The 72,089-nt window shown below is 35.0% G+C and overlaps 6 protein-coding genes and 2 long non-coding RNA genes across 18 annotated transcripts in view; 4 read left to right on the top strand and 4 right to left on the bottom strand.

Moving 5' to 3' along the window:
- LOC145133843 (uncharacterized) overlaps positions 1-2,111 on the top strand; it is a 5,848-nt gene extending 3,737 nt beyond the window's left edge. The window contains exons 2-4 of one of the 2 annotated variants that reach the window (XM_079068808.1): positions 1-825; positions 1,720-1,865; positions 1,990-2,111. The exon at positions 1-825 is cut by the window's left edge and continues 2,962 nt beyond it. In XM_079068808.1, the coding sequence (XP_078924934.1) occupies positions 1-775 (775 nt within the window). In that variant the 3' untranslated portion in view covers positions 776-825; positions 1,720-1,865; positions 1,990-2,111. Of the gene's footprint in view, positions 826-1,719; positions 1,866-1,982 lie in introns of both variants that reach the window. The other variant, XM_079068807.1, reaches the window with a different exon arrangement.
- Positions 2,112-13,872: 11,761 nt separating this feature from the next.
- Positions 13,873-14,847, bottom strand: LOC145134458 (uncharacterized). 3 transcript variants are annotated; one of them, XR_013719159.1, is made up of 3 exons: positions 14,665-14,847; positions 14,378-14,430; positions 13,873-14,186 (listed from the first exon to the last, which is right to left on the bottom strand). It is a non-coding gene; the product is annotated as an uncharacterized LOC145134458 (long non-coding RNA). The 3 variants fall into 3 exon arrangements; XR_013719158.1 differs by having other exon boundaries at positions 14,378-14,847; XR_013719157.1 differs by lacking the exon at positions 14,378-14,430 and having other exon boundaries at positions 13,897-14,186.
- A 2,265-nt stretch (positions 14,848-17,112) lies between these two features.
- Positions 17,113-24,703, bottom strand: LOC145129264 (uncharacterized). Of its 3 annotated transcripts, XR_013717418.1 has the most exons (5): positions 24,258-24,703; positions 21,979-24,173; positions 21,753-21,821; positions 21,312-21,492; positions 20,943-21,113 (listed from the first exon to the last, which is right to left on the bottom strand). It is a non-coding gene; the product is annotated as an uncharacterized LOC145129264 (long non-coding RNA). The 3 variants fall into 3 exon arrangements; XR_013717419.1 differs by lacking the exon at positions 20,943-21,113 and adding an exon at positions 17,113-17,235 and having other exon boundaries at positions 21,979-24,703; XR_013717417.1 differs by having other exon boundaries at positions 21,979-24,703.
- Positions 24,704-25,808: 1,105 nt separating this feature from the next.
- LOC145133251 (uncharacterized) lies at positions 25,809-33,503 on the top strand. Of its 6 annotated transcripts, XM_079068176.1 has the most exons (6): positions 25,809-25,980; positions 26,754-26,832; positions 27,294-31,395; positions 32,288-32,726; positions 32,811-32,961; positions 33,070-33,503. In XM_079068176.1, exon 3 carries the CDS (start codon positions 27,462-27,464, stop codon positions 31,335-31,337), a length of 3,876 nt encoding a protein of 1,291 aa, XP_078924302.1. In that variant the 5' UTR covers positions 25,809-25,980; positions 26,754-26,832; positions 27,294-27,461; the 3' UTR covers positions 31,338-31,395; positions 32,288-32,726; positions 32,811-32,961; positions 33,070-33,503. The 6 variants fall into 6 exon arrangements, with proteins under 6 accessions (XP_078924302.1, XP_078924304.1, XP_078924300.1 ...); XM_079068178.1 differs by lacking the exon at positions 26,754-26,832 and having other exon boundaries at positions 32,817-32,961; XM_079068174.1 differs by lacking the exon at positions 26,754-26,832 and having other exon boundaries at positions 32,814-32,961.
- A 2,555-nt stretch (positions 33,504-36,058) lies between these two features.
- On the bottom strand, positions 36,059-36,610 carry LOC145130176 (uncharacterized). Its single transcript, XM_079065016.1, has one exon. The coding sequence runs from the start codon at positions 36,608-36,610 to the stop codon at positions 36,059-36,061; it is 552 nt and encodes a 183-aa protein (XP_078921142.1).
- Positions 36,611-50,723: 14,113 nt separating this feature from the next.
- Positions 50,724-56,603, top strand: LOC145133370 (uncharacterized). The gene is made up of 3 exons (XM_079068314.1): positions 50,724-50,881; positions 51,459-55,583; positions 56,384-56,603. The coding sequence occupies exon 2, from the start codon at positions 51,625-51,627 to the stop codon at positions 55,531-55,533; it is 3,909 nt and encodes a 1,302-aa protein (XP_078924440.1). The 5' UTR covers positions 50,724-50,881; positions 51,459-51,624; the 3' UTR covers positions 55,534-55,583; positions 56,384-56,603.
- A 1,213-nt stretch (positions 56,604-57,816) lies between these two features.
- On the top strand, positions 57,817-60,177 carry LOC145128293 (uncharacterized). The gene is made up of 4 exons (XM_079063100.1): positions 57,817-58,001; positions 58,639-58,754; positions 58,840-58,932; positions 59,456-60,177. Exons 2-4 carry the CDS (start codon positions 58,648-58,650, stop codon positions 60,024-60,026), a joined length of 771 nt encoding a protein of 256 aa, XP_078919226.1. The 5' UTR covers positions 57,817-58,001; positions 58,639-58,647; the 3' UTR covers positions 60,027-60,177.
- Positions 60,178-63,135: 2,958 nt separating this feature from the next.
- Positions 63,136-64,420, bottom strand: LOC145134668 (ER membrane protein complex subunit-like protein). The gene is made up of 2 exons (XM_079069516.1): positions 64,317-64,420; positions 63,136-63,892 (listed from the first exon to the last, which is right to left on the bottom strand). Exon 2 carries the CDS (start codon positions 63,890-63,892, stop codon positions 63,353-63,355), a length of 540 nt encoding a protein of 179 aa, XP_078925642.1. The 5' UTR covers positions 64,317-64,420; the 3' UTR covers positions 63,136-63,352.
- Positions 64,421-72,089: the final 7,669 nt, after the last annotated feature.

The following is a 72,089-nucleotide window of genomic DNA, read 5'->3' as shown; positions in this document are numbered from 1 at the left end:
AACTACAGCTCCTCCTGCCTCCGATGAATATCAGTGGGATATACCCATGTCTCCAAATGCACGATATTATTCAGTCTTCCAACCACTACATCCACACCTCTCAAGTGAAATGCAAATCCCAATTGAGCTGAACCGACTAGAGGAGTTTTTCAAGGCTCATGCTCAGCCCCCAAAAGATGTATGGTCTCTCCGGAGGATCATACGAGTCTTGGGATATAAGAAGAAGTCTTTTAAGAAGGAAGAGTACTTTGGTTTTGAAGTGGTGCGAAGCGATAACATAAAATATTTCTTCTCTGAAGCTGATTTTCCTAACCTTAATCCCAACGACTTATATGTGATTGGCAGATACTTCCAGAACAAACTCCTCACTCATGAACCTTCCCGATTTCCCTTTCTCCAAATCCAGAGATTTCTAAGGTCTTTGGTCTCTGATCTTAGCAGCATTGATGCAGAACGATTTGATAGCTTTGTGGATAACCCACCTGAAGAGATGAACCAAGATCTGGAAGGAATTGAAAACAGACATCGAGGACCTACTGAGGATCCTGAACTTGGGATCATCTTCTCTAATGAAAAGGATAGTCCGAGGCTCTTTTTTAGATTAAAACAGAAGCATCGCTGCACAACAGAGTTCCTTGAAAAGATGATCAATCTTACCTTAAGGTCCAATGCATCTGCAGCTATAAAGGTGAAGATCATTGAAGAACTAGAGTGGTGGGTAGCAGTTCGTAAGTGGATCAAGAGAGTAAAAAACCTGGTGACAAACAAGATCTGAACATGAATGTCTTTTTTGCATTGAAAACACTAGATATATGTATCTTCTCGGTGAGTAATTTAAAACCTCATTTCCTTGAATTAAGTTGTTTTTTGTGCATCAAGTAAAAAATCAGGGATAATCACTAAAATAATACAAACAGTATGGTCCATTTAACAATGTGACCGCTTTTTTTGACTCTTTAAACAAAATGACCATCAAATTTGGCAATAGGCTTGACTGTGAATTGCAAATTTTTTTATGGTCCCCTGAAAACAAAAAAATCTTTAAAAAAAACTAAGAGTAAATTACATTTTTAGTCCCTGAGTATAGCTTAGCTGATCTTTGTAATTTTGTTCCAAAAAAGTTCTGCAATTTTGGTCCTTATTTTAGGTTCTTGTAACGTTTTCGGTCATGTTCCAAATAAAATGACTATTTTTGGTTATAAGTATAGCTAATTTTTGCATTTTGGTCCCAAAAATATTGTCGGTTTACTTGGAATCAGGACAAAAAAACATTACAAAAGCTTCAATTAAGTATTAAAGTTGCAAGAGATTTTTTTTTTGACCAAAACTGAAAAAACCAGCTATAGTCAGGGACCAAAAATGTAAAACACTCAATAAATACATAATTAAAAAAAAATCAGATGCTGTAACTGTAATGCAAATTGTTCACATTTTGCAAAAAAAAAAACGAAAAAGGTTAAAAGTTCAAGCTTTTGCAGCCTTTGTCAGTAAAAGTATGTTCACAACTGACCATTGTAGAGCAGGCAGTATTTTGTTAAAAATGGGTAAAATGATGGTCAGTTTGTTTGATGGGACCCAACTACTGTGTGCATTTTTTGTGATTATCCTGAAAAATAAACACCAATATATATATATATATATATATATATATATATATATATATATATATATATATATAGATTATGAGATTAAATCTGTTTCTGACATTGTTGTGTGTAGGCTGCTGAGATTGGAAGATATTCAACATGATATTGTGAGTTGGAAGTTTACAACAGATTCATGTTGATAAAGTTTGAAGAAGGGTGTATTGTGTATTGTGTATTGTGTTTATACTTTTCAAAGTTGATTGTGCAATCATATAAAAGGTTAAAATCTTATCAAATATTAAGTTAACTTTCTTGTTGTATTCATTTAGGTTGAGAGGTGTTTAATATTTCTGATGCTACATGTTTATTTGGGTTGTGATATACTGATATTGATAGGTCATAGGTATATGGATGGAATTGATAAGGAAAAACTGCAAAGGATCATAATGTTTTGAAAATGAGGAAAGAAAGGAGGCTTATAATTATATGAATCAGAATCAGAACAAGTTTCTTTTGGCACATATATATTTAAGAGCATCATGTTCGTGTTCAGGTATATGTTTATTCTTTTTATGTCGGTTAAGAACAAGTTTCTATATAAAGGTTATCAACCTTGAGACATCTGAAATTGTTAGTTCTTTCAACCACTTTAACAAAATGATAAAACATAAAACCACATGGAAAAAAGTAAGTTTTAATTTATATCATATAATATATCACAGGTTGCAATCAAGAAAAGATGAAGAAAAATGTATTATGTATGAGAATGTATGAATTTGCACCAAGTTAAGGTATTTTGTGTTTCTTTTTCATTAATATTTAATTCAGCTGTTTTCTAAAATTAATATAAAACAAAACATAATTAAAAGCTAATTCCCTGTTTTCCTCATAGTCCCTGTGGAAATTGAATCATCTCAACATCATAAAGCTCAAGGACATTGTCGGGGAATTCTTCATATTTGAATCCATGGTATTCTTTATATATTAAATTAAAACTATGATGATTAAAAAATATTTTATCTTGAATCTTGTATTAAGGCTTAGCTTTTTAGAGGGCAAGCAATATGTTGTCTTTTTTGCAAATAGAACCATGCAATATCATATTTTCATTTATAAATTAATTTTGATTATTTTAAAATATATAAATTAAATAAGAAAAATGAAAAGTGCGGACATGTGAGAATGAACGCTTTGAAAATTGGTGTGCGTTAGGGAGAGGTTGAGATGTAAGGATGGAATGCATGTATGTCTATAGCTTAATTACCTAAGACTACACGGGGTGACACAACATCACCTCGATAATTGTTGAGGTGTACTCGGTGTGTAAGTAGACTTTTTTTTATATTGTTTTTTATTTAATTGTTATTTTTATCTGTACAATGTTTTTTATTATTGAATTAAATGAAATATTTCTTTTTTATTATATTAAATATTATATAGTTATTAAATTATAACTTAATATTATATTTAAATAAAAATAAAAGAGAGTGATATGCCCGTCATAATTACTTTTCTGGTGAGAACATTTAACATTATTTATTTACTGCAACTTTTATATTTCTTTTACGTCCGTCATAATTACTTTTCTGACGAGAACATTTAACATTATTTATTTACTATATTTCTTTGGCCAATCAATATAAAATATTAGTTTTATATCTTTGGGATATGATATTACTGCCCCCTCATTTTATAATCTTACCATTGGAATTATTATTTGGTAGGTGACATATTTTTATGTGATTTATTTTACGCCAATAGAAATATTAATTTTGCGAAAAGGTTGGTAAAAGTGTCTTCAAAAGTTAGGACTGTAAACGAACCGAACGAATACGAACTGAGCTTGTTCATGTTCGTTCGTTTAACAAATTACATTGTTCATGTTCGTTCGTTTATATTCGTGAACATGCTAAACGAACATAAACAAATGAACATAAATGAACAAAGATAAAAAAAAAAAAACATAATTGAACATATAATACACTAATGTAATCAAACACAGTTAAGCATATGTGAACATAAAATGAACTTATATGAACGAACGTAAACGAAAAACATAAACGAACGTTTACGAACATAATTGAACAAACGAGATCATTGTTCATGTTCGTTCGTTTAACTAAACGAACAATAATTTGTGTTCATGGTCGTTCGTTTATTAAATAAACAAATATAAACGAACTTCCCGCCGAACGGTTTACGAACAGTTCGTTTACAGCCATATTGAAAGTAGTGAAAATTTTCAAATCAATTTAACTGGTAGCTATGAATTCCTGTAGATGAACCCGTTGGAAAATAATATTTAATATTTATATTTTTAACCCTTTAAGTTGAACCTTATTTGCAGTTTTTATCCTTCTCAATTTCAAGAAAATACTTTCACCCCTTCTCTCTTTCTCTCTCTTTCTCTCTCTCTCTCTCTCTCTATATATATATATATATATATATATATATATATATATATATATATATATATATATATATATATATATATAGAGAGAGAGAGAGAGAGAGAGAGAGAGAGGAATGATCATTTGAGAACTCAAAGTTTCCTAAGAACCCGAGAACTAAACAATGATCGTTAGATTAAAATAATAGAGGGTTAGGATGCTTTGTGGTATATTTGTAAATATGTGAAAATAACGTTAACTTTGCCCCTATCTCTCTCTCTCTCTCTCTCTCTCTCTCTCTCTCTCTCTACACCTACATCATGTCTTCATCGTTGATTGTTGGATGAAGCCACCGTTTGAAATCCATGGCCGCCTCCGATAATCGTCACCCCCATCAATTGATCGGCTTCCTCATCGTCTCCCCCTCTCTTTCTCCCTCACAAACACAAACACACACACACATCTTTATGCCTTCGAGACGACGATTCATTTGATCAGGATAACATCGGAGAGAATCGAGTACGCCGATCTTCCCTAAAAACAACATCACCACTATCGTCTCCTCCTAAACCTACACCATATCCGCTGTAACGCCCGTAGATCCGGGCTAGTCAATTTAGAGATAATAGGGGTTGAAAACGACTTTTTGACAAAAGATTATTTAGAATAAATAATCTTAACCAAGTTGTAGAATACGTCTCAAGGGTTCCGTACATATAAAGAACGTTGAAATCCGAGTTATAACAAAGAAGTTATGGTACGTCGAAGTTTTATGGCGAAACCGGCACGACACCGGGAGACGTAAATAGTGAATTTACGATGAAGGACTTTTTAGCCTTAGAAATCTAAACAAAAGTTGTAGTATACGTTAAACCGAGAACATACAAAAAAAAGAACGCCCAAATCTGACTTCGTATGAGGAAGTTATGAATTTTCTAAGATTTGGCTTAGCAGTGCACAGCCCGAAACTCGAATTTTAGATTGAGCGGTTTTTGGCCTACCCGACCTAAATGAGAATTGAAGATCTCATTAATAGGAACTCAACGGTAAAAAGACAGACGAAAACAGAGTCCGTATGTAGAAGTTATGAATTTTACGCGGACATTTAACAGTATAATCTCCTCGTACTGTTAAATTTAAGATCGGTCTAGAATTAGCCAACAGAGTCAAAATGAAAGTTGTAGATCTTATTTTTACCTACGCGTGGATATAAAGAACGTCAAAAACGGAGGTCGTATGTGAAAGTTACGGATTTTAGAAGTCGGAAGTGTGCTGTGCGAAAATGGGTGATGTGGCACAATCTTGACCATTGCTTTCTCCCCAAGTCTTGCCACTAGATGGTGACATGTGGCACCAAGTTCAGCCATTTTTCACCCTATAAATAGAACCTCTCCCACCCTCATTTTCTTCACACATTTCCCATTCTTTCTTCTCTTTACTCTCTCTCTAGAACCTCTCTCTAGCCCCGAAACCCCCCGAAAAGCCTAGGGAACCTCCCTAGCACGAGGCGGAAGCCCCGGAGTGCTCGACGGCTCCGAGAAGAAGAGCTTTTTGGCTCGGGAACGCTGCTCCAAGCAAAGCCCGGTTTTCTATAAAACCCGCTGTAAGTGAGCTACACCTACGCTATTTTTAATATAACTTTTATTTAATTATAGTAACGTTATTAGGAACTTATAATAAGTACTTGGGCTATTATTATGGGTTATATAAGTATTTTTTAACGCTTATATAATAGTAATAATAGCTAGACTATTAATTAGTTTCGGCGAATAATAGACTAAACTCTAGTAGTAATAATACTAGGTTTCGTCGAAGGAAATTATTTTTTTTAAGAAGCGAAGCGCTGTCTGAGTTCGGAATCACCACCTTTTCAAGTGAGTGCATAGTTATTTTCATCTTACACATAGATATGAAGTATTTTATATAAACTACGTGCTATGTGTGCATATTATCTGAGTACTTGTTGTCTATGCTAGATGAGCGATTTTATACATGTTTTAAATGATTTAAACTATATATATATATATATATATATATATATATATATCTACGATAATATGTTGGGTAAAACATGGGTAGATGTAATAGATGGAATATGAGTTGGATGATGAGTTGAGAGGTGTTATAGACCACGAGGTGAGTGTGAGAGGTGGGCGATGTGAGAAGCCTTTCCCAAATGATGGCCCCGTCATCTAGCAGAGTATGGATAACAACCACAGACTATTCTAGACAGTCCAGTGGAACACTAGCAGGCTCGCAACCTGTAGGTGTTGTGAACGATGTGTTCACCCGGTGTACTCTAAACCCTGGCGATCATGCAGACTTGGTGCCTAAACCTTGGCGATCATGCAGACTTGGTGCCAAAACCCTGGCGACTATGCGGACTTAGTGCCTGTTGTATAAACCCTGGCGACTATGCAGACTTAGTGCCAAAACCCTGACGACTATGCGGACTTAGTGCCTGTTGTATAAACCATGGCGACTATGCAGACTTAGTGCCTAAACCCTGGTGACTATGTGGACTTAGTGCCTATTGTATAAATCCTGGCGACTATGCAGATTTAGTGCCTAAACCCCGGTGACGATGGACTTCGTGCCGATTCCTTAGGATGATCCTTAGGAATGAATGAACGAGGAATAGTTGATTCTTAGGGTAGATCCTTAAGAGTAAGAAGATAATGGGGATGGGTAATTGGGTTGATTGTTTGATGTTTAAACATAATAATTATATTATTATGGGTTGAAAACCCTATGTACTCACCAGGTTTCCCAACCTGACCCACTCAAGCTTATTTGTATCACAGGTGTCAATATGAAGCTACTTTACACTGAGACATTTAAAAGAGATGTAGATCACTAGTGTAAATGAATGTAAGTTATGTTTATCCTTATGTTTCTGTATTGACGATGACATCTCAAATGTTTTAAAATGAATAAAAATACATTTCTTCGGAAATGCTTTGATAATGTATTTATCATGTTTTACTGGGAACTAATTCCGCAACATTTTTATTAAAAGAAGTACTCTGATTTTTATAAAGCATAAACAAAATCGGTCTTTTCTGGCCGTGAAAATGGGGATGTCACATCCGCCTCCATTAAAACCTACAATGTAATCACCTCCCGTAATAGATCTTATTGCGTTTGTATCTGGTTATCGATGATGTCTGAGAAGGAGTTAAATGTCTTCATTAATCGTCTTCATATTGATGAATCCAGGTTTGCAGACTTCTCTATAAAAAACGAAACAAAATTCGCATCTCCACTGTATTTCAGACGATCGATTGAGTATTTGATTAGAGAAGCTTCCACTGCCAAATCGGCCTTTGATTAGAGAAGACGATCCTATGCCGATCAAGTATTTGATTGTACAATCATCTATTGCCAAATCGACCTAACCGGATCTATACCACATATAACCACCAATAAATCGAAATGAAAACTCCGACAATCAAGTGCCTATAACTACAATCAGGTAAATCATTAATCTCATTTTCTGAATGTTTATTTCAGTATTTATGTTCTTCTCATAAGTTAAAGGTTTCTGAGTGACCAGATAAGGTTTTATTATAGATAAGGTTGTTCAACAATCATTGTTAGGATCCACCTTATCAAACATGCTGTTAGTTATTGGTTGTGCTTTTTTTACTGGTGGCATTGTGCATTATCCAACAGTTCAACGTTTAAACCAGGCAATTCACCATTTTGGAATCTGATTCCATTCCTTTGTATGGTGGAATTTAGATCTCTGGAATCACTCATTTAGTCATTTGTATGGTCGTATATATGAATGCACTTAGCAGTTCTTATGGTAACCTGAAGACTTGAAGCTTTTAGATCGTGTGTTTTAGCTTATACGAGAACATAAAAAAGATGAATGTTAACTGTAGATTATAAGTTCCAAAGTTAACATTGTAGTGAAGGCATCAAATTATTTTGAATGTTTAGATTTTGATGTATGCTTTTGTTCTTTTCTTTGGCCCTGATTACAAATGTGTATTTTTCAATTTGTTACACGATACATAAGCAAATGATTGGCATTTGCTTTTTGGTTAAAATTCAATTTTACCCATGATGATTATAAATGAGAATCAATATCGATTCGTCTATTTGATAAATAATACACATTACACTACATATATTTCAATAGGGAAATTTATACAAAAGCACTTAAGTTTACAACAACATTTTTACCCTAACGTTTTTTTTTGGTGAAATTTCTTATGCAAGACATAATGTTTGATATTGAAGCAAATGATCATGCTATTGAATTTGGCATATGCAAGCTATCTTTTCTTTCAGCTTAAGAGTCTTGATCGAGTATTTAGATCCTGCTTTTATGTCTATAATTAAATATCTTGATCAAAGGCGTAAGGAACAATGGGAAAGAACTGCTTGAGCACAAAATGGATTTAATTTTGCTAAAATGTTAGGGTTTGGTGATCTTGGAGGCCTAAAACTTTCTGTTGCTGAAGAATACTCACTTCATTCTAGATATCTTGCTAAAGCCAATTCTCTTAATCTTTCTGAAATAGCAGAAACTGGTGATCTTTGCAAGTGAGTAATCTGTTGAAAATGATATATTGTTATATTGTTTGTGTTTATGGCTCTTTTTTTAGTTTTTGGTATTATATGTTTTTATGCTATGTCATCTTTTTTAGGTATTGGGATTTGAGACAACAGAATCCAGTCCACACATAACTACCTGATTGTTGTTATGGACTTACAATGAGACATCCTTTTATGGTTGTTGCAACAGCAGATAGAAATCTTATAGCATTCAACTTACAAAACCCTCAGGTAAATTGTTTTTATATCATTTTGAACAGATGCTAGGAAAAGCCAAAGCTTCAACCTGATAATTCTCAATAAAATAAGATCCCCAAATTAAGACACCACTCTAACAAAATACAAATGCAAGCAAATCGGATTTACAATCTACACCATTTCCAAAAGGACAGCCTAATAGATTATCAATATCCTAACTACTGACTGTAATTGCTCAAATATGCACTACATGATCTAAGACCATCTACCACATACAAAATCACTTAAAAAACTTTTTACAGATGTTAGGCGTGTCAAACCCAACAAATGATAGGGGTACGATATACTCCAAATACACTGCTTTAATGCACTAAAAGGTAGTACAAGGCAAGCAGGGTCGATCCACAGAGACACGGGATAATTAGTCTATACCTCTTTGCGCATGGTACTTTGGTCACAAAAGGGGGTTTTCTTTGCAAAAGTCAAATAATGACAATAACAATCAACTTTGGAACATGCAGAAAATGAAATAGATTTGTAAACAAGTTGTAAAAGTGCTTCCAGTTCTAGTTCTCAATGTTGTCATTTAACCTGATTATGACTTGATGTAATTTGTGATTACTATTCTAAGTTGGTACTGAAAGATATTAACACGCTCTAATACCTCTCGCTTGCCAAATTTTCTAACCAAAACACGCTCTTTGACTAGACCTAGCTTTACTAATTCAACCTAAAAACGCTCTTAGATTGTATTGAAAAACTGCATTAAGTTTTGTACAAGCTTCCCAACAATGTTCATTTCTTCTCATACGCTCGGAAGTGTGAAAAATGTGATAAATGTTCTACAATAAGAAAACCTATTGTTTGTTACCAATTATTAACTTAATAGAACGATTAGGTGCTCTAAAAATTAATTAACTGCACAAAAATTCAATTCATGAAAGTGGCCAATCAAACACAAATCAAATTTAAGGGTTCTAGTTTAAACAAAAACATAATCACTAGAATAGAATCACAAATCAAACATCAAATCATATGCTTCAAGTCAAGCAATCAACATGTTTTGAACAAGAACTAGAAACTAGGGTTTCTTAGCTACACATGGCTAAGAACAAATCAAACAAGAATAAAAGATGAAAATAATGTGTAATTACAACTTACAAATACTAGAAATAATGTTTCCAAATGATTACTAATCAATCCCTTGCAATAACCTTCGATATCCCCTCTCAAAATGTGCTCTGATATGTTCTGTGTGTCCCCAAATGACCCAATTTCCGTAATATGAAAGATAGGAAAAACTGCCAAAAGTTGGTTTTTGGGTCGAACACGGCCCGTGTTAAAATAGGCTAAACTGACACGGCCCGTGTTCAGCAGCCAACACGGCCCGTGTTCAGCATGGTCAACAGCTCCCATTTTGGTCAACACGGCTCGTATTGATTTTGCAGTGTAAATCCAACACGGCCCGTGTACCCCTCTGACTCCGAATCCAAACTTGATTTTTCCAACTTTTTCGTTCTTTGCCCGATCATCCTGAAATCTTCACCAATGCATCCCGGCACCTCCCAAAGCGCATTCCAAGCTCCGGTTTACCTGAAAAAGACATGAAAGTGTGCAAATAAGGTTGTTCTAGAGACTAACATGAATATGATGAAATGCAAGAAAAAGGAAGAACAATTATGCTAAATAGATGATGAAATGGGACTAAAAGGTGTGCAAAAAGGTGCACAAATTGCACCTAACAACAAATTTAATTTTATTTCCATTTCCTCCCTCAAGCATGATGTAATTTGGTGTACTTCATATAAGGATCATATATGCGTAGAGTGGTACAGTCCACTGGTCAAAAAAGTATGCATTGGTATTTGATGCTGTTTACACACCTAAAATTACCAGATTACTTAGGGAAGCAGGAGAATGTGGAGCCAAAATTGTTACAGGGGTTGAAATGTTTATAGGGCAGGCTTAAGAACAATATGAAAGATTTACAGGTTTACCAGGTAATATTTTTAAAATTTTAAATTATATGATATTTCATACTTTTCCTTTTCCATTATTATTATTAATTATACTTTGCAACTGCAGCACCTAAGAAGTTATTTAGTGAGATTATGGTAAAGTATTGATTGTTGCGGGCCATTCACTTTGGTATGTACCTCCTTGTATTACACATTAAGGGTAATGTTTGCACATTATCTATCTCAATATATACATATTTCAAAATTTTCTCACTTGCAAACATATATCTTTTTCCTTTTTTTTATTGTAACAGGTTCTTCCTATCATGATTGATGTTGGAATCAACAATGACAACATTCTAGAAAATCCCTTGTGTAACTTTTTTTTCTTTTCTTGATTTTTTTTTCGAACCTTATTAAGTAAATTACATGTGATTCACATGTAAATCACATATGAATCACATGTGATATACATGTAATTAACATATGAATTACATGCAAATCACATGTTATTCACATATGAATCACATGTAAATCACATGTTATTCACATATGAATCACATGTAAATCATATATGAATTAGATGTGATTCACATGTAAAGCACATGTTATTCACATACGAATCAGATGTAATTCATATATGAATTAGATGTGATTCACATGTAATTCACATATGAATTACATGTGATTCACATGTAAATCACATATGAATTATATGTGATTCACATGTAGATCATATATGTATTTTTATGAGTGTTTTTGCATCAACCGATTTTTTTTTCTTGTAGATTTGAAAGAAATTGTGGTGAATATTGAAGAGGTGAAAAATGATAAATTGAAGAAAATATGGAAATATTGACACGAAGACATGAAAACGCTTAGAAATTTGTAGCATTTTTTATTTTTTATATATTATTTTGTATCGAATAAAATACTTGTACTATTATGCTTATAGATTAATTAATAAATATGAGATTTGTTGTGATTTACTTACGAATATTATAGTATAAGAAATGTCCATATGTGCATTTGAAAAAATATGTACATATGCACCTAACAATTTACTTTTTAAAAAAAATGCAGTTTTTTAAAAAAAAATTGCAGTTTTTTTTAAATACAAATTTTTTCTGAAAAAATGTAATTTTCTTTAAAAAAAACTTACAGTTTTTTTTTTGTAAAAATTGCAGTTTTTTTTATTTCAAAATGCTGTTTTTTTAAAAAAAGTACAGTTTTTTTTTTTGAAAAAAATGCAGTTTTCTTTAAAAAAAAATTGTAGTTTTTTGAAAAAATTGCAGTTTTTTTAAAAAAATATTTTTTCATTTTTTTTTTAAATTCATGTTTTCTATAAAAAATTAAAAAATCTGCAATTTAAAAAAAACGAAAAATATGAAAAATTGATTTATGATATAAAATTTTAGACATTTATATTAATATGTTAAATAACACAAAAAAATTAAACATTAAATGAAATTGGTAAGATGACGATAATGTCCTTAATGAATTACTTTTGATCCAACGCTCCACTTTTAGTTTTCGGGTTCTCGGGAAACTATGAGTTCTCAACCGATCTCAACCCTATATATATATATATATATATATATATATATATATATATATATATATATATATGTTAACGTATCCCACCAGGAATACGTCAGACATAACATAATCGTTAGTCTGATAGACAGTTTGGGCTAGTGGTGGCAAAAACTGACACGACACGAAACCCAACACGAAATCGACACGAATAAAAGGGGTTTGGGTAAGATATTTCAACCCGTTTAATTAAACGGGTTGACACGACACGACACGAAAAATAAACGGTTAATGTTAGGGTTGAGAATTTCAACCCGAATATGACTCGAAAATGATCCGTTTATATGTAAGTTTTATGAATGTTTTAAATAAACTAGAAAGACTAAAAACCACAAACAATACGTAAAAGAAAACTTTTGGGTTGACTCGTTTTGTAACGTGGAATACACTTAGCCGTCTTAGTCAAGACTTTTATTTTCAGTTTTTTTTTTTTATCGCCCAAATTAACACTCCTCTCAACCATTCCCCCCTCTTCATGATCCCTCATTCTCCTTCCAACTCATATTCATTCCATTTTACTCTCTTATTCTACTATTACATTTCCTTTCCACCTATCTAAATCATACTCTTTCAACATGTTTAATGTTTCAACCTCACATGTCATGACATATTTTAAGATATACCCTAACCCGAAACCCGACACGAACTCGACATGAAAATAAACGGGTTGACACGACACAACACGTTAATTAAACGGATCGGGTTAGGGTCAAGATCTCTCAAGCCGTTTACTGTTTTGACACGACACGTTTTCCAGGTCTAGTTTGGGCAAAGGATGGTGTATGCCTAACACCGCGCCCTCGCCCTCGCGCTCCCGTATTCGTTCCTTGGCGCCCAAGCACCAAGATCAACGTCAAGACAAAATAGTACCAATCGTCTCCTAGAGCGACAAGTGTAGCGCTCAGGACGCCGTTCTTGGCAAACCTGCATCAATAGCAAACAACCACTCACGGAGCACGATCTACCAATCGAAGACCATCTACCCCTGCCAAACCTGAAAAGGTAAAAGATACTGCCGGGAATCTCCCCCCCCCAACTACAGGTATAAAAAGGTCCCCAAAGAGAAGGGATCGAGAGAAAAAAACCCTTAAACACTTACCTAACACTTTTCACCTTCTCTAAAAACGAAATGACTCGATCGTCGGAGCTTCGTTCCGGGATCGCCTCTCGGACGACGATTGGCGATCTTGTTTTCTTTGTTGTGATTCTCAGGCCCTTCACTTCCATCCCTCAAAGAGACGGAGCTAATCCGGAGACATATCACAACAATATATATCAAGGACCAAAATTATAAATGTTTTTTAAAATATCAAATAGTATAATACAAAAATCGTAAATGTTTTTTACGTCAAATTAATATATAAGATTGATATGCACTAAAAGTTTAATAAATAAAATGTATTAACCTTAACTTCTATATAAACTAGGGAAGATGCCCATGCTTCGCATGGATCAGAAAGGGTTTTGTTTTCCGTTTCATTGTATAAACGGAATGCAGTTATTGCAACCAAACATGCGATGGAATGGAATCTCGGATTACAATTCTGCTAGAATTCATGAACCAAACAAACCCTAGAAGCGTAAAAGAACAGATGAATATAAATCAAACATTACTTTCTTATCACAGTTCCAGTTAGTTGATGGAGAGTGAATCCAACAACAAAATGCATGGACTTCTGAATTTTTATCCTAAACCTTCACCATAGTGAGAATATATCAAGCTAAAATTGATGAATTTTAAGCACTAAACAATGGGGAAAACCACATATTTTCTAGAAAATATTGTCATTTTTCTTCATCCACTTCAACACCTTTTCCTTGTTGGAGTCGATGCTTTCCTAGTTGCTTCATCATAATCAATTTGACTTATCAGCCCATGTTGGACAATTCTATAAGATAGATAAAATACATTAGACAAACTTCACCTGGAGTTAATAGGAACAACATGATCTGCAGCCTTAGTAATTGTTGCGATTATATTTGTTGGTACCCTCTTATCTTTAACCATTTGTGATCTCACATATCATATGTTAAATGCCAAAATAAATAAATAAAAAGAATTCATATTTTTAATACAAACCTTCAGGAAGAAAATAATGATGTATCATTACTTCCAGTCACATACCCTGTTAACTAAAATGTTGACAAAATCAAAATATCATGCCACAGATACACATTGTAAGAAAATCCAATCATGAGGGATGTTGTCCAAGGAGTATAAGAAATCCTTAGGTTCTAAAATATGTTAGAAGAGAGACTTTTATGCACCATAAGAAATTATTGTTATCTCTTTAATCAATAGAATAGAAAAAGGAACATTAACAAAGTGTACACTAGAAGGGCAATAAAGTAATTTTAGGTTCATACCAGATGCAATCACGTATTATGATTCTCTTTTGTTGTGGAGAAATTTCCTGATGGAGTGGAATAGGAACAGCGTCTCGTCTATGCTACATAGGAAGCAATTGCTTGAACAGTTGTAAACTTAAAGTACCCATCGACTGTATGAAATGGAAAGAAAACCAAAAAACCCATTTAAATTGTAGATTTTAAAACCACATACCTGTTTCCAGATGCCAAATACGAAGTCCAGCTGATTTCAGATAAACCTTACATCAATATACGCAAACGGAGGCAAAATTTGTTATTAAAAGACTAAACTGCGCAAATGGTCCCCGTGGTTTGCTCAAAATTTCCACTTTGGTCCAAAAATATTTGGACTAGCACCACAAGTCCAAAGTTTAGATTTTGTTGCGATTTTGGTCCGATTTGATATGAATTTTTTTTAAATGACGAGTTTGCCCTTCATTTTGCCTTTTCTTTATTTTTTTAATTACTTTAATGTTTTCTGCTTAAAAGGAAAATAAAAATAAAATTAAACCCTTAACCCACCCTCTTACTCTTAACTTACTAACACTCTCCCTCTCTCTTTTCATTTGCTATCGGAGCACCACTGTCGGTGCCACCCATTTCGCCGGAGCAACCCATTTAGCCGGAGCACCACCATCGGTGTCACCCATTTAACCACCGCCTAACAACTCAAAACCACCGCCACTCTGATATGCAACTCGAAGAACGAAGGTCCGACTCCATCTTCCTTAGAAAACCCCAGGTTTCCACCACCAATTGGAAACCCTAACCCTAGCCGCCGCTAAATCTGAACCATGACGAACGATATGGCGAGGTAGGGAGGCCCTAAATGACCGATTAGAGCGACGATTTTGAACAAATCTCCATCGTCTTTCCAAATCCGACGAGAAGGTGACACCAGACGATGGTGACGCTGGCAACGTCATCTACAGAATCGCTGGCGGCGCTGTAAAGATGTTGCAGATTTGGAGCTTCAGAGGGGGTTGAGGTACCGGCGATGACACCACCCTTTAAGTTTTTCGAAACCCTAGTCGGTTCGTGTGTGTTCTTGTATATATCAGATTTCTTATTTTGTGTATAAAATCTTCAACATATGTATGTTTTTGGCGTTAGAAAATCTTTAGGTTTTGTATGTGTTGTTATATGTTAAATTTCAGAATTTTGTCTGTGTTATTCATCTGGAGAAGAGAGTGGTGTTGTTGACCGGAAAATCGAGGGTGGTGGCGGTCATAACCGGTGGTGCTTCCATGGGTTGACCGGAGGCGACATTACTGACCGGTGGTGGTGGTTTTACCGGAGGACGACGAAGAATGGGGAAGAAGGGGTCTAGAAGCAGGGAACAGAATAGAAGGGGGGAGGTTTAAGGGTTTAATTGTATTTTTTTATTTTTCTTTTAATCAGAAAAACATTAAAGTAATTTAAAAAAAATGAAAAAATGAAAAGGGCAAACTCATCATTTAAAAAAAATTCATATCAAATCGGACCAAAATCGCAACAAAATCAAAACTTTGGACCTGTGGTGCTAGTCCAAACCTTTTTGGACCAAAGTGGCAATTTTGAGCAAACCACGGGGACCATTTGTGCAGTTTAGTCTTATTAAAAAATAGAATTAAAGAAACACATATGAGAAAAAGATTAATTTATGATTATTTCAATCGAAATTGTTTGATTATTTTGTTGTTTCAATCTTAACAATTATTGGTGTTCTGTCTAAGGTCTTTTTATTGTTTATAGTCTTGAATTATATCTCTCCAACAACTGTTCTTGAAAATGATAAGGTCGTTTTATTTTTCCAACAAAGGCTAGGCTATATTATTCAATGGACATAATTCAACTGAGCTTTTACCGACCTTTAGAATGGAGAATCAAAAAACCAACGAAATCAAATAAGAAAAAAGAGGTCTAATGCTTCTTTAGCAGTCCCTCTTATCATCTTTTTAACAAAAATACAACATCTTTACTCTAAACAACAACCAAAAAAAAAAAAACAGAAACGCATACATAAGTGAACTGAAACTGAATAAAAAACAGTTTTTTAGTGGTGGAGAAAAAGAACAGAATTTTTGAAAGTGAAGGGATTAACCACAATAGAAGATGACGTATGAATTGAAGGTTGAAGATAGAAGAAGCCGATGAATGCAAAGACTTTTTATAGCCAGAAGTCTCTTTCAAAGCTCCAATCCATTAAGCAAATCCATGGCTAATGTGTCTGTATGTATGTGTGTGTGAGACAGTGGTTGAGCAAGCAAAAAACCCTCAAACTTAGATCGCCGTGCGTGACATCCCCATTTTCACGGCCAGAAAAGACCGATTTTGTTTATGCTTGTTTGAAAATCAGAGTAACATTTTAAATAAAAGCGTTGCGGAATTTGTCCCAAAACAAAATATGATAAAGATTTATCAAAAGCATTTCCAAAGAAATGTATTTCATTAAAAGACTCGGGATGTCATGTTCGATACAGATCAAAAGCATAAACAGTACAACATAAGTCTTACTACATTATTTCGTATTTACAGGCCTATAATCCCTTATCTCTCATCCAAACATCTATGCTCATGCGCCACTACCTGTAATACAAGAAACTGAGTGGGTCAGGCTTGGGAGCCTGGTGAGCACATAGGGTTTTCAACCCACAATAAATAAGTTTATTAACTTTATCAAACCAAACAAACCCGATTACCCGTTCCCGTTATCCTCACTTTACGTCCCTAAAACATCTAACACAAGGGACCTAGTCTAAGGACTTTTATCGGGGTGACAACACATGCTTCGGGGATTCCTCAGCAATTCATGTCAAATAAGGCAACCATGTGGGGGATGGAGTACTGCTGGTAAACACACAGTTCAAATAAACACATACAGGTTGCGAGTGTGCTAGCGTTCCACTGGACTGTCTAGAATAGTCCGTGGTCGTCATCTATACTCCGCTAGATGACTGGATCATCAATAACATCTATAACGAGGCCTCTCATTATTTTATTTGGTCACACAACAACTATCACATCTACCCATGTTTTACCCAACACATTTTGTAGATATAAAATACGTATACAATTTAAAACATTTAAAACATGTATAAAAATCTTTCGTCAAACCTAGACAGCAAGTATTCAGACAATATGCACACACAACACGTAAATTATATCATAAATACTTCATATCTATGTGTAAGATGAAAGAGACTATGCACTCACCTGAAAGGTGGTGACTCTGCACTCGAACAGCGCTTCGTTATCACAAAATAAGTTTCTCTCGACAAAACCTAGTATCAATACCACTAGGGTTTAGTCTAACGCTAACCGCGACTAATTAATAGTCTAGCTATTATTATTATTATATAAGCGTTAAACAACACTCTATATAACTCATAATAATAGCCCAAATAATTATTTTAAGGACCTAATAATGTTACTATAATTAATTAGAAGCTATATTAAAAATATTGTAGGCGTAGCTCACTTACAGCGGGTTTTATAGAAAACCGGGCTTTGCTCGGAGCAGCGTTTCCGAACCGAAAGACCCCTTTTTCTCGGGACTCCGGGAGCCTCGGGGCTTCCTTCGGGTGCTAGGGGTTCACCTAGGCTTTAGGGGGGATTAGAAACCCTAGAGAGAGAAAGAAATTAGAGAGAGAAAGAGAATTGGTGTGAAAAACTCGGAAAACCTCGCATCTATTTATAGGCGCTGGACTTCGGACCTACGCTGCGCGTTCAGCAGGTTACGTGGGGCATAACTTCGGATAGGGTTGCCAGCTCGCACCAGCTGGCTCGCACCTCGGACGGATAAGAACCAAAGTACGCTGGGCGTACTTGGCCTCGGACGCGGGGCGTAGCGAAGGGCGACGTGTCCTCCTCCGATGCGATCCTTCAATCAGCGATGGACAACCCAGATCGAGCCACGCCATCGAGTTTGTATCAGTTTCGCAATTTTCCTTCCCGACTTCTAAAATTTATAACTTTCGCATACGAGCTCCGTTTTCGATGTTCTTTATATCCACGCGTAGGAGGGAATGTACTCTACAACTTTCGTTTAGACTCCGTCAGCTAATTTTGACTTTATTTTAAAAGTTATATTATTTAACAGGCCGGGACAGGATTTGTCCGTTAAAATTCATAACTTCTTCATCAGATGTCCGTTTTTGTCTGTCTTTTTATCGTTATGCTACTATTAATGAGATCTTCGATTCTCGTTTAGGTTGTGTCGGCTAAAAACCGCTCGATCTAATATTCGAACTTCGGGTTGTACACTGCTAAGCCGAAACTTCGAAAAATCATAACTTCCTCATACGAAGTCAGATTTGGGCGTTCTTTTTATGGACGCTCTCGGTTTAACATATTCTACGACTTTCGTTTAGATTGCTAAGGCTAAAAGTCGCTCTATCGTAAATTCACTATTTACGCTTCCCGGTGTCGTGCCGGTTCCGTCGTGAAACTTCGACGGGTCATAACTTCTTCGTTATAACTCGGATTTCGGCGTTCTTTATATCCCCGGAATCCTTGTTTCGACCACTACAACTTTATGTAAAGATATCAGGCTTATCTCACACTTTAATTTTGACGCTTATTTTTATTCTTTATTAATTATACATTTATAATTAAATTATAAGCACACAAGTACACATAATTCACATAGTATTCAAATATTTCATCTTTATTACTTCAAAAAGAGTTACAATAGTTGACATAAACTATTACATCATCTAAAATGCTTAGCCCTGAAACACAGGTGTTACACCGTGAAGGAACAAATGATCGATAGAGGTGGAGTAAGAGGGAAAACGGGATCGGAGAACATTGTAGAAATACCCAGAAAAAAAACGGTGGAAGGTCAGTGGATAACTAAGGTAAAGTTAAACTAACCTCGATGAACATCCTTCAACGAAAACATCACCTTTAACCACCATCACCCCCACTCCTGACCAACACTTCTCCACCATTCCCACGTAGAACTGCCGTCAACCACCTCCCATATTTCTCCAATCAACCCATCGTGCACCCACCTCCATTACCACCTCGCAGCCACACCAAAATCACAACAACCCCTGATCAAGTTTTTTTTTAACCCAAACCAGAAAATGACAATGATTATCTCATCTCCATCCCCTGTTCTCGTGTACTACACCAACAAAGGAAGAAGAAGAAGAAGAAGATAAAAGAAGGCTGCGATCGATTAAAAAAATAGGGAGGTCTGGTTTCAAGTTTGGTACATGCTATTCTTGGTGGGTGGTGTCGATTGGAACTGAGAACTTACGATCAGAAATATGGTTGGTGACAAACCCTCGTCGGACGGTGATGAGAACGAAAAGAACCGTCGACGTCTGCTGTGGCGGATAGTGGATTGACACATCTTCTGTAGTGGAGGCACACTCACTGACAGATGCTGTGGAGGAGGCGGTGTTTAGAGACGAAAATGTGAGATGGTTTTTGGTGAATGAAAAGCAAGTAGAGGGGTAAAGTGGATGAGAGAACGGGAGTCAGTGGGTTTTGGGAAGAAGTTTTCTATAACTACCCCTCATTTTCCAATTCCAACCTATTTTGATTTTTTGTCTTTTTTTTTTGTTTTCCTATTTTGTTTTTTTTGTTGTTTTTAATTTTTTTTAATTTATATTATTCTTTTTTAATGATTATTATTATTATTATTATTATTATTATAAATTTCGTACAAAATTTTAACATCCGGACGACATTATAAGTTTGAACGGCTATATAAAATCGGTTTTAAATATTTTTTATATTTTAATATTAATATTATTATTGTTATTATTATTATAAATTTCGAAGAACATTTTATAAATCGGACATTATAAATTCGAACGGCTATATAAAATCAGAACAAAAAGCAAAATTTGTCTTTATTAATTACGGATATTAATTGTTACGGTATTACAATTACATGGTGTGTTATGCGGATTGAAAACATTTAGTCGAGCACTATACAATGTTTTCCATGCAGCCGAATGTTCTTATCCGTATTAATAGGGACAACCTTTGCTTTTGTTCCGATTTTATATAACCGTTCGAATTTATAATGTCCGATTTATAAAATTTTGTTCGAAATTTATAACAATGATAACAATAATAATAATAATATTAAAATATAAAAAATGATTAAAAACCGATTTTATATAGCCGTTCGAATTTATAATGTCGTCCGAATGTTAAAATTTTGTGCGAAATTTATAATAATAATAATAACAACTAGGTGGGAAACCCCGCTCCGTGGGGTTCAGAACAAACAAATTTATTGAACAGACATGGGTCGGATAATTTTTGTTGATGTTTGGTGGGTCACGAAAGTAGGATGTTGTAATGTCATTCAAATACAAACTAACCGGATAGATTGAAAACAATATAATGTCTTCATGTAAGAAATTAAAGTAAACAAATTAATTAGTGTACGTTGCTATTTTTTGCATTTAACGCTTTTGGCTGATATTGAATAAAGCGACCTGAAGAAAAAAAAACATATTTTGTATTATTATCGTATTCACATTTTTTTTGGATGCAACTGTGCATACTAAAAAGCTTACAATATCTACCCTAATGCATCAGAATATGTTATTTTAATGAGTCATAAAATAATATGCATTCTTAAACTATCTACAGCTCTAATACAAAAAAAAAAAAAAAAAAATTGCTTTACATACCTTTTGAGAGAGTATAGTTACTCAATTAAGCAAGTAAGTAACATAGTTGTCGCGAAGAACTTGAAATTCCCAAATGAAGCAACACAAAATACAGAAATCTAGAACCAATCAGCTTCTTTTCAACAACATAACCACCATCAATTCTACAAAGTAACCTTTATACTGACTTCTTTTCACATTCCTACACACAAAACATATACAAAACCCCAAGTCGAAAGCACATAGTCATAATCATCATTCTATTACCCTCTGAGAAAAAACAATTAAACATACAAAATTTGTAATTTATGAAGAATTTAACAACTCCAATACACAAAAACCTAAATAATGAAACAAATCTACAAAAGAATTTATCTGAGAACAAAATAACCGAGATGAAATCAATCAGAAAATAAAGTAATTGAATACAAGATGAAAAAAAATTAAACAAAAAAATCTGACCTGTTGCATTTCAATTCGTGGTTGTGCATGATTTATGCTGACATAATTTTCTCATAGTTAACTATAAGCCTGCAAGATGAAAACACATAGTTATATAATTATCTTTATGTCTTACTTGCATTCTATAAGCTGTGTTTCCAAGTGTATGACCATTATGGGTTAAAATCTGATAAGAATTGTTTACAAAAAAGAACCAACTACATAACACTAACACCATAAAACATACCTATTCTTTCTTAAGGAGGAGGGAGTCGTTCCCTCCCAACCCACCGAACCCACTGCCACATCACTTTTTCTCTTTTATTTTTCTTCATCTTTCCGAACCCACAACACACGGAAATCCTATCTTTTTGAACCCCTCAATTAAAAAAAAATACAAAACAATCAAATGTAAAATCTTAATTAGCAATAGAGTTATCAGTGGTACCACTCCCGCTTCAACGAGTGAGTTGATTGGTTTCACTAACTCACTTCATCATCTCTCTCTACTTTCTCTTTCTTATTTTCTCTTGTACCATGTGTTTTAAAACAGAGTGATTAGAGCACATACATATATGCCCCTGCCACATGTCAAATAGATAAAAAAGAATTAAGACATAAATCCTATGGTTTGCAGTAACATATAGTAAATAGTTCGAAATAAAGAAGAAATATATTTGACTATATAAATCTCTGTCACACAAATGTTGATTACCAAGTAGTAAAAGAAATATATTTGACTATATAAATCTCTGTCACACAAATGTTGATTACCAAGTAGTAAATATGTCAATAACGCTGAGTCACCTGCAAGAAAGGCGTCCCCTCAATGATCGATTAGTAAATATATATCGATAAAATTTTTTACTTTGTATAGATTTAAAAATTTTCAGGTGAATACAGAAAAGAACACAAACATAACCCAGATAGCACATTTGTAATTATGAGGAATTCCTGTTAGTCGTAGGAATTTCTTTTTTGATAGGGGCATTCGTGGAAACCTACATTTGTAGGAAATGATAAGAAAAAAAAAACAGATAAAAACGGGAGACGGCTGTTAATGGCAGATTGGAAGAAGTGAAGTTGTTGGAGAATAATGTAGAATGTATGCTGTTTATAGTAAGAATTAATAAGAAAATATTAAAAAAAAAATAAAAAAAATCAAACAGATAGTGAAGTGAATGGAAAGAATGGGATAGAAAACACAACGGTAAATTAGAAAACCATCAAAAATTGCATGCAAAAAAAGGAAGTTATCACATGGTGAACCTAATGAAAGCAGTAGGATATAAAAGACAGGGGTAAATTAGGGAAGAAAAAAAAATTAGCATATTTCTTTGATGATATGAGAGAAATTAATTTTTTTTTTGTGGCAAACAGATTCACAGATATCCCATATAGCACGTTTGGACAGTATTAAATAATCCTGTTAGTTGCAGTAAATTTGGTTTTTACAGGGGCAAATATGGAAAAGGAGAATCATGTAGAGTGTATGCTGTGTATAGTAAGAATTAATAAGAAAAAATTAAAAAAAAATAAAAAATTGAGCACATAGTGAAGTGAATGGAAAGAATGGGATAGAAAACACGGGGAAATTAGGAAAACATCCAAAATTGAATGCAAAAAAGGAAGAAATTATCACAAGGTGAACCTAATGAAAAATAATAGTTTAAACAAATTACCTAAACAATTTAATCATATTGACCAAGAAAAATAATAGTTTAAACAAATTACCGATACTTTTAAACAAACATATGGCTGATACTTTTATTATCTAAGGTTTCAATCTTTCAGTTTGCATCAAATTATAGTGCTCACTGCTCACAATTATCATTAGAGCCGGAAAAGGAAATGCCAAACAAACATACTAAGAAGAAATGAAAATTAAAATCAATATAAACGAACAATCTACATTTGTAAACAAGAGGTATTTAATTTCAGCAAGGTTATAAACAGACAAAAAATAAAAAATGTTTTTTTTTGTTATTTGGTTTAGACATTTCTTCAAACAGGTGGTGGGCATAGATACGAAGACACACATAGAAACGAAATTAACATGTAATCGGAACTAAAATCCACTGTGACATGAAATTAACATGCAAACTTACAGCCTTCAGTTGTATTAGATACAATAAATCGATAGAAAAGTCGAAAATCAATAGAAACCATAGAACACATACTAAAATCAGATATTGACGGTGACATGAGAGAGAAATCGGAAATTCGAAATCCACAGCAACCAGCCTGAATCGATTGTGCGTTGGAACCCTCAGTGGAGCGATGGTGGTGGTGAGATCCGGTAACTTACGCTCAAATACAACAAATCAGAGCACCGATTTAGGGTTTGATGGCTTGGATGAAGGAGTAGCGGTGGTACTGTGGTGACCTTCTGAAGCAGATCCGTCCCAGTAGTGGTAGTATCAAGTCATCGACAGTACCAATCTGTGAATGGGTTATAGAGGCGGTGAAGAAATTGAAGGAACGGAGGCGTACAACAATACCCCCAAAAAAATTAACGAAACACACCTGTGGTGGTAGTGGTAAAAGCCGTAGGGTAAGTTGGCCGACGGAGGTGTCAAAGGCGCATGATGATGCCTCCTTCTTTCAAAACCGACATGCAGAAGAGTGAAGCTGGTTGTCTGGAGGTAGCCGATTCGGCGATGCGTACCTTAGCGGGAGGTGGTGGAGACGATCGAAAGAGATATCCGCTGCTACACCAACAGGTGGTGACGAAGAAGAAGGGATAGGCGGTGGAGACGATCGATGGGTTGGTTGGTTTAAGGAGCGGTGTAAGTGTGGAGCGATAGAGAAAAAAGAAAGAGATGAAAAAAAAGTTTTCTTCTGCATATTGAAATCGATGCAATTAGGGGTGAAGAGGTGAGCAATGACGGTGGAAGATAGATATTGGGCGAGAGAGGCGGCGACGAACACAACATGAACACGTTGCAGAGATTAAAAGCCAAAACCAGCGCCAAACCATCGATGATGCAAAAGCACGTGGACACACAATATAGAAAATGATAAAATATACCCCTCTAAAAGAAACAAGCCACAATTGTAAAAACAGATATAGACGAAGGACGATTTCTGCCAAAAAAACACACTTCACTGTAGCTAAGGTAGGACAATTTTAATATATATAAAATTATATATATATATATATATATATATATATATATATTTGTGTTAAAAAAAAATAATGTCAAATCAAATGTCAAAAATTTGATTTAATTGACTTTAAGTGGGTAAATATGGATAAGAATGGTACTTATAGCACAACCCTTTTGAGAAAATAGAAATCAGTGGAGGACATGATCAATGAGAAAGCGGTGAGGAGACAAAATTAGAACACATAGACATTCAGGTAGTGGATCGGTGGGATTAAACTAACCCGAGTATACTAACTAACCCAAGGAACAATACCCCGATTAGGTACTGTTTCGAAGAGAACAAAGTTTTAATATAATATATAATGTAAGAGGTGAATTTGAAAGTATTGAAGTTATTAAGAAAATAAGATGAATATTATAGGAACCATTATATTAAAGAAAAAGAAGAAACCAATTATAAATATATATCAATTGAAGTGATATTGTAGAAACCATTATTACACTGTTCTATGTATTTAAGCTTTAGTTCGTGTATTTAAAATTACCCTATAAAAAACTGTGTTTTTTTAATAGCTAAATATTTTATTAGAAAATTAGCAAAAAGCTAACACATAATTATAAATTGAAACACCTTGGATACATGTCAATGATTAAATATGAATGTATTTGAACTCTTTTATTAAAAGTTACATCAAAATATTATTTTATTATCGTTGTGTTGTATTATAATTTATTTAATTAAATAAAATATTTATATATCTTTTATAAAAATAATATTAATAAATTATTTATAAATAAACTAAATAATATTTTAGTAAATAAATCAATTTGTGTATTAAAAAGTTATAAATCATAAGTTAATTAGTAAAAGTATTAGAAAGAATATAATCATTAATTTAATTAGTAGGAATAAATGAAGAAAGGATAGGAATAAATGAAGTATCTGCTCACACCCTTGGCCGTACTAGCACTCTACCAGCGAGTCAGCACGCCTTCCTCGTTCAATTATTATGCACGCCGTTTAAAAGAAAATATTATATTGTTCTTCGTCTTCCCCAATTCTTTCAAATGTTAGGGTTTTAACTTCCACCTGGTGCTTCAATTTCAGTTGAAATTTACCTAAGAAACGACATATTCAGGTCAGTTCATGATCAATTCAACAACGTGATTATATTATTATGTCATGCGCTTTAGATGTTGTAAAAAAAAGTCCGTCACTGTTCTTTTCCTGATCGGAAATACAATTTTTTACAGATCGGAATTCGTTCGTTCTCTTCGATTCACTCATGAGTTGATTTAGATTGTTGTTCTGTTCTTCGAATTTTTCAATAAACCCCCGTCAAATCACAATGTATTTGGATCCTAATACCAATTTAGCATCAACATTTCTCTTAGCTTGCATTGTTTTTCTTTTTAAGTGCTCATCAATCCTGAACTTGAAATTAGTAGATTAAACCTCAAATAAAAATGTACCTCCTGTGTTTGAATGATGTGAGCATTTGGCTTACTGATCTAATCTCTTTCTCCCAAAGAGAAGAACATTTCAGCTAAAATTGTTTGTCTTAAGGATCTAGATTACCATCTGTCTCTTTATAGGACTTAGCTGTTGTTTCTTTTTGACTTAATGGACTTAACAGGAACCGAACGAAATATATATATATATATATATATATATATATATATATATATATATATATATATGTATATATATATATATATATATAAATATATATATATATATATATATATATATATATATATAATTGTTTCTTTTTTACTTAATATACAGAATATGTCTGAACAGGCTAAGTGAAGATATGGACACTTTATATATTCAGATCCTCATTTTCCAATTATACCCTTTTTTATTACTTCCTAAACATCATTATGTCTCCTTTTTTCTCTGCTGCAGCAAACTACCTCTCATCTTCTATATAGATAGGAGTTATTAAATTGATGAAAATCCAATCTACACGTGGTCACGATAATAAGTGAGAGATAAGTTGTTATTCAAAGTGTTTCCAAATATGAAACTATTTGTTTAAATACTTAAAAGGAGAACTAGGAAAAATATAATTCATGATTTTAATAATCAAATATTTTTATTGTTCATATATTTAAAACCATATATTAATCATTTAGTTGATAGTCTTTTTACTATAAGATAAATATTATGTATGAGGGTATAATGGACATTTATTCATATTCAGACAGTTTTTTAATTTCAAAAAAGAAACAAGCTTACTGTATACAATCAGATGTCATTATAAATTCAGTCATATTATCCATTCAGGACTTAATATATATAAAAAAAGAAACAACCCCTTACATGTCTTCCTTGAGTTACAACAAACTGTTGATTTCTGATTGTACGATTACTGTCTGCTTGTATTCTCCACTGTTATATTATAGTTTTCTGAACATTTTACATTTGAGTACTTTTGTTGCCCAGTGTTCAATATGGAGCCGAGACAGAAGCAGAAGTCCTGGTTTAGCCAAGTCATTCAGAAGCAAAGCCCTGTCTTCTTACCCTGATGCACCTAATTTCTCTCTTTAACAGTTGGGATATTTCACTGTCTTCTCTCCCGTGTGTTCATCCCAATTGTTCTAAAATCCAATCATGGTGATGACCAGGACAGGACCTTCTTTCCAAGAAGTCGCACTGCGTGTGGGTTCCTGCAATCTTAAGGCAGACCTAGACCTTGAAAAGTTTGACCCTACGCTCCATATAATGATCGAGTTTCTAAAAAGTCACCCTATTCACAAACCCTTGACTAAATCAACTGAGTTTCCTTTAAGCATCATTCATACAGCATACTCCAGTGCCATTTATGACTCTGATGAAGAGTACATCGAGTTCGACATCAATAAAGATAACACTATCAAACTCTGGAAGGCTGAGTTCCTGGAGGCCATTGGATTTCCAGAGAGCAAGGAAAAAAAGACATTCTATGAACCCACAAATGAAGAACTCTTTGACGTATTGGATCAAATGGGGTATTTACCTCCAAGGCTTGAAATGACCCCAAACTTCAAGAAAGGTAAGCTTCCAGGCATTTGGCATTTTTTGGTGCACATCATTGTGCGGTGTCTCACAGGAAAGGTTGGAGGAACTAGCACACTAAATAGGGCTTTTCTTGTACTTCTTTATGGTATTTACACTGGGAAGGAGGTGGACTTTGGAACCATTATCTGGAAGGATTTTGCTGGTTGTGTGTTTCCAAGGAAGAAGGAAATTCCTTGTGCAAGGTTTTGGGCACTTGCTCTCCAAAGGGTGTATGCCAAACTGAATGTCCCATTACCTGAAGGAGAAGAGATGTTCACTACTGGTACTGTATCCCGGTATGCTATCCCAGATCAAGCTGAATTTGGGAAGGTTGCTCGTCTCCCTGAAGCAATGCTTCAATATATTGAAAAGAACTCTGAAGTTCTCATTAGACATATAGAGGAAACAGATCCTCCAGAAACTGGACACCCTATCCAATCCTCACAATCAGTTAGGCCTACTGAGGGACATACTTCAAGTCCTGCACGTAAAAAGCAAATTGCCTTGAATGTAAAGAAAACTACTGGTCTTGGAACCAAAAGAAAATGTGAGACACTTCCTGCCCCTCAAGCCAAAAGACCTACTGTTGGGTCTCAGTCATCTTCCTCTCACGTCTCTTTATCCTCTGAAGAAGACGATGTCTTACAAAAAAATGGGGATATAGCAAATACACCGCCCCCTTCCTCTCAAAAGCAGACCCCAGGGATACACTCACATATCAATCTTAATGCTACAGAGCCAAGTTCTTCTTTCCACACTATCAGACTTGAGAAGAACTTGAGGGGATCTCCTGGAGATAATACCAAAGATCAAGGACCCCAAGGAAGAGTTTTTGAGCCTATGCTGAAATCAAGCTCAATCCCATGCCCAGAGTCTAGTTCTATGGCACACCGACCCTTGCAAACAGGGTTCTTTGGAATTTCCATTGGTGAGGCAGAGGTGAGAGCATCAGAGAGTGAGAGTGTAAGGCAAGCAAGAGATGAACAAGAGAGGCAAAAAAGAGAGCAGAGTGAAAGAGAGGAGATATTGAGAGCTGAGCAAGAGAGATTTTCTCAGATATACTACTATAATATATACCTGTATGAGCAAATGCTAAGAGAGCAGAAAATAAGAGACGAGATGGAAAAAGAAGAATCGAAGAAAGTGAAAGCTGCGAAACATGCAGAATATAGAAAGAAAAGAAAAGAGATTTTAATGGAGAATAAGAGGAAAGAGGATGAGCTAAAGGCTAAGATGCAGAGAGAGCAAGAGGAAAGAGAGAAAACTAAAGCTCTAAGAGAGGCCGAGGCAAAGAAAGAAGAGGAGCGAAAGGAATTAGTAAGAATTTTGCGGGAGGAGCAGCTAAAGAGGGAAGAGGAAGAGTGGGCCCGGACTTCTGCCAAACTTCTTGAGCAGGCCATGTCTTTGGACCCATTCACAAAGACTGGTATGGAGTCTGCTCAAGACATGGAAAAGGACTTTGTGTTTACTGCTGATGATGGACTCATCCAAGACTCTGATTCACACTCCATTATGGAGACACTCAAACCCTCCAAATCTACTATTTTCTTGGCAACTTCAGAAACAGAAAGTCAGGAAGCTCCCAAAGGAGACACCAACACTCTTCCTACCACCACTGTGGGTACATCCACACCTCGCAGACGCACTAAATGGAAGAAGAAGAAATCCAAATATATCTCCAGGGTGGAGTTTAATTCCCTCAACCAGAAGTTGTCTCAGGTTCTAGAGGTTGTAAACAAGATCCCTCCATCTAAGGATAAATTTGTGACCAAGGAAGAGTTTGGGGAAATGCAGAAGGTTGTGACATCCTTAGCCCAAAGGGTTCCTAATCTTGAGACTTGGGAAAAGACGCTTCGGGATTCAGTCGTCAAATATACTGCAGATGCTCTGAAGAACATGGAGCAGAAGAGGACCAATGACACATTTAAATATTTGGATCGAATGGATGAGATGTTGAAAATGGTGAAGGAAATTCAACAGTCGTATGATGACCTCAGCAACACCATGGGCCGCCAACATGGAGATGAGATTGTCCGTTTAAGTGAGCAGCTCTGTGACTATCGCAACAAAAATATAATTCTTCAGGCTGTTTTGGTTAAAGTAATACAGTCTGCACAACAACTGCTAAGACCCTGCAATGTAAGATTTGATGAAGTTCTCTTCGCCATGCAGAAAGTTCAAAATTCTGTGGATGTACTTCCAAAGACTCTATGCAATGATGAGCTAAGTAAACAGGTTCCACAGTCGTTTCAAAAAGTGTTTGACCTGATAGAGAACTTAAAAGGTTCAAAATCCGTGGATGAAGCTGGAGAAGATGAAAATGTGGTGATAACTGAAACTTCTCCTTCTCCCAAGATAGATGTGGTATCCAAACCTCAACCACCTCCTCCACCTACAAAGACCACAATTCCTCCCACTGAATGTGAGATTCATGAATCACCAAAGATTCCATCTCCTCCCACTTCATTTGTCATGCCTCCTGTCCAAATCGCGCCAGAGTTCCCTGAAACCCCCAAAGCTCCCATCAATGATAAAGGCAAAATGCCTTTGGACATTTCTGAAATGAGTCCGATGAAAACCTTTCCAGTGTGTGAGAAAGAGGTGAAGGAACACGCTTTATCTCCTTTGGTCTATGTTATCAGACAGTTAAGGGTTGATGAACTTGTGCCCAAACAAACTACAGCTCCTCCTGCCTCCGATGAATATCAGTGGGATATACCCATGTCTCCAAATGCACGATATTATTCAGTCTTCCAACCACTACATCCACACCTCTCAAGTGAAATGCAAATCCCAATTGAGCTGAACCGACTAGAGGAGTTTTTCAAGGCTCATGCTCAGCCCCCAAAAGATGTATGGTCTCTCCGGAGGATCATACGAGTCTTGGGATATAAGAAGAAGTCTTTTAAGAAGGAAGAGTACTTTGGTTTTGAAGTGGTGCGAAGCGATAACATAAAATATTTCTTCTCTGAAGCTGATTTTCCTAACCTTAATCCCAACGACTTATATGTGATTGGCAGATACTTCCAGAACAAACTCCTCACTCATGAACCTTCCCGATTTCCCTTTCTCCAAATCCAGAGATTTCTAAGATCTTTGGTCTCTGATCTTAGCAGCATTGATGCAGAACGATTTGATAGCTTTGTGGATAACCCACCTGAAGAGATGAACCAAGATCTGGAAGGAATTGAAAACAGACATCGAGGACCTACTGAGGATCCTGAACTTGGGATCATCTTCTCTAATGAAAAGGATAGTCCGAGGCTCTTTTTTAGATTAAAACAGAAGCATCGCTGCACAACAGAGTTCCTTGAAAAGATGATCAATCTTACCTTAAGGTCCAATGCATCTGCAGCTATAAAGGTGAAGATCATTGAAGAACTAGAGTGGTGGGTAGCGGTTCGTAAGTGGATCAAGAGAGTAAAAAACCTGGTGACAAACAAGATCTGAACATGGTCCAACAAATGTCATTTTTGCATTGAAAACACTAGATATATGTATCTTCTCGGTGAGTAATTTAAAACCTCATTTCATTGACTTTCTGTATTAAATTGTTCTTTTTGCATCAAGTGAGAAATCAGGGATAATCACTAAAATAATCAAAATTGTATGGTAGTTTACCAAATTGACAACTTTTTTGACCCTTTAAACGAAATGACCATCAAATTTGGCAATTGGGTCAATTGCAAATTGCAAATTGCTTTATGAATGGTCCCATGAAAAAAAAATCTTTAAAAAATAACTAAGAATAAATTACATTTTTGGTCCCTGAGTATAGCGTAACTGATTTTTGCAATTTTATTCCAAGAAGTTATCTTGCAATTTTGGTCCTTACTCCCGTTCTTGTAACGTTTTTGGTCCTGTTCCAAATAAAGTGCCTATTTTTGGTCCAGAGTGTAGCTAATTTTTGCATTTTTGTACCAAAAATATTGTCGTTTTATTTGCAATAGAGACAAAAAAAGACAATACAGAAACCTTCAAGTACCAAAATTGCAAGAGAATTCTTTTTGAACAAAGTTAAAAAAACAGCTATACACAGGGACCAAAAATGTAAATTACTTAATAAATAAGTATCTACAAAAAAAATCATATTTTGTAACTGACAATTTGCAAAAAAAAAAAAAAAAAAAAAAAATTTTGCTGCCTTTGCCAGTAAAAGTAGTTGGCGGTATTTTTGTTTAAAAGGGTAAAAACGTGGTCAGTTTATAAAATGAGACCCAACCATGGTGGTCATTTTTTGTGGTTATCCAAAAAAAATAAGCGCCAACATATGCGTGTGTGTGTGTGTAACTGTGTGTGTGTGTATATATATATATATATATATATATATATATATATATATATATATATATTATAGATTATGAGTTATGAGATTAAAAATATTGTTGTTGTGTGTGTAGGCTGAGATTGGAAGGCATTCGACCTCAGATCATGAGTGGGAAGTATACAGATCAAGGATTTGGAGTAACAAGTGAAACAGAATATTGTTGATAAAGTTAGAAGAAGAAGTCTCATGGGGTGTAGTAATGGTGTTTTGTTGTTGAATCGAGAACATGGTGATGGTGGTATCCTGTTTACTAATTTTAGTGTTGTTTCTCTTTTGCTACTATTAAGTATTAAGTGTGTGTATGAGTGGTCTTTTTGCTCTCTGTCTGGTACTGTAGCAAAAGAGTAAACATTCTTTGATGGGGGTGATTCTTTTCTTGACTCTTGTGGTGTGGTCATATAATGGGTACAACTTGTAATCATGGGTTGGGGTGTTTTGGTGTGTGAATTCTTTTCATTATAGCTGAAGGTGTTTCTAAATCTGGACACCAAAGAGTTGATTTCTTATACAAGGTAATTACGATAATACCCTTACATGGCTACTTGCATTGCAATTGTTAATCTTATTTAAAATGCTGATGGTTGTTATTGGTTCAGCAGCAGTTGGTGTGACTGTGGTGGTATTCAAGATTGGTGATACTGCTGTGCTGGAACAGTTGATAAACATTATTATTACAATAATGCAAATTTTACAGCCCTGGATTCTTCTGGAACAATCGATAAACAATATGTAACTCTTAATACCAATGTACATACATTTTCTTTATTATACATTATTGCAATTTTCCCATTCCTAAGTTTTGAAGGGTAATAAATATCATAATTCCTGCTTAATCTTTTATTTACCAAAAAGTAGGGAAGGAAGGGAGGGGAGCCAAAAGTGGTGGTGAAATGGAGTCTGCACAAGCTAAAAATCAAGCACTCAGACTCAGATGCGATGATGGAGCTGTGGTCCCCACTTCATTTGAAACCTCTGGATCAAAGGAAACAACATATGAGAAATTGGTGATAATATGTCACATATCCTACGTGGCAATTTAAATTTAATTTTGATGAATCGTGTCTTTATGTTATGTGGCATCCTACATGGCTGGCAACTTGGAGTTGAACAAAAACTAAAACTTCACAGACCAAGAATTCATCTTCAACATCACTAGAGTCTAGAGGTGCATAATGATGTATGTGTTTGAGCTCACTCAACCAAACCAGTTAGTTACTATTTTCTTTTCTTGCAAGTGGAGGTCGCTGTTATGACTTACAATATGGCATCAAAGTGGCCCACTTATCTCATCGATTCTCATTAGTTATTGCCATTTGGCTGTTTTCATGGGGATCAAGGAATATAAACAGTCACGAAGTTATAATTTAGAATCAATAAAAAGTATTTCGTCAATCTTAACCAAAACAACATGTTAAAATGAATTTCTTGGAACTACAATATCAAGTTGATTTTGATTACTTAAAAGATATTGAATATTATAAAGAATATAATAATAAGAAAAGAGCTTGACACGAAGAAAATTTGTCATATTACTTAAGATTTTTTCATTTGGGTTTTTGGAAATATTATGTTTTATCAAATAAAATTAACTTTTCATTTTCTCAATGGTTTGAATTAATTTATGCCCTAAACATGATATAAATTATCCATTTAAAAATGATTCTATCACCTTTGTTTTAGAGAAGAAATACAAATATATTACTTATAATAAAGAAATTATTGTTGATTTTCCATGGAAAAAAGAGATTATTATTGATGATCACCCTTGTTTTAGAGAAGAAATACAAAAATATTACTTAAAGAAATTATTGTTGATTTTCCATCGAAAAAAGAGATTATTATTGATGATATGTTTATTGCAACTCTTTTAGTCTGAGCCCCAATCAATCAACTACAGAAAAGGGTCTTCAAAAAACTATTTACCAAAATAATTATTCAAACGAAACTTTATATAATATTATTGAGCATTTAGTTAAAATTGAAGAAAAAATTAACAAAGATAAAAATGCTAATAATCAAAAGATATAACAAGCACCAACAATATTGTATTCTTTGTCAAATTGATGGAAATTTTAATCTAGGGAATAAAGATTTAATAAACGAATTTAAAAAAAAGACTTTCAAAACTTCATATTTCTAATACAAACAATATTAATACTCTCACGAACACTATTTTAACAAAAATTTCAAATATTGTAGATAGTTTGGGAGATTGAATATTTTTCTGAATGCCTATAACTAGAAACTAGGGGTGTGCATCAAACCGCACAAACCGCATAATGCGGTTTTGGACGCTCGTGGTGCGGTTTGCAGTTTGTAGTTTTCATAAACCGCACTATGCGGTGCGGTTTATAGTTACCAAACCGCGGTTCAAACCGCACTGCAACATACCATATATATATATATATATATATATATATATATATATATATATATATATATATATATATATATATATATATATATATATATATATATATATATATATACACACACACACACACAACACGCTAGATGTTTACCACTTTTGATACCCTTAATAATGTTTATGAGATTTCGATTGATAAACATGAGTCAAAATGGGAAGCCAACTATATCAAAAATATGTGTTTACAGTACCATAAGTTCATATTATAATTTTAAAATATTATAAAATATTTTGATGTTATGCATAAAGAAGATGCTTATACATGCAATTAATCTTTTCTTCATAGAATATAAAGCACCACATAATTATTATGTTTAAAACTAAATTTAATATTTATGTTTATGAAACCGCATAAACCGCACAAAAACCGCAAAACCGCCCGCACAAAACCGCACCGCATAACGCGGTTTATTACCTTTGCGGTGCGGTCTGCGGTTCCCGAAAATAACAAACCGCATATGCGGTGCGGTTTGCGGTTTTGAGGATAAACCGCACCGCGAACACCCCTACTAGAAACATTACATCTATTTATAGGAGTCTTGAGGTCTTCAAAATCTTGAAATCGGATACCGAAAGTTTACCGGGTCTTCTTTGAGAATTATTGAATTGAGTAATATTTATCTTATGTTGAAATGGCAGACAATTGAAATAATTTCTCTTGTGGCTGTCACTCTTGAAATCATCTTTTGAAAAGTTTTTTGTTGTTTGTAATCAACGATTATCTTCTTTTGATAAAGCACATGTCGTCTTGTAATATCTTATATCTTATATCTTATACTATATATAAAACATATTTGTCATATCTTGAATTTTAAGAGGTACAAGATACAAAGCTTTTTGTACAAATCAATTATGCATAACAAAACCATTAATACTTGCCAAAATTTTGAAAACTTGAATTTAGGAAGGTTATTAATAAATTAATTTGAAGTAAAATAACAATTTTAAAATATTAAATCCATCAATATAAGTTAATTTACATTTCCCGTAAGAAAGCTATTTGCCAAAAAAGTTATTTATCACAGCTGCTTTGTGAGCACACATCTAATATATATATATATATATATATATATATATATATATATAGAGAGAGAGAGAGAGAGAGAGAAACTACGAAGCACCCTCATATTTCAATATCATATTGTGTAGTATAATACAAGCGTATATTATATTTTTTGTTTTCTTCACCGTCATAGCTCGTGCAAACATTTTTAATATGTCCCAATGTCCTTTAAGGACCCCAGAAACACGTTATACGTCCTTTCTTGCTGATTCTTGTGCCGCCTTGAATCGTATCTTTTTGTCGGTTATTGGATATGGATATGCATTCGCAAATACAACCATGATGGATATTCCATCCGCAAGATAGTAACCATGTTTGTAGTGTTCATCATTCAGATAAAATGAACAATCGGGTCAGGTTCCATGATATTTCTCATCAAACAATGGTGATTGGTAGAGGACGTTTAAATCATTATTAGAACCGGCTACACCATAGAATGCATGCCAAAACCATAAATCTTGTGATGTCACCGCTTCTAGTATCATTGATGGATATTGATGGTCACCCCCCATGTATTGGTCTCTCAATTCCGTTGGACAATTCCTCCAATTCCAATGTGTGCAGTCAGTGCTACCAAACATTCCAGGGAATCCATGTATATCTTCATGTGCTTCATACAAAAGTTGAATGTCAGTGGATGTTGGATGACGTAAATATTCAGCCTTATACATTTGGACAACACCGTAGCAAAAATTTTCAAGAGCTTCACGAGAAGTTCTTTCTGATATATTAAGATACTCATCTAACGAGTTTGGGTTGTAACCCTTCACTAATTGACGTATTGCTGATGTGTATTTTTGTAGCGCACTGAAACTTCTTTGATTTGTTGCATCGCATGTTGTTTGAAAATAAGGATAATTCGTCTCTGGGTCACCAACAAGTCGCATAAACAAACCTTTGCTCATACGAAACCTTCTACGGAATTGCGCGTGTCCATAGGTTGAATCATATGCACAATAATGTCGGATCAGCAGTCGTTCAGCCTCTAAACGATCTCTGTGGATTGTGATTCTCCTTTAAATGTTGCTTGAACTAGCATTATTCTGGAGAAGAAGTTGTGCAATACGAGACAATACAGGTAACAAATTATTGTTGATAAGTTCATCCTCAGATGTTGAACTATCATCGTTAACTTCCATTACTATTTTTCGAATGTTTGGATTCATTTTGACAAAAAAGTAAAGATAGAGAGAAAATGAAACAAATAAACATATATATATATATATATATATATATATATATATATATATATATATATATATATATATATATATATATATATATATATAATGAAACAAGCAACTATATATAGATAATGAAACAAGGATACATACAGAGAATCATAATAAAAAGAAAAATATAAATAAAATAAAATAAAAATAAAAATAAAAATAAAAAACATAATAATAAAGAGAAAGATTCTCCAGTCAAATGATGTCGACATTTTGAACTTCACGGGTTATCCAACTCCCAACCATACTTAGTTGCAATTTGTCGTTTCCTTTCAAGCACCGTGAGCAAAATACCTCCGGTCAAATGATCATGCGGCCGGAAAAATACTCCATATCTTGGTTTTCTATCTCCCGATCCAACAATTGAGCTTTTCATTCTTCATCAGCTTCAAGAATGCGCAATTTTTGTTCCCGGTACCGTTGTCTCTGTTTCGGTTGCAGTCTTGATGCCGACAATTTGTCTGACTAGATCAAACATTTCATTTTCTATTGATGATGTCGATGTCGCTTTCTTTCCTTTTCTTTTTCTCTGAGGCGGTGACTCTTCAACAATAAACGATTGTTGTTGTTGGGGGAGAATCCAGGAGGATATTGTGGATCAGAAGATGATGTGTAGGCGTTGGATGAAGATGTTTTGGTTCGTTTAGAAGAAGGAGGCGGGGAGTCTTCACCAGGTTTTGTTACTAGAGATCATTTATCGTTATCTTTCAACCACTCCCAAGCTTGCTGATGGGGAAAAACTTTCTGATTATTAGTCCTCCGATACTCGCTTAGTGAAGATTGTAAAACAGCAGCCTCAGATCTCCCGCTACCAATACTGTTCATCTTACGGTTATAGATGTAGTTGAATGCGTTACATTTCTTTTGGAGGTCTTTCCATTTTTAGTTTACTTGGTTCCGTGACCGATTCGAGCCTCCCATTTGAATATTAAAATGCTCTAGAACCCTCTCCCAAAATGCATCGAACCTTTGTTGATTTCCGCCTTGTTTATCTTTAGAAACATCGACATATGCCATAACCAACGCCAACTCTTCGCGTTCCACCCAGTTCTTTCACTTCTGGCGGTGTGTATAGTTGCGTTTTTTCTCAGCAACGGGTTGCAACTCCTCGCTAGTTTCTTCTTCGTTTCTTTTGGGAGTCGCGTCACTAGAACTATCAGATTCTACGTTTGAGCATCACGGAACTGGAAATTCTCGGGTTGAGAAGGTTGGAATTGGGTTTCTGGAACTCTTTGATAAAACTGATTCCATGGATTATAACTCTGATTTTCCTCTGGAAGTCTAAATATGTTGTAAGATTGTTGCACCGAGAAATATTGTTGTGGATAGTTTTGGTTTTGTTGGTAGTTTCGGTATTGCTGATAGTTTGGATTTTGAAATTCTTGAAAAGAAAATGGAATATCTTGACTTGAACCACCTTGTGTGGATTTGCATTTTTTACTAGAACCGATTTGTTTAGCTTTGCATCGGGAATCCAATGAATGTAACTAAATGAATCAAATGAAATATAAAACTTTCCAAAGTAAAAACACTACAAATGAATGAATTAGTTATTCATCTATATATAATATGACAAATGTAACGCCCAGTTCCTGGTACGTATTTAATTTATTAAATGTCTTTTATAAAGAGCTACTCGGCGAGTAGTAGCCCTAACTCGTCGAGTAGATGTCAGGTTGGACACGGGTTTTAAGTGATCTACTCGGCGAGTCCACGCCTGGACTCGACGAGTAGGCCAGTCTGGAGGAAACCCTAATCCTTAGGGTTTGTACCCTATTTAAACGTCCTTATAACCCCCATCCCAGCCTCCAGCACCCTTAGAGCGTTCCCCCTCGAAACCCTAGCCTCCATTGGTGAGCTTGAGTGATTCCTTCTTGATTTTGAGTGTTTTGGTGTATTCTTGGAAGGGTAGAAGTTAAGGAAAGAGTGAAGGTGCAAAGGAGAAGAAGGAGATCCAGAAGCTAGCTTCCATTTGCTACTTCATCTGGTAATAAAGTCTCTACCTTGTTCATTTTCCTAGTAGATCTTCATATATGCTTGTTTAGCCACTTTTGGGACATTTCAAGGTCCAAACTCAAGATTTGAGCTCTCCTTAGGATGGAGACTATAGATCTTGTCATCATTGAGCTCCAGGAGCTCAAAGTAGCTGCCTTTATGCGAAGCAAGGCCTTGTTCCAAACCCTAGGTTCCCATTTCTAGCTTATTTTGGTGTTTTAGCTTTATACCTCTATGCATGTACGTAAAGTTGGCAACTTTACGTGTTATATTGGCCCTAGAAGCTCAGATCTATGAATTGGATGCACTGAAATCGATTAGAATCAACTGTTTAGTGAGGACATGCATAGGACTCAACGAGTTGTTCTTGGACTCGACGAGTCGGAGCTGTTTAGAGTTGTGAGTTGAATCAGCGAGTGGAAGAGGACTCAGTGAGTTAGAACAAGGATCTGGAAGTGGAGGGACTCGACGAGTCCACGTCCCGACTCGGCGAGTCGAGTCAAGAGATAGAGAAGTGTGAGTCTAGGAACTCGGCGAGTTCATAGTAGGACTCGACGAGTAGAGTCAACCAGGAAGTTGACTATGACCCGGAAGTTGACTTTGACCAGGAAGTTGACTTGACCAGGGGTAAAATAGTCATTTTACCCTGAGAGTAGTTATCCATATCTGATTTAGTGTTTATGGGATTTGTAGTCGGGAAGTTCCGGAGCAGCAGTCAGACGGTTTCGGATTTAGCAACTCAGCAACCATCATTACGAGGTGAGTTCTCCTTCAGTAGGAATGGGTCTACGGCACCAAGGCCGGCCCGTAGTACGAGATGATAGTAGCCGAGTGTGGGCGGGGCCCGTATTCTATCTTAGCAAATGGTGGGCGAGGCCCGTATCTCATAGTGGTAGTTGATTATGATGTATGAGCATTAGATTAGCTTTACATGTTGTCTGTGTGATACTTGTATGATGGGTTTAACAGTTGAGTGTGGGCGAGGCCCGTATCTCATCATATCCGAGTGTGGGCGAGGCCCGTATCTCGAAGTAGCTGAGCATGGACGAGGCCCGTACCTCAGAGATACTGGAGTGTGGGCGAGGCCCGTATCTTTTAGATAGTGGAGTGTGGGCGAGGCCCGTATCTCCTAGATAGCGGAGTGTGGGCGGGGCCCGTATCTCCACGAGTGTGGGCGAGGCCCGTATCTCCTAGTTACATGCTATGTGTAGATGGTATGTGGTAGATTGGGGAGACTCACTAAGCTTCGTGCTTATGGTTTTCAGTTTTGGTTTCAGGTACTTCCACTGGCACTGGGAAGGGCTCGGGATGATCGCATGACACACACCACAGTCTTCAGCCTGGGAGTTAGACTCTGATATTTGGATATGAGATTTTGATTTGAGACAGACACTATGATGTTTTATGATACACGATTATGATTTTACTTATGATTCTGGATGGTTGATGGTTTTAATAATGTTTTAAAAACGAAATTTGTGGGTTGTATTTTTGGGATGTTACAACAAAATACTACAAAACTATAGAGTAAATAAATTTATAAAACAAAAAAGTTAAAATAAAAAATTGAAAAAAAAACTCGTATGAATGTAGTCAAAGTCAAAGCTCAAATGCAATTTAAGAGTGATAGCCATATGCATTAACTCTAGTCACATGCATTAACTCTTTGTTAGGGAATCTTTTCAAAAGTTGTTAAAAAAACAAAATAATGGTCCCTACTTTCTAATACATATGCACGGATTCACCAACTGGTTCACCAACCCATTTGAAGATTGTGAAGCCACGAACCCGCTGAAACAAATGGTTGAGTTATCATTTTCGGGAGTTACCTCCGGTACCACCCTTACCTTTTTCCACGATTCCGTCCTGTGGCGAGGTTACGTTGGTTGAAGGTAGGTCACTTGACCTACCTTTATATATATATATATATATATATATATATATATATATATATATATAATAGCTTATATATAATTAAAAAATATGACCTATCTAAAAAAAATTAAGTGAACTACCTGATATTATTGGAAAAAGATATTCAGAATCAAAATTTTAAAGCCTATAGATACTTTCAAAGCTCAAAAAGTTTAGATATAATATATAGCCCAATATAATATTAAATAAAAAACAAAACAGAAAATAAAATAAATCGCGAGTGACTACTTAGGGGGCAGCGGCTCAATAGGAACTCCTAGGGTAAGGGCAAGACTCTAATTCCATCGATTAATTAGTCGACAAAGATCTAGAATTCATAATTCACAAATCACAATTCCATTGAATGTAACTTTTTTCTTTCTTTCTTTCTCTCTTTATTTATTATTTTTTAACTTATTGCTTCATTGGATCATTGTTTCTATATTCTAATATAATTGATATTAAATATTTGTTAATAATAAGTTGTGAATATGAGAATATCGATTCCAGGGTAGGGGGGGTTTCGCTAATAGTGACTACTGAAGGGTGATTTGTTAATTGTTCAATAATTGAACAACATAAATTTTGATTGTTCCATGATTGTATATTATGTGTTTTTTATTTGTTTCGATATGAATTAATTCTTTGATCGTAGTTCATTTGTTTGATTATTTGATATTTCGATTGTTGTTTGTAAATTAAAAGTAGATTATAACCCGCGTTAAACGCGGGGAGCGTATAAAAAACATAGAATTATAAACATATATTACATCATAGGAAGCATGACAATTAAAAGTACATTACCATAGCTATTTTAAATTCATTATCATACATTACAATAGCTATTTTAACCCCATAACAACTAAAAGAATAAATAAAAAAACTAATAAATCATAGAGTAATATAAAATATTTAAATAGTTCATTACAAAAAACAACTATGTTCGAATGCAAATTAAAATATATATAATCACTAATATCTACTTGGCATAGTCACTTTATCAAAATCAGAACGGATTGAAAAAACTTGTTGAGAAGGATGTGCCGGAACCACATACTCAATCGTATTTCCTTTAAAGAAATATAGGGTACTGTTTCTATAATCCCACCATTCATGTGCACCTTCATTGTAGTTACTAACATCTACTTTAACCCACCGATTTTGAATGAAAACCCAAATAGCCCACAAATTATCTCCACTTACAGAGAAATATCCCAATTTTCCGTGAAACTTGATCAGTCTCGATGCATACGGTCTGAAGTCATTAATAATAGAAGGTGTAAATATGAGTATATGTTCTTCTGAATAAATATCAAATCGCAATATGGTATCATTAGATAATAAGAAGTAAACGACACCGCCACTTGTAACTGCTTCATGAGAAACAGGATAAACAGATGATGGTAACTGGATATTTTGAAACTCCCTCCATTGCCATGTAGCAGATGGATAAATTTCGTTATTACCATCCTAAAAAAAAGAACGTTTATAAAAATAGATATACAAAATAATAAAGTTGTTTTATGTAAATGAAGTTAATATATATAACCTCATGAAACTGATGAACCAACTCTTGTGCGTTTTTTTTATAAGTTTCTTTGCGTCAGAATCATATAAAGTAAGTGAGACCGAACCGGTAATATCTTCAACTATAATGGTGATTTTAAAACTGAAAGCATTGATGTAAACAGATTTAGTAATATAAATTTATATAATTTAACAAAACAATATAATAATATTTATAAAATAAGTTTCAAAACCTGGGAACAACAGAAATGACTTTGTTCATGCAGTTTGAAGTGTTACAATAAAAAACTTCTTTATCTTGAAAGATAAAAAAGTGTAAAAAAAAGTATTAAAAATAGAAACAAATAATACTGTTAATTAAAGTTTAATAAAATAGAAATAAAATTTAAAGATAAAGTATCAACAAATTTAATAACATAGAAATAAAAGAGAAGAACTGAAATCGATAAACATCCATATTTTTCTGCCAGGAAATATTCAGTAAAGTCCAACCTATTATCTCATTATATACAAAAAAAAAACATTTTATTATTATTAATTTTGTTAAAAAAAACCAACCTATTTTGTTTTATCGTTTAAAAGAAACAAAGTTACAGGTATCCAAACAATGTGACCGGCTGATTATATGACCTGACACAATTAATAATATGAAGAAACCGACATATTTAATTGATTATTAAAACTAATAAAGCTATATAACATATTTCATTACATAGAATAAATTCCAGTGAAGGAATCAGGAACCAAAATCACAAGATTTTGAATAATTGTAAATTTATCAGATTGATAAAAAAAGAAAGGAATAATAAGAGATTTCATTAAATAGACTAAAGTTTATTATTAAAAATAATAAAGTTGATTATTAAAATTATATGAATAAAAGTAAAAAAGCATAACATAAATCGAATTTAAAATTTCTTTAATAGAAATAACATAAGAATTTAACAATCTAAAAAATAAAGTGTGTAAAAACAGTACCTCCTGGTCAATTAAAATCATGTCTAGGCTTGCGACCATATTAGGATTGTTTATATAGGTCGGCTTCCAAAGCATGACGACTTTAACACGTATGTTCCAAGACTCTTTGGATGCATTGATTTCAGCAACCTTATCAAAGACGACCTGATCTGCATTGTTAGCTGTCATGGAATACTATTTTAATGAACAATAATTGTATGTGAGCTAGAAAGTCAAATTCTGACTTTTGTAATGGATGTTAAGTTGTTAATTTTGAAGGATAATTTAGGAAATAGGACTCAGATTTATAAACTTTTATTTTCATTTGAAAATTGCGACTTTAATTTAACATAAAGAAAAAACAAAACAAAAGGTTTCGACATATTTTATAACACAACAAAATTTGGATATGCTAACTCAAAGCAATATTTGTAAATACATTATTTTCACGCAATTTAGCCCACTTTAAGTATTAATATTATAAGATTCTCTTATAGATATCATCCGACTTTTGCTGCTCCAAAGTTTCTGATTCATTCTGTAAAAAAGAAACTTCTGTCATGATGAAGTAATGAACACTTCATAAAAAAAGTAACCATATGATTATATGAACAATATCTTAATACTTAATACCATTTTGATCTGCTCATGCTCAGTGATAATATTTTTGACTTTCTTGTTGGCATTCTCTAGCAAATTTGTAAGATCTAATCAAGAAGCAAAGTTAGCATATGTCAAAGTAGATATTGTCTGAAGCAGTTCAGATGAAAAATAAAGGACGAATGATTCAAGCATATAATCATTAGTACATGAGACACTTTAGAAATTAAATGCATGACTACTATTGATCAGCTCTTTGAAATACCTGCACTTATATTCTCAAATGCAGGACTACTATTGATCGGTTATCCTCTTGTCTGACTCATGGTACACCTGTAGTAAAGGAAGAAAAATAATTAAAAAAATAATAATAATAACAAAAAAAAGGGAACACAGAACCTTCCCATTCTATCATCTGATCCAAGAAAATTCATATCAATCCTCTTTCTAGCCATTCCAAAGAGAAACATTCCATTACCTGTAATTTGTAATTTTGAATTAAAAATGAATGTAAAAAAGAAAATTGTAGAACGTCAACGAAAAAGTCAATATCACTTACAATATCAACAAAGAAAGGTCGATCTGGATCAGCATAAATTGTGTGCCAAATTTTCACCTATAAGGGTATCCCTGCAGTCAATAAAAGGTGATCAACAAATTAAAAAAGTTGACTAATTTTTTTTTTTTTTTTTAAAAAAAGGATTTTTTTAAAAAAGGAAGAAAAAAACAATCAGAGAAGGAGTAAACTAAGTACTAACCTGTGTATATGTGATTCTCCATCGTTTCAGAACAAACTCAACACCTTCTTTCAGTGTTGCTCTTCTTTCTTCTTTATTGTTCCAAAGCTCAGCCAATGGATATCTGCCACTTCGATTGTACTCATTGAGCTCTTTTAGGGCTTTCACAACCGCATTGGATCCCTGAGATGACCTTCCCATAAAGATATAAACTTGGTTGTATCCTCTTCACTTAAACAACATCGTTTAGGAGCATCCATCAAAGGGTTTGCATCAAGCTCACCAATTCTTGTCACGCTAATTGTAGAACAATATCCACGAACATGATTATCTTCAAAACCCTGTTTGTTGTAAGAGGGGTAAAAAGGTAATTAGAAGATAAATATAGCAGCATCCATATGATTATATGAAACCTTCACTGTATTCTCTACTCTGGGGCAATACGGACATTTATACACCTTTTCTGAAACCTTCATTTTGACATTTATACACCTTTTCAAGTGAACCCATATTTAGCTCAACTGTATCAAATCCCAGCTGCTTACATTCCTGTTATGGTATACAATACAATTTATTAGGGTAGAATTGGAAGTCAAGAAATTCATGAAATGTGATTTGACATTTTGTGAGTTGTGACAATAGCTAATTACCTGTATATACTCTTCTTCAAGAAGATGAACCTTTTTGAAGCAGATATTCGGCCCAATCACCTGTACTAACATATATATCATGTTCATGGGCTAATTTTGTTGATTCTTTAATGAAAACTCAGGAATATCTTATTACTTCATGAGACACTTTAGAAATTAAATAATAAATACCTCTGTTAAAGTTGTCAATGATGATTTCATTCTGTTGAATAACAAAAGCCATATCAGAATCAATCCAGCTTATAAGTTCTTGACTTCTTTTGCTTGTTTCTTGTAAGAGAGTTTCCAAGCCCAATTGAGGATCCCTGGTTCTTTTAAAGGTTGATTCAGAAGGCAACCAACCACAGACGCCTCCAAGGGCAGAATCGGAGAGCGGTCTTTACAGCGAAGCCATCTGATGTAGAACACATAGGATCGAAAATCGTTGATGGTCGACGCAGTGCCCCTCAGGGCTTCCTGGGGTTACGCATAGGATCGATTCCATATCAGCAGAAGTAGAACACATAGGATCGATTCCATGTATATATGAAATCAATGGGGTTACGCATATCGGCAGAAGGAAGGGGTTAGGGTTCATATCTATTGAGTTTCATGGGGATGTCGATAGCTCTTGGCTGATTGTGTTGATTGTGTGGAGAGAAAACCTAAGAATGAAATTAGGAATGAATCGTAAGAAGGAAGTTTTATTCGGGAGGCGCGTGTATTTTTTTTTGAGTTAGGATGATGTTAGCAAAATGATCCTAAGGTGGAGACTAAAGGAGGGAAATGCAATCAAGGGCCCTTGTTTCTTCATTGTAGAATTTAAGGTTCTCTTTTAATAATATTTAGAGATTTGTGAAATAAGAAATCTCATAACTAATGAAATAAGAAATATCACACCAAAAACAAAATCATCGTTTCATCGATAATACCTTATTTCTTTGTTTTTTATTGTTGATTTTTGACTTGCTGCTTGTTTATGAAATTAGAAAAAAAATGTCTTTCTTCAACTTTTTTTTAAAGAATGATTAAAAAATAGTAGAAAAAATAATGAGGAAAATAAGCATATAAGAGTTGATTTAAATTCACCATGTGAAATTATTAAAATCTATATCAATATATAAGACCACATCCCGGTACAATTATAAGAAATTCAAATCTTTTTTTGCTTATACGATTCGACTCGATCCGGACGCACAATTATTTTTTTATCGGTTTCATTTAAAAAGTGAACCATGTGATTTTACGTTCTAGACTCGCCACTGATTCCGTCTTGCCTTACGTAACTTAAATGTACAAAATGATATTCTTGTTTGAAAAGATTTAAACACTTCTTTAGAGTTTTTAAAAGATTTTATCATACTAATCAATTATTTATGTTGACTTATATTAATTTTTGAGTTTATTAAAAATGGTCACGATAGGGATGGTTTTCAAGAATCTCATTACTTGTTTTGGCAAAATAATTTTTTGCCTAACTTATGTGATATGCCAGTAAAAATTGTTGTATGCATTGTTTTATCTATCACAAATTACAAAATGTTGAATCTTAATAACTCAAATGGTTAATTATGAATGAACTTTCATAGAGACGATAAATGATATCTAGAAAATCCATATTGTCATTGTCAAATATCGTACACAAGTTGTTTTATGACTTTATCTCAAACTCTAAACATGTCATTTTATAACAGCCGAACTACGTTGTACATATATATGTATTTTTTTTTTCTATCTTTAATGTTTGTATTTTTATCATTAAAAAACATCTCCAAAATATTGTAAATGATTATTGGTTAAAAATCCAATAGGATTAGGGTCAAACATTTCAATTGTGGTACAAACAAACGATTATATATTTAGATATTTGGAAATTTAATCATATCATATCATAATATATTATAAAGAAACATTTATACTTTCATCTCATGTATTTGACACACAAAACCTTTCAACTTTCAAAATTATATATGTTATTAAATATAATGTATTATCATATTAATGGTAAAAATTTTAGAAATTCAAAATAATATACTAATTTGTTAATTTAAATATAACGTTAAATAAAAAAACCTACATCAAAATATCAAATAAAGTTAAAAATATTTAAAGATTATTTTCCAAAATATCTAAAAAGCTTAAAATGTTTAAATATAAATATGAATTAACACTTCATTTGGAGCTCCACAAAATTTCATATCCTTTTTAATAGCGATTCTAAATAGATTATTTAATATAAAATCAGTGTCAAAAAAATAAAAAATTATACATAGACTTTAGTCTTCAATAACTTTCTACTGAGATGTTTACTAAATTAATAATTAATTAATAATAATAATGAATGAACATAAAATAATAAATTAAGTAATCTAACCATTATAAATAAAATTTCAAATAAAATAACCATTTTTTTTTCATTTTTTGGAAAATAATCAATTTCTCCCAAATGCTCCTATGGACTACTATTCCGGTCTTCTTCTTTAAAAAAAAAATCAAAGAAATCTCTCCACTTATATCTGAAATATCTATTTCGAAATGTCTAAATGAACACTTACTCCAAAATGCTCCATTCTAGACTTGATCTTTAAATTTCAGAATGTTTTTTTAGTTTTTTTTTTCCAATTTTGTTTGAAAGAAATATCTTATTTATGTTCGAAATATCCATTTCGAAGTGTTTAATATCATCGTTTTTCAATAATGTCTGATCACATGCACTGATATCGTATATAATTCATATTTACCATGTTTGTTTATTTTTTGATAGGTTTAAATAAAAAAACATTTTTTTTTTAAATTCCAGAATTATTCATCGAATTTCAAAACTTGTTTAATATATTTGTAAGTTGTTATCTCTGCTTTGTATCCACAAACAACATACAATAGATAAAAAGAATATTATATTCACTGCTTTTGGGTCTTTACTTACATGTTAGTTCAAATACGATGATACAAGAGTTTATTGCTATTCATAATTAATCAAACTCGTGATTGAAAACAAAAGACCTAAAAGTAGGGGTGACAACTCTCGACTCAATCCGTAACTTGACACTGACTCAACCCGAAAATAAACGGGTGTGAGTTGAGATATTTGACCCGCCAACCTGTTTATTTCATGGGTTGGGTTGGATTACTGGTCTGGGTTCGCGGGTCAACCCGCTAACCCGTATATATATATATATATATATATATATATATATATATATATATATATATATATATATATATATATATATATATATACACACACACATTACATTTTAAAAAATAGATATATTTAATTATTAATGAAATTTGATTTCCTTCCGTATTCGTAATATTTCGTATCATTGTATTCCTTTCGTATTCGTATAATCGTGTGACTAGTTTTTTGCGGTACCCTAAGAAAACACTTAAACCCACATACTTACGAATCATGAACGAAGAACGTATCCACCAGGCCACCATTGCCCGACGACCGCTCCTTATGTCCTCACCCTGTCACTTGCTCACTGATTCGCCAATCACCTACAACCCACCTGACGTCTACTCGTCGGCTACTCAGCTCGCACTGTCGTACACCACCAAATGACGGGAGAAAAGTCGGAAAACACACAGATCGACCAATCTCTCTGTCACTCGCTCCTGCTCCGACCCTAAATTGACCCACCTCCGTCGACTGGTAATTAACAATGCATCGACTACCATATACCCACTATGAAAATTCTTCCTAAATAGGTAAATCCCCACTGTGAATATGAAATTGAACTTTTTGTTGATCATGAAGAAGTTGGTGTTGGAGGAAGAAGTGAGACTTCTAGCATGAATGAATTATCGAATTGGTTTTTGGATATTTTTGAACAATTTCACTTTGTATGAATGTTTTTATTTTTCAATTTTATTTCGATGTGAATGACTTTATGACTTTAGTTGAAAACCTCTTTTTTTGATGTTAATGACTTTATGTTGAAAAAACCCTATTTTTTAAAAATGTGTTGCTTTTCTTATTAAATGGGTTATACGGGTTGGGTTCGACCTACTAACCTGTGAACCCGTGAACCTATATATCTCTATTATAATAAATGAATAGTTTTAATCTCCTTTTGTTAAATGACACTCTAATACAACTCTTCATTAATATCATGTCATGTGTTATATAGATATATCAGACAACTCATTTCAAAATTCAAATTTACATTTTCTAATTATATGTTAAATTTGAAGTTATAATAACTTTAAAATTTTGATATATCTCTTAATTAATAATTTATTTAAAATAACTGATTAATAATTATAATTTTTTATTATAAAAGTTTAATTAATTTTATAGCCGTGGTTTACACGGGTTATAAACTAGTATATATATATATATATATATATATATATATATATATATATATATATATATATATATATATATATATATATATATATTGGGAAAAGTAAATATACCCTTAAGGGTATATAAGCTTAGGTACCCAAACTCACTATACTACGTCGTTGATATAATACATTCTAATTGTCCAATGTTCTTATAATTTAACTTCTAACTTGATTTACTTCCAAGATTTTTATAAATTACACATTTATCTTCCTCTTACATAATTTTCACTTTCAACTACAATATATATAGCTGAGTAGGTGTTCGACAAAAAGATGTGATGTAAGAGAAAGATAATAGTGAAATTTCAAAATTTTTGAAAGTAAATCAAGTTAGGGGTTGGATTTTAAGAACATTATAATGAATATATCAAACAAAACGACATATTATGGTGTGTTTGGATACCTAAGTTTATATACCCTTAAGGGTATATTCACTTTTCCTATATATATATATATATATATATATATATATATATATATATATATATATATATATATATATATATATATATGGGGAAGGGTTATTTGGAAAACAAAAAAACCCTAAAAATCATAAAAATGCATAAAAAAAATACTTAGAGATCACAAAACTTTTTTTTGAATTTTTTTATGAAAAAAATCGCAACTTTTTTAATAAAATCGCTGAAAAAAAAAAATAAAAAATCAATTTTTTTTTGTTTTATAAAAAAAAGGTTTTTTTTCAAAAAAAATTTCAGCGATTTTGTATTAAAAACAGCAATTTTTTCATAAAAAAATTCAAAAAAAAGTTTTGTGATCTCTAAGTATTTTTTTTATGCATTTTTATGATTTTTAGAGTTTTTTGTTTTCCATAGAACCTAAACTTATATATATAAATGGGTTATATGGGTTGGGTTGAGGTTTTCAACCCGTCAACCCATGACCTGCCAACCCATATATTATATGGGTTGGGTTGAGTTTATGTTTTTTGACCCGTTAATCCGAACAGAACCTAAGCCGATTGTGAGGCCTACCTAAAAGTATATAGAGGGTAAAATGTAATTTAATAAAAGTATTCGGACTAAAATGCACATAAGCCTTTCTAGTACATACCACGGAACTCTATCAGTGAGCTCATCTATTTGTCCACGACATAATAAAAGTTCTCTTGTTCCCAATTCTTTCAAATGTATGCGAATCTAGGGTTTCAGATTTCGGTTTAGCGCTTCAATTTCAGTTGAAATTTACCTAAGAAACGACAAATTAAGGTTAGTCCATGATCAAATGAACAACTTGATTACATTGTTATGTCACGCGCTTTAGATCTGATAACAAAAAAACGTCCGTCACTGTTCTCTTACTGATCGGAATTCGTTCGTTCTTTTGAGTCACTCTTGAGCTGATTCAAAATGTTGTTCTGTTCTTTGAATTTTTCAATATACCCTCCGTTAAATCAGAATAGATTTGGATCCTTATACCAACTTAACATCAATTTTTATTAGTTTGCATTGTTTTTCTTTGTAAGATTTAGTGAAGTTATCTGATTTCTTCATGAGTCGTAAACAGTGGTCATCAATTCTGAACTTGAAATTAGTCGATTATACCTCAAATAAAAAATGCACCTCTTGTGTTTGAATGATGTGCGCACTTGATTTCTTCATGAGTCGTAAACAGTGGTCACCATCTGCCTGTTTGTAGCACTTACATGACTTACTTGAATTATAAAAAACTGGTTTTGTGTTGATATTTGAAGATCCTTTTTGAGAACCGACTTCTTACTTGCATTCTCCACTGCTATATTATAGTTTTCTGAACATTTTACATTTGAGTACTTTTGTTGCCTAGTGTTCAATATGGAGCCGAGACACAAGCAGAAATCCTGGTTTAGCCAAGTGCTTCAGAAGCAAAGCCCTGTCTTCTTAACCTTATGCACCTAATTTCTCTCTCCAACAGTTCAGATATTTCACTCTGTTCTCTCGTGTGTTCGTTCCATTCGCGCTAAAATCCAATCATGGTGATGACCAGGACGGGACCTTCTTCCCAAGAAGTCTCAATGCATGTGGGTTCCTGCAATCTTAAGGCAGACCTTGACCTTGAAAAGTTTGACCCTATGCTCCATATAATGATTGAGTTTCTAAAAAGTCACCCTATTCACAAACCCTTGACTAAATCAATCGAGTTTCCTTTAAGCATCATTCATAAGGCATACTCCACTGCCGTCTATAACTCTGAGGAAGAGTACATTGAGTTCAACATCAATGAAGATAAGACCACCAAACTGTCTAAGGTTGAGTTCCTGAAGGCTATTGGCCTTCCAGAGAGCAAGGAAAAAAAGACGTTATATGAACCCACAAATGAAGAACTCTTCGACATATTAGATCAAATGGGGTATTTACCTCCAAAGCTTGAGTCAACCTCAAACTTCAGGAAAGGCAAGCTTCCAGGCATGTGGCATTTTTTGTTTCACATCATTCTGCGGTGCCTCTCAGGAAGGGTTGCAGGAATTGACATGCTAAGTAGGCAGCTTCATGTACTTATTTGTGGTATGTACACTGGGAAGGAAGTGGACTTTGGAACCACTATCTGGAATGATTTTACTAGTTATGTGTTTCCAAAGAAGAAGGCAATTCCTTGTGCAAGGTTTTGGGCACTTGCACTCCAAAGGGTGTATAACAAGCTGAAGATCCCATTACCTAAAGAAGAGGAGATGTTCACTCCTCGTACCTTATCCAGGCATACTATCCCAAATCAGTCTGCATTTGGGAAGGTTGCTCGTCTCCCCGAAGCAATGCTTCAATATATTGAAAAGAACTCCAAAGTTCTCATCAGACATATAAAGGAAACGGATCCTCCAGAAGCTGAACGCCCTACCCAATCCTCACAACATACTTCCAGTCCTACAAAACAAAAGAAAAATGCCTTGAAAGTAAAGAAGACTACTGGTAAAAGAAAAGGTGAGACCATTCCTTCCCCTCAAGCCAAAAGACAACCCACAAAATCTCAAAAGGCGAAGGATGTTGAAAAAAGATCTACCGTTGGGTCACAGTCATCTACCTCTTCATCCTCTCAAGAAGATGATGTCTCTCAAAAGTATTGGAATATAACACATACACAACCCCCTTCCTCTCAAAAGGAAGATGTGGGTGCTGAAAAAAGTCATGAGCAGCCCCCAGGGACACACTCAAATATCAATCATGAGCCTATAAAGACAAGTTCTTCTTCTTTCCACACTACACCACCTGAGGCCTTAATCCCAGGCCAAGAGTCTAATGGTGAGGCAGAGGTGAGAACATCAGAGAGTGAGAGTGTAAGGCAAACTCGAGATGATTCAACGAAGGAAACACGAGATGAACAGGAGAGGCAAAGTGAAAGAGCTGAGAAAGAGGGAAATGCTCAGATAGACTTGAATGAGGAAATGTTAAAAGAGAAGAGACTGAGAGATGAGAAGACAAAAGAAGAATTGATGAAACTGAAAGCTGAGGAAGAAGGGAGAAGGATTAGAAAAGAGCTTATTCAGAGGCTTGTGAAAGAGACGAAGAGGAAGGAGGATGAGCTTAAAGCTGAGAAGCAGAGAGAGCAAGAGGAAAGAGAGAAAAACGAAGCTCTACCAAGCAATGATGAGATGAAGAAAGCTGCTGAGAAAGAACAAATTGCCACCAAGCAATTGCAACAGGTTCTTAGTGAATTAAGAGAGGCTGAGGAAAAGAAAGAAGAGGAGCAAAAGGAATTAGTGAGAATGTTGCGTGAGGAGCAACAAAAGAGTGAAGAGGAAGAGAGGGTCCAGACCACGGATAAACTTATTGATCTTGCCATCTGTTGTGAGGAGTCTTTGGACCCATTCACAAAGACTGGTATGGAGTCTGCTCAAGACATGGAAAAGGACTTTGTGTTTACTGCTGATGATGGACTCATCCAAGACTCTGATTCACACTCCATTATGGAGACACTCAAACCCTCCAAATCTATTATTTTCTTGGGATCTTCAGAAACAGAAAGTCAGGAAGTTCCCAAAGGAGACACCAACACTCTTCCAACCACCACTGTCAGACGCACTAAATTGAAGAAGAAAAAGTCCAAATATGTCTCCAGGGTGGAATTTAATTCCCTCAACCAGAAGTTGTCTGAGGTTCTTGAGCTTGTAAACAAGATCCCTCCATCTAAGGAGAAATTTGTGAGCAAGGAAGACTTCCGGGAAATGCAGAAAGTTGTGACATCCTTAGCCCAAAGGGTTCCTAATCTTGAGACAAGGGAAAAGATGCTTCGGGAATCAGTCGTCAAATCTACTGCAGATGCTCTGAAGAACATGGAGCAGAAGAGGACTGATGACACATTTAAGTATTTGGATCGGATGGATGTGATGGTGAAAATGGTGAAGGAAATTCAACAGTCGTATGATGACCTCACCAACACCTTGGGCCACCAACATGGAGATGAGATTGTCCGTTTAAGTGAGCAGCTCTGTGACTATCGCAACAAAAATATTATTCTTCAGGCTGTTTTGGTTAAAGTAATACAGTCTGCACAACAACTGCTAAGACCCCGCAATGTAAGATTTGATGAAATCCTATTTGCCATCCAGAAAATTCAAAATTCTGTGGATGTACTTCCAAAGACTCTATCCAATGAAGAGCTAAGCAAACAGGTTCCACAATCGTTTCAAAAAGTGTTTGACCTGATAGAGAACTTAAAAGGTTCAAAATCCGTGGATGAAGCTGGACAAGATGAAAATGTGGTGATAACAGAAACTTCTCATTCTCCCAAGATAGATGAGGTATCCAGACCTCGACCACCTCCTCCACCTCCAAAGACCACAATTCCTCCACCATCTCCTCCCACTTCATTTGTCATGCCTCCTACCCAACTAGCTCCGATGATCCCTGAAACCCACAAAGCTTCCATTAAAGGTAAAGGCAAAAGGCCTTTGGAGGTTCCTGAAGTGAGTCGGAATCAGATGAAGACCTTTCGAGTGTCTGAGGAAGAAAAGAAGCAACAAGAGCTGGAAAACGAACTCCTTGCCAAGCAGAAACATGAGGTGGCAACAGCACATTCCTTTCAGGCGAACTCAAGTAAGGAGGAGCAACAGGCTTTATCTCCTTTGGTCTATGTTATCAGACAATTGAGGGATGATGAACTCGTGCCCAAACAAACTACAGCTCCTCCCTCCTCCGATGAGTATCAGTGGGATATACCCATGTCTCCAAATGCACGATATTATTCAGTCTTCCAACCACTACATCCACACCTCTCAAGTGAAATGCAAATCTTAATTGAGTTGAACCGACTAGAGGAGTTTTTCAAGGCTCATGCTCAGCCCCCAAAAGATGTATGGTCTCTCCGGAGGATCATAAGAGTCGTGGGATACAAGAAGAAGTCTTTTAAGAAGGAAGAGTACTTCAGTTTTGAAGTGGTGCGAAGTGATAACAAAAAATATTTCTTCTCCGAAGCCGATTTTCCTAACCTCAATCCTAACGACCTATACGTGATTGGCAAACACTTCCAGACCAAACTCCTCACTCATGAACCTTACAGATTTCCCTTTCTCCAAATCCAGAGATTTCTAAGGTCTTTGGTCTATGATCTTAGCAGCATTGATGCAGAACAATTTGATAGCTTTGTGGATAATCCACCCGAAGAGATGAACCAAGATCTGGAAGGAATTGAGAACAGACATCGAGGACCTACTGAGGATCCTGAACTAGGGATCATCTTCTCTAATGAAAAGGGTAGTCCGAGGCTCTTTTTTCGATTAAAACAGAAGCATCGCTGCAAAACGGAGTTCCTTGAAAAGATGATCAATCTTACCTTAAGGTCCAATGCATCTGCAGCTATAAAGGTGAAGATCATTGAAGAACTAGAGTGGTGGGTAGCAGTTCGTAAGTGGATCAAGAGAGCAACAGACCTCGTGAAAAACAAGATCTGAACATGAATGTCTTTTTTGCATTGAACACACTCGATATATGCATCTTCTCAGTAAGTAATTTCAAACCTCATTTCCTTGACTTTCTGTATTAAGCCGTTCTATGTGCATCAACTCAAAAATCAGGAATAATATTACTAAAACAATAAAAAATAGTATGGTCCTCTTAACAAAGTGACTGGCTTTTTTTTTCCCTTTAAATAAAATTACCATCAAATTTGGCAAATAGGGTTGATTAAGAATTGTAAATTGCTTTATGAATGGTCCCCTAAGAACTACAAATCTTTAAAAAATAACCAAGTGTTACATACATTTTTGGTCCCCCGAGTATAGTTTAGCTGATTTTTGCAATTTATGTTGAAAAAGTTATCTTTGCAATTTTTGGTCCTTATTTAAGGTTCTTCCTTTATTGTAACGTTTTTGGTCCCAAAAATAATGTCGTTTTACTTGGAATAGAGTTGCATAAACCTCAAATAAGTACCAAAACTGCAAGAGATCTTTTTGACTAAATATGAAAGAACCAGCTGTGCTCAGGGACCAATAATGTAAATTACTCGATAAGTAAATAATTAAAAAAAAAATTGTAACTATATGGCAAATGGTTCACATTTTCAAAAAATAAAAAGTAAAAATTAAAGCTTTTTGCAACCTTTGTCGGTAAAAGTAATTTTGCAATTGGCCCATTGTGGAGTTGGTGGTACTTTTGTTAAAACTTAAAAGGTTAAAATGGTGGTCAGTTTGTTGAATGAGACCCAACAATTGTGGTCATTTGTTGTTATTATCTTAAAAAATAAACACCAATATATATTATATAGCTTCTCAGATTAGATCTGTTTCTGAAATTGTTGTGTAGGCCAAGATTGGAAGGTATTCAACATCAGATGGCAAGTAGGAAGTGTACAGGTTCTTGTTGGATGAGAACAGAATTATTGTACTAGATAAAGTAGATGGTGGTAACCTGCTTACTAGTTTTAGTGTTTTTTAGTATTTATGTAAACTATTTCAATAGATTGTTGCCTCATATTTCTACTGCAAAGCTGTAACATTCTTTGAAAAGATTTTTTTTTTTTTTTTTTTGTTGTGTGAATCATGGGTTGGGGTGTTTTGGGGTGAGTTCTTTTGGTTATAGCTGAAGGTGTTCCTGAATCTGATACCAAAGACTTGATTTCCTATGCAAGGTCAAACAACAATGTAATTACGATAATACCCTTACATGGCTACTTGCCTTGCAACTTTAATCTTAATTAAAACAACCGATGGTTGTTATTACATTGAGAACTTTACGCAATGCAAATTGTACAGCCCTGGATTCTGTTGGATTTGTCTTCAAATACATCACAATAACAATAATAATTGAGTTGTATATATTTCTCAAGGGGATGTTTCTTTTTGACTTGATTGATACAATACTATAATGGATTAAGCACCTAATCTGGAAAGCTATGCATGTGGTGGCTGTGTTGTGGGGCACCTTGACTTTGTTTTTGAGGTGAATTCTTTATCTTTTCTTACTTACATCCCAACCCAATTCTGCTATTAGTTGTAACATCTAAATCTATTCCTTTAATGTTATGCACACAGGTTTCCCATAGCGAATTTTAACTTTTTTTAACATGTTATTATGCTACTTAACCTACCAAAACTGTCATGTTTGCTAAAAAAAAGATTTAGACGTGTGCAAGAATTTGTGAGGTTTTTATTTAATGCTATTCGATTATTTATGTTGACAAACAGTCATTCTTAGAGTTTATTTTAGAATTAATTGGTCATGATGGGATGAATTGTTGGTAACCCTGGTTTATCATCATTTCTCAGTTGTTTTGGTAAATTTTCCCAACTTAAGTTATATGCGAGTGAAAAATCCTTGTATGTGTCATCATACTACAAAATGTTGAATTCCAGTAAACAACATGTAACTTAGATACTCAATAGCCCATTACGGAAACTGAGTGAGTAGCAATGAGCTCCCATGGAGGCAAGAAATGACATCTGGATATCCTCATTTTTCCATTGTCAAACCTCGCACACATTATGAAAACTATTTTGTATTTAGGTATTTGGAAAATTTTATGAGGTTGTATATTATTCTCTGCATCTACAAACAAAATGATACACAAAAAGTTAAAAGAAAATGGTATTCACTATTTTTGGGTTTTCACCAACATGTTTGCTCAAATAAGATTATTTAAGACGATAATGTGATTCATAATTGATCCAACTCTTGATTGATAATACGAGGCGTGTAAGTATAGAGGCTAAAATGTAAATTAATAAAAGTATATGGACTAATATGCGCATAACCCTTTCTAATACATACTTGTACCAGTGAGCTCATGCTCATCTATTTGTCCGTTCATAGATTTGTTCTTCGTGTTCCCCAATTCTTTTAAATGTTTGCGAATCTAGGGTTTCAGCTTTCCACCTGGCGCTTCAATTTCAGTTAAAATTTACCTGAGAAACGACAAAATAAGGTTAGTTCATGATGAATTTCAATAACATTGATTATAGTATTATCTCATGCGCTTTAGATTTGATTAAAAAAAACGTCCGTCACTGTTCTCTCACTGATCGCAATTCGTTCGTTCTCTTTGATTTACTTGTGAGCTGAATCTAAATATGTGTTCTGTTCTCTTTGATTTGAATTTTTCGATGTATCCCCCCGTTCAATCAAAAGCGATTTGGATTTTGATACCACACATCAACATTTCTCTTAGCTTGCATTGTATTTCTTTGTAAGATTTAGTGTAGTTATCTGATTTTTCCGAGAATCGTAGACAATGCTGGTCAATTCTGAACTTGAAATTAGTCGATTAAACCTCAAATTAGAAATGTACCTATTGTCAATTGTGTTTGAGAATGATGTGAGCATTCAGTTTACTAATCCAATCGCATTCTGCTTAAGAGAAGAAAATTTCAGTAAAAAGTGTTTGGGTTAAAGATCTAGATCACCGTCTTCCTCTCTATCGCACTTACATGTCTTCCTTGAATTACTACGAACTGTTTTTATTATTAGTTTTTCTAGATCCATTTTGGAATCGACTCTTCAGGTGATTTCTTCTCTATGATGGTTTTCTGTACATTTTACATTTGAGTACTTTTGATGTGCAGTGATTCAATATGAGCCGAGACAGAAGCAGAAGCCCTGGTCTTGCCAAGCGATTCCGAAGCAGAGACAGATCTTCTTATCGTGATGCACCTTACAAAAGAGATAGACCTTCATATCGGTATGATTCTAGATATAAATTTACAAATGTTCATTCATAACTTTTATCCAATAGTTGAATTACAAGTTTTCCTTTTGATAAAAAGGCAAGATTACCTCTGCAACAAATGTAAACGCCCTGGACACTTTGCAAGAGAATGCCCAAATGTAACTGTCTGCAACAACTGTGGACTTCCAGGGTACTAATTCTTTTATAACAACCATCTTTCAGTAATTAAAGATTTTTAAAATATTTCAATTCCTAAAAGGGTTGATGTCATAAAATAACAACCAATAGTATACAATTTGTTCTTTAGGTCACTCATTTAATTGTACTCAGTAGACCAATAAACTTCTTTTTGGGTTCTCCACTTCTCATTACACCATTGGAGTGGATTTCAATCAGATAAACTCATACTGAATCCTATGTGGTGTCCCCTGTGGCTTCCAACATGGCAAATTTCGTTCACTTATGTTCATGTGTGCTGACATGGTATCCATATAGACTTTTTTTTTTTTTTTTTTTTTTTTTTTTTATTTATGAATGCTAAAATAATTTTATGACGCTATTTAGGATTCGATACCAGTTTACAGTGTAAAGAGAAACAAAAAAAAATATTGGCTTATTGAATACAATTGAAAGATGAGGGACCTAAAGAGCAAATTGAATACTATTGGTTTTCATTTTATGACATTAACCCATCCTAAAATGTTTATTTGTAGTCATATTGCAGCTGAGTGTACATCAACTACCATGTGTTGGAACTGTAAAAAATCCGGGCACCTCTCGAGTGACTGCCCGAACGACCCGGTCTGCCACATGTGCGGTAAAATCGGACATTTAGCTCGTGATTGTTATAACCCGGGTGTGTCTTCTTATGATGCCCGGCTTTGTAGCAACTGTTACAAACCCGGCCACATTGCTGCTGACTGTACCAATGAGAAGGCGTGTAATAACTGTAGAAAAACCGGTCACCTTGCCCGTGACTGCCCAAATGACCCGGTGTGCAATGTATGTAGCATATCTGGCCATGTGGCACGCCAGTGTCCCAAAGCGGGCGGGTCGAATATGAATGTGGTTAGGTCGGGCGGGTCGTCAATGGTGGATGACCCGTTTAGGGATATGATGTGTAAGAATTGTGGGCGGGCGGGTCATATTAGTCGGGATTGTGTGCCTTTGGTTATTTGTGGGAATTGTGGCGGGCGGGGGCACTTGGAATTTGAGTGCCCGTCTGCCCGGATGTGTGACCCGTTTGATCGGGTCTTTCTTGACCCGCAGTTTCGTAGGTACTGAGTCAACCCTGGTGGGTTTTGACTTTTGACTTGCTTTTTTTTTTTGGGCTAAAAAGGAATTTGGTGAAATGCAAAAGGAAATGAGACAATCACTTGAACTTTGAAGTCATTTTCTATATATTCTATATGTTTTGGGTTTTTTCGCTTCTGAATTTTTTCGGGTGAATTTGTTTTGGTGAGACTATTTTTGTATTCTTTATAGGAGGGTTGTTTTATAGATGGTTAACTTTACCTAGAATCAGTGGGTATGTGAGGTAGTTGTATTTTTTGAACGTAAACTTAAACTCTAGCAGGTTAACTTGAACGTTTACTAGTTAAGATAAAGGTCGGGAAAAAAAAAACTTTTGTTTGACAGCAACTTTTAGCTTTTAGTTTTAACTAATTTGACCCAATTTAAAGCTAACAACTTTTTTTTGCCCTGCATAAATAAAAGTTTCAGCTACTAACAAGTTTTGCCAAACACTATCCTATAATTAGTTTTTAAATAATTAGATTTCAAACGGAGAATAATTTTCGACATAATTTTTTTAAGACAAAATGATAAATTTAAATTTAAAGTCTATACAAACACTAGAATTGGGCAAAGTGATAAATATTATTGGTCCATAATCTATTCTAGGGATTTTTGGCATTATCTATTCTTATAGGTCCATCAGGCTTCCCACTTAAAAATTGATCAATTTAATTTTTAATTGGATTATTGATTTTTTTTAATAAAGAGAATTTGAAATGGTAATCTACCCTAATAAATGAAAATGTTTTTGCCACTTCTGATTTCCCTAAAATTTTTGTCATATGTCATTATGTGAAAATTTTGAATTACTTACCTTTCACATGTTATTATTTTGAATTATTTAAATTTCACATGTTATTATGTGGTATTTTCATTTTTTTGTTAATAAAAAATTAATCAATTCTACTAATTAACACCTCTATTATTATATATATATAATATATATGTAAAGTATTTATTATATTAAATGTGTAGATCAACACTATAATTAATGAAACATTTATTATTTTAGGTAATATATATTTTTCTCCATAAAATAAATAGTTTGTTTTTTTACCACTAAAATCATTTGTTATGATTTTTTTGTTACATAAATTAAAATAATGAAATATTATAAAACAATATTGTCAAAATTAAGATATAATCAAATATATTCTGTTAAACTTTGAGATGACGTAGGCATTAAAAATATTTAATGTTTACACATTGATATAAAATTTTTAACTTTAATAAACGCGTGTAATACACGGGTCTCATACCTAATTGTTAATATATTTATTGGTTTCTTTAGGAACAACTTCACACAAAAGCTACTTCATTCCGTTTTTTAATTGAAAAACACTATTTTATTAATTTTTTAGAAAAATCATTTAACATTTTAGAAATGTTATAATGTAGGCTGTAGCTATCTTTAACATACAAAATCGGTTAACCATAATTTCTTTCTATGTGTATGGCATGGTGGGGCTGTATGCCATTGGGTTAACAGATTAAAGGACTTGTCATATTAAACTATTAAAGTCGAATAATAAAAGAAAAGCAAGAGGGTTTTATTTGTAAACAAATCGTTAGCCAACATAAATACAGAATACAAAAATCAATATTACAATTCTTTTATCAAGTTGACATGTTTTTTTTTAAGCAAACGGGAAACAATAAATAAAATCAGTGGCAAACAACATCAAACTATCAAAGGATATCTGTAATTGCATTATTTTGGTCCAAAAAACGTTGCAAACATTCAATCAATAATTCTTCTTTAATATATTATATTATCACTTTTTATTATGTAGATCTAGTACTGCCTTCATGTATTTATTTATTTATTTGGTAAGTTAAATTTACATATTTTGTGTTTTCACGATAAGTAAACGGAATTATATTATTACACTAACCAAATTAAACTATTATTTGATTAAGTAATTCTGAATTAATTTTTCTAATCATCGAAAACAGATGCTTGGTTATATAACGAAATTACATCTTTGACACATAAAAAGTAAAACCGTATACATCTTGGGGATGTTATTATATATTTTCAAGTGAATGTATAACAATTCTTTTTCCCACAAAACACCATTGTTAGTTAGTTCATAATCAACTAAAACATTATATTAACAATGGAAAATTGTCAGAAAACTCTCAATATTTTCGAAAAAGTTTCACTTTAGTCTTAAACTTTTTTTTTTTAACAGAAAAGTCAATATTATTTGATTTTACACGATAATATGTCATTTCCTATTAAAAGAAAAAAAAATGTTAATTTGAGCCAAAATAAAATAATCAGGACTTTTATGTTAAAAAAAAAATAAAACTAAAGTGAAACTTTTCTGAAAATATTTCGACTTTTCTGATAATTTATCTATTCACAAAATACTAACATTTACTAATGATATGTTTTGAAAAAAAAAAACAGTTATTTATTCCTTTTATATATTTTTTTTTTCTAAAACTATGGTGTTATATATATATATATATATATATATATATATATATATATATATATATATCGTTATCTATTTTTGACATTAACCCTATATCTTTTTCCATCAAGAACTAAAAACTCAATCATGTTCATCCTTAATTATGTTGTTATGTAACATAAGTTGAATACACTAGAATTGCATCAATTACAACTTCAAGGTTAACACAAAATCAATTTATTAAAATGTCATAACAATAAAATACAATAATACATAAATCTCAACATTTGCAATCCATATTCCATAAAAAGCACTATAGTTTTTTTGAGTTTTGTTTGACCATCTTAAAAAAAAAATTCTAACTTAACCAATGAGAGTTTGTCTTAAAAAAAATCTACTACAAGGGTTTCTTGTTGATGAATGTCAAAAAACCACCAGAAGAAAATTTTCTGGTTAAAGTTTTCCTAATAAAAAAAGTGTCGGGTTTAACCACCGAACAAATTTCAAACAAAAGTGGATTGTCATAGAATTCAAAGTTTAGTTTTATTTAGTGATGTTTAAAAAAAAAATCAAAATCTCAGTGGTTAAACCGAAAACTTTCCAAACTACAATGGCTTTTATGGAATTTGGCCATTATGAAAACCCTAACAAAAAGATAATGATAGTAATTAGTGTTAAATCAAATTTGGTGTTGTGGTATTCATAAGACTATAGGTGTACATTAGTGCAATAATTCATAGGTCAATTATTGCTGCTTTCAAAGCTAGAATTACACCAGAAACTGAATCAAAATGCATAATCACTAAAAGGAGAACAAAATCTGAAGCAGTTCTTATATATTAAAAACTAGAAAGAAAAAAAATCCAGAATCCGATAGATAAATTGTTGTTATTAGAACAAAGCAATACCTCCACCAGAATACTCAACTTCATGTGCAGGTGGCAAAGAAGAAACCCAATCCGAAGCATGTGTGGGAAGAAGCCCCAAAGTGTTCAACTTCCAGACACCAAGCAACATACCCCCCAAATTAAGAGCAATAAACAGCAACTTAGGGGCATTTAGGTCCACTTTGCTATCTTTATAAGGCTCAAAAACCTTCCCAACTCCCTGAAGAGCACTTAATGGTTGCCAAAGAGCTGAAAATGTTATACCGATGCTAAATAAATGGACTGTACTTCCAGCCATCCACATCATGAACCCCATCATTAGAAGGTTCTTGAAGGGTGCTTGAGCTACCTCCCATGCTTTTTGTGATTTCCAATTTGCTTCAGCATCTTTCTTTTGGCGACTTAATGTGGAATCATCCTGATCATGGGTAGCTCGTGTGAAGCCAGGTGGATCTGGAATGTCTCGGGATGAAGGTGTTGAGGAATTGTCTGTGAATTCAACTGCCCATTTCCGATTTCCCATCACTCCTTTCCCTTTATCCATCTAGTTTCATCAAAAAAACGCAAAATTCATGATAGATGATTAGATGTCATTGAAGATGTATATCAGAACCTAGCACTGATATGAGGTAAAAAGAAGTTGTTCAATTGTTTAACAAAATAGCAAGGAGATCTGTAAACTATGCAAAAACCTGATGTTAACGATCGAATTCTAAATACGAAACCTAGAACTCGATTCAGTGGATAAACAGGTCCTCCATACGTTTTAGATCTAGAAAAAAGAAAAGCTTTTTCAAAATTGAAAACCAATTCAAAACATGCTTTAGCTTTAACGATTGCAAATTGGTAGTTTGAGAACGTAATACACCGATTTTCCACTGACGATTAAACCAATGATAATCGCAATTATAATAAGAAGACGAGAGATATTATATATGAAGATCACGAGATAGCAAGATTGAACATACCAATATCAGCAGAAAGAAAGATCCCGACTTCGAGTTTAAAGTGTGATATTTGATTGACAAAAGGTTGGGAATTGAAACCCTTCGCGTCCTGTGATGCGAGATTGATGGAGAGTTGGATTGGGAACTTTAGTTATAGTCTTATAGGGCTTGTTTGATCGTTGATAATAAGTTTAAAGCATTGGCAAAAATAACCCAAAGTTTAAAGGTTTCTTTCAGTTTAGTGCTAGAATATAGGGGAAATAACATATTAGCCTTACTATGTATTTTGACTTTACCCATTCAGTCCCTAAAGTTTTTTTCGAGCCTTTTAAGGGAACAAACTGTTTTTTGTCGGGTCGATTTGGTCCTTTTGTAAGAATTGAAAGGGTCAGTCGGTTACATCTTTGCCACATAGGCTCTGACTTTGAAAATCTCCACCTCTTTTGACATGACCCATCGTTTCTCCTCCACACCCATGACCCGATTCACCCCTTCCACCACTTGTGTCTTCTTCTTCTTCCTCCTCCCTCCTTATATCATATGAAGTGTATCTTTCTTCCTCACCCAAGTCACAATTTATTCCCTAATTAACAACACAATTTCTTAATTACAGTCAGTGGGTACCAAAATATCACAAAAACCCAGCATTGAAACGAAATCTTATGTGGAAAATCCACCATGTTGAGAAGTACCATTGACGAATATAAGCAATAGAGGTGAGCAAAAACCGCACCGCAACTACAATTAACCGCAAAAACCGCAACCGCAATAAAAACCGATGGTGAGGTTTTCTGTTTTTCAAAAACCGCAAATTTGCGGTGCGGTGCAGTTATTAGTTTTCAAAAACCGCACCGCACCACATATATTATATACAATTTTTTTTATTAATTATTAATATATTAATATATTAAATATTAAAAATAAGACAAGTTTCAAGGATGAAAGAATGATAAAGTTCTAAAAGACAAAAGTGTTGGTTTTTTCTTATGTTTAACTTTGGAAAATGGTGAAATTTGACAATTTTAAGATATTTATTGTTAATTTCTAGTGATTTAACATTTTTAAGATATTAGTTGTTTGTAATTTAAGTTAATTGTTTTATATCTTATGATTTTTTATTATTACAAGTAATATGTTTAAACTCTTAAAATTGTTTGAACTCTAAAATGCAATTAAAAACCACACAAAATAACCGCACCAAATCCATGCGGTTAGTAACTGAAACACAAAAAAACAAAACCGCACCGCAAAAATAACCGCCTAACCGCACCACGCGGTTTTGAAAATGGATTAACCGCATTTGTGGTTAGTGGTGAGGTTTTGGCCAATAACCGCACCGAACCGCACCACGCTCACCCCTAATAAGCAAAGTCGGATACCCTTTGATCACAAGATTTGAAGCTACCTTCGGGTACCTCTCAACATTAATTTTCGTCGTTAAAACGGGGCTCTTTATTTCATTTAAAGAACTAGCAGCCTCTACAAACCTAGGCATGAGTTCAACACTTCTAACGCACCAAGGAGCATAACCCATAACCAAAACGTAATCATTTCCATCAATAACCCTTTGAGTATTATCATTGTTGAGTTCAAGAACTAGAATGGGGTTTTGGAGCAGACATGATCGAGATTTGACCTAAATTCACATGTGGAAAGTTGGTATTGTTCATATCACCCAAGATAAAAACCCTAAAATCGAATGTGTTCTTGATGAAGACGATGAAACTTACCAGCAAGGATCGAAGAGACAACAATACATAATGAACATCTACATCTTCTTTATAAGGATCAAATGTGTTCTTCCTTTTCCCTCCTTTACGGTGAAGAAGCTATGAAAAAAAAACAACATAGCATGGTCGAGGATTTGAGAGACACTTGGAAGAAATGGAAGATTGGACGTCGTTCTTCATGGTACGAATTTATACAGTTTTGAACTTTTTAGGTTGATTTTGGCTTTAAAAGTTAAATTGATGACGTGGATTCAGCCGTGAAACATCCCAAAAAATATAGACCAAAAATTTCGTTTAAAAACTTATAACAAAACCATAAATCATCCATCATCATAAAGAAAATCAAGAATCATGTATCTCAAAACATCATGTCAAATAATGTATCAAAATCATATGAGAAAAATATCAGAGTCTAAACAATCCCATGCTAAAACTGTGGTGTGTGACATGCGATCATCCCGAGCCCTTCCCCTTGCTAGTGGAAGTACCTGAAACCAAAACTGAAAACTGTAAACACGAAGCTTAGTGAGTCTCCCCAACTACCACATACCATACACATAACATATAAGCATATCTTGGGCCCCGCCCCTGCTACATCGAGTCAAGCTCGGCATCGGGCCCCGCCCGGCATCGAACCCTATTCGGCATCGGGCCCCGCCCGGCATCGAGCAAATCTCGGAATACATAAGAGCATAACAACAATACACATAAACCTAAGCACATAACATTAACACTTAAACATTCCTCGGTCCCCGCCCAACATTGGACCGTAATCCGGTAACATACTAACATTCCTCGGGACCGCCCCGACATCAAACTGAAGTTCGGAAACATACAATACAAACACATGCAAGAATCACAAAGACATCGAGCATACAATCGTTCCTCGGGACCGCCCCGACATCGGATCGAAATCCGTAAAAACATGTAAACCTACATCGGACTCCGCCCGGCATCGGACCATAGTCCGGAACTACTACTAACTAAACGGGTTGGCCTTGGTGCCTTAGATCCGTTCCTACTGGAGGAAACTCACCTTGAATGCTAGCTGTGAGATCTCGTATGAGGAATCCCTGACGGCTGCTCCAACGACTCCCCGGCTATCAATTTCACAATAACACTTAATCAGAACCTGATAATACTTCTTATGGTAAAATGACCATTTTACCCCTGGTCAAAGTCAACGTCCTGGTCAAAGTCAAAGTCAAGGTCAACTCCCATTCAACCCAACTCGGCGATTTCCTTAACAACTCAGACTCGTGGTCAACCGAGTCAACTCGTCGAGTCCCTTCCCAGACTCGTCGAGTTCTACCTGTCATAAAATCGGGACACCCGGCTTCAACTCGTCGAGTCCCTTACTGGACTCATCGAGTTCCCCTGTCTGTTTGGGCTATCTTAAAGGATTAAGCCCCTACACTTCAAATCTCAGCTTCATACTTCACAATAACCCTGAAAATGTCCTTTTAAGGGTAACGTTTATGACTTTACCCCTTAATACCCCTTCTTAAAGGGTTTAGCTCAAACCCTAATTCCTTGGGACCTAGAACTTGGTCCTTAAGCCATCCATTCACCAAACTAAGGCTTACAACTTCAGATCTACTCTCATAACACTACTTGAACACGTAAAGTTCCAACCTTTCTCCACATGCATGGCCTTGTGGGGCATAAAAAGCCATAATATCATCCTAAAGGCTTGCATGGGGCTCCAAAGGCATAAGGTTTTCACCTTTATGCCATAGCATCCCTTAATGGTTCCAGATCTGAAAGTAACATTGACTTGGGACGTCCAAGTCTCATAAATCAAGCTTCTTGGACAAAAACCCCATAAAAGTGACCATAAGGAGATCTAAGAAACTACAAGACAAGTTTGAGGCTTGATTACCAGAAAATGATGAGGATGGGACGAAATCTCTGGATCTACTATCTTCTCCTTGAACCTTCTAGCTCCTTCTTCTTCTTCTAGCTTCAAGAGCACACAAAATCACTCACAAAATGCTCTCACACTCACAAAATGATCTAGGGTTTCGTGGATTAGGGTTTGGGACTTGGAGGATGGAAATGAGGCTAAGGGGTGGGGATTAAGATGCTTAAATAAGGTGTAGAACCCCGAAATTAGGGTTTCATTATGGTCGATCTACTCGTCGAGTAGACAGCTTAAACCCCGCGCATAATCTGACATCTACTCGACGAGTTAGGGCCACCAACTCGTCGAGTCCTTCTCTTAAAATGAATCAATAAATATTTAATGCATACCAGGGATCTGGACATTACAATTCTCCCCCACTTGTCTTAGACTTCGCCCTCGAAGTCTACTACATCTGAAAACAACTATGGGTAGTGCTCCCTCATCTCCTCTTCGGGCTCCCAAGTTCACTATGAACACTTGTGGTGCTGCCACTGCACCTTCACTAGTTGAACAACCTTGTTCCTCAAGGTTTTCGTCTTGCGATCCAGGATCGCCACCTGTCTCTCAATGTAGTTCAGGCTGCCGTCAACCTGGATGTCCTCCAAGGATACAATCGTTGAATCATCCACTAAGCACTTCCGCAACTGGGAAACATGGAAAGTGTTGTGGATCTGACTAAGCTCTGCCGGTAGATCCAACCGATAAGCCACCTGCCCACCCGGGCTATAACCCTGAAGGGACCAATGTACTTGGGGCCCAACTTTCCCCGTTTTCGGAACCGGATGACACCCTTCCAAGGTGACACCTTCAGGAGGACCATGTCGCCCACCTGAAACTCTAAATCTGAACGCCGCTTGTCGGCGTTGCTCTTCTGCCGACTCTGAGCAGTTTGGAGTCTACTCCGGACCTGCTGGATCCGCTCTATAGTCTTGAGTACTACCTAAGTACTCCCCATGACTCTCTGACCGACCTCACCACAACAGATTGGGGTCCTACACTTCCTCCCATATATCATCTCGAAGGGAGGTCGGTCTATGCTGGCGTGGTAACTGTTGTTATACGAAAATTCCGCTAACGGAAGATACATATCCCAACAACCACCAAAATCCAAAACACATGCGTGTAGCATGTCCTCGAGAGTCTGTATGGTCCTCTCGCTCTATCCGTCTGTATGAGGATGGAAAGCGGTGTTGAAGTGGAGACGAGTACCCATCTCCTCGTGAAACCACTTCCAAAATCTGGAAGTGAAACAGACATCTCGGTCTGACACCACCGAGACAGGCACTCCATGTTGTGCCACTATCTCATGCACGTATATCTCGGCCGATATGCTCTCCTGGATCGGAATAAAATGAGTGCTCTTGGTCAACCGATCCACGATGACCCATATCGAATCTACTCCACGTGCGGTCCTGGGAAGCTTGGTAATAAAATTCATAGTGATATCCTCCCATTTCCACACGGGAATGTGTAGCGGCTGCATCTTGTCGTGTGGTCTCTGGTGCTCAGCCTTGACCTTCCTGCAGGTCAAGCACCTCTCCACATACCACGCTACGTCCCGCTTCATGTAGGGCCACCAGTAATCAGGGCGAAGATCCCGATACATATTCGTCGCCCCAGGATGGATGGAGAACCTCGACTTATGGGCCTCATCCATTAGAACCTGTCGTACTCCACCTCAGTACGGAACCCGGACCCTCCCATTCAAGGTCAACAACCCTCGGCTATCATAATCAAACGAGGCCACCCGGCCTACGATCCGCTCACACTTTTGACGTTCTTCCTTCAGGCCCTCAACCTGTACCTCTCTAATATGCTCCAGCAATGGAGTAATCACTGTCATCCTCAAACATATATCTCCAATTGGAGTCGCCCCCGCCTTGCGGCTCAGGGCGTCGGCCACCACATTGGCCTTGCCCGGGTGGTATAGGATCTCGCAGTCATAATCCTTTACCACATCTAACCACTGACGCTGCCTCATGTTCAGATTCGGTTGATTCATGAGGTGCCTCAAACTATTATGGCCCGTGTAAATGGTACAACAGACCCCGTAGAGGTAATGCCGCCAAATCTTGAGGGCGAACACCATAGCCCCCAACTCTAAATCATGTGTCGGATAGTTAGCCTTGTGAGGCTTCAGCTGCCTCGACGCATAAGCTATCACATGACCCCTCTGCATCAGAACTGCACCCATGCCCGCTATCGATGCGTCACAATAAACCACAAAGTCATCAACTCCCTCGGGCAGAGTCAAAGGTGCCTCGCATAACTGCTATCTAAAAGTTTCGAATGCTGCGTGCTGCTCAGGCCCCAAACGGTATGTCACCGACTTATTGGTCAGTCGGGTTAAAGGAACAACAATCTTGGAGAAATCCTGGATGAATCTCCTGTAATAACCCGCTAGACCAAGAAAACTCTGAATCTCAGTTGGAGACCTCGGAACCTCCCACTGCATCACGACCTCTATCTTGGCCGGATCGACCAGAATACCCTTCTGGTTGACGAGATGCCCAAGAAAATGCACCTCGCGCAACCAGAACTCACACTTGGAGAACTTCGCAAAAAGTCACTCCCTCCTCAGTGTCTCCAGCACCTTCCTCAGGTGCTCCTCATGTAACATCCCAAAATTCAAGGCCAAAAATTTCATTTTTAGATAAGTTATTATAAAACCAACAGTATAAGAAAACATCCATAATATCATGTCATGTTAAAACCAAAGTAGAAGTAATCAAAACATGTTATCATAAAACAATATCAGAGTGTAATCCCAAGATCTCATGTGCGGAAAACCATAGTGTGATACACTGCGATCGAGCCGGCTCCTTTCCTTTGAAAACGAGTACCTGAAATCAAAATTGTAAACCGTAAGCACGAAGCTTAGTGAGTTCCCCCATCATACCACATACAATACTACTAACATACTGTCAGGCATATCTGGGTGCCCGACCTACCCCTTCGGTATCTTTCAACCGGTAACCACCTAGCATATTTGGGTGCTGCCCTCCCATTCGGTCTCTTTCAACCGGTAACCGCCTAGCATATCTGGGTGTTGGCCTCGCCTTCGGTCTCTTTCAACCGGTAACTAGGAGCTAACATCCCCTTCGGTATCTTTCAACCGGTAAACGGGGACTATTTCACCCTCTACCACTACCACATAATAACATAGCATAACATACATGAATATATTGTCAGGCATATATGGGTGCCCGACCTACCCCTTCAATATCTTTCAACCGGTATCCGGGGACTATTTCACCCCTACTACTACCACATAATAACATATCATGATCATACTGCTAGGCATGCATGGGTACTATCTACCCCTTCGGTATCTTTCAACCGGTAACTAGGGGCTATATCACCCCTACCACTACTAACCCATATGTCATAGCATCCTAGCACATAAAGCATATCAGATAACAACACACCAGATAATTATCACAAAGACAATCATCTAACAAACAATTCCTACTAGTGGGCCGACATTGTGGCCGTAGACCCACTCCTGCTGGAAGGTAACTCACCTCACACTGCTGAAGTCCCGTAGACACAATCCCAGCTGCTGGATGACAACTTCCCCGAACTGTCAATATCAAAACATCACCTAATTAATAATTGGGTTCCACTACATAACCATAAGTAGGTACTTGGGGTCATTACTACATTACCCTATGCTTGGCTTTATTCAAGCCCAAGGCCCAATACATAGGCCCAAAAGTCAACTATGAGTCAAAGCCCAACATATGGCCCAATTTTCCAAATTGGGCCCAAACCTTTACAAGGTCTCACCATAAGGCCCAACCATTTCGTCCAGTCCAGCATTCAACATTCTAATGGCCCAATATCATATAATCATTAAGGCCCAAACTATGGCCCAATTTTCCAAATTGGGCCGAAGCCCCTTGCATGGGCCTTACACTAGGCCCATTAAATTATTTTAGCCCATTTGCTTGTTCTTGGATGACCCATTAATAACCCAATCATCAAGGCCCAATAGAAAGGCCCAACTCAAGGCCCAAGTGAAATTAGGGTTTTCACATAAAATGATGATTAGGGTTAAGTTTTTCCTACTTAACCCATTAAGTCCCACATGGCCTTAGGTTGCCAATTTATATTTTTAAGTCCATTAAATAATTCCGATGCGGACCCGATAAGTCC

The sequence above is a fragment of the Lactuca virosa genome, chromosome 8, assembly GCF_052849685.1.
Source record: "Lactuca virosa cultivar CGN04683 chromosome 8, Lactuca_virosa_CGN04683_v6, whole genome shotgun sequence".
Taxonomy (NCBI): domain Eukaryota; kingdom Viridiplantae; phylum Streptophyta; class Magnoliopsida; order Asterales; family Asteraceae; genus Lactuca; species Lactuca virosa.
Note: the sequence above shows the minus strand (reverse complement) of the source record. Positions and strands in the feature narration are given on the sequence as shown.

Excerpts from the sequence above, each read along its gene's own strand:
- LOC145134668 (XM_079069516.1), bottom strand. The coding sequence starts at position 63,892 with ATGGATAAAGGGAAAGGAGTGATGGGAAATCGGAAATGGGCAGTTGAA.
- LOC145128293 (XM_079063100.1), top strand. The coding sequence starts at position 58,648 with ATGAGCCGAGACAGAAGCAGAAGCCCTGGTCTTGCCAAGCGATTCCGA. Across the intron at positions 58,755-58,839 it reads AGAGATAGACCTTCATATCG|GCAAGATTACCTCTGCAACA; the intron begins GTATGATTCTAG and ends TTTGATAAAAAG. Across the intron at positions 58,933-59,455 it reads AACAACTGTGGACTTCCAGG|TCATATTGCAGCTGAGTGTA; the intron begins GTACTAATTCTT and ends GTTTATTTGTAG.
- LOC145133251 (XM_079068178.1), top strand. The coding sequence starts at position 27,462 with ATGGTGATGACCAGGACAGGACCTTCTTTCCAAGAAGTCGCACTGCGT.
- LOC145130176 (XM_079065016.1), bottom strand. The coding sequence starts at position 36,610 with ATGAGCAAAGGTTTGTTTATGCGACTTGTTGGTGACCCAGAGACGAAT.
- LOC145133370 (XM_079068314.1), top strand. The coding sequence starts at position 51,625 with ATGGTGATGACCAGGACGGGACCTTCTTCCCAAGAAGTCTCAATGCAT.